Raw genomic sequence first — 72,089 nt, forward strand, 5'->3', positions numbered from 1 at the left:
GAAGGTGCAGAAATTTTCTCTTAACCAGAAGAAACAAATGGTAGCTCACTCTGCTTCCCAGGATGAGTACTCTGCCACACTTGGCAGACTGCTCCCCTGGGGCTAGTTCTTCTTCCAAAGAGAGTTAATATTGCCTTCTGATGGATCTATAGTTCCTGGAATTCTGGCCTTTACTGCACCTAAACCATGTTGGCTTGGGCTCTGTGGCAGTCAGCATTTTCACTGCTGACAAAAATTAGATGACCATAATGTAGAGGAAAGAAGATTTATTTGCTCACAGTTTTTGAGATTTCAGGGGTTTAGTTAATATTAGGTTAGGTGAAGTTGGCAGAACTCATGGTGCAAGAAGGGGGACGGAGGGAGGGGTGAGAGAGAGAAAGAGAGAGAGAGAGAGAGAGAGAGAGAGAGAGAGAGAGAGAGAGAGAGAAGGGAGGGGAGAGGGGAGGGGAGGGGAGGGAAGGGGAGGAGAGGGGAGGGAAGAAAAGAAAAGAAAAAAGAAGGAGAATTAGAGATAAGGAGAGAGAGAGAAAAAAATGAGGAAAGAAGGGACTGTATGTAGTTTCCAGGGCCACAAGGCCACACCCCAGGGACCCTTCCTTAGCAACAAAGCCCTGCTTCAGACAAAACATTTGTGTCTCTGTAAGGTCTGGGGGAGGCTCTATGGCATTTATTAATCTTTCTTTGAGAGCTGTCAGCTCACCACTAATCTGAAGGCAAGGCACCCCTTCCTGCTGAACTCGTCAGGCACAAACATTTTTCTTCAGATGTGCAAGTTGAATGTGTTACACTTGATGGTGGCAGTGGTGAGGAACTGAGGTAAGGCATATGGGATATTCAGCTTTATAATAGCTCGATAGGCTAGCTAAAATAAAATATTATACTTCTTGTGTTGGAGGCTGGTCTTTTTAAATTCATCTTAAACAGTCTTTTGAATTTGTATAATTGGTTTCTAATTAAATAAAAATATGAAAGCAACATCTTTATGTAAGGGTCAAATTGGCAGTAACAACACTTTTCTAAACCTATGTAATAAATCTATAATTATGTGATCATTTCTGATATTCCTAAAGTTCAAAAAGAGATAAAAGAGAAAAATAAGTTCTATTATTTGAGGGGAAATATGGTGTTATATATAATCAAGACTCCTCATGATTCCGTCTCTGAGTCTCTGAATCTTAAGGATTGACATCTAACAGAGAACGGGTCCGTTGAGGGAGAAAATTCTGCCCTGTGATGTCAAGTTCACATTGACTTTTCTGAGTCTCAAGAGAACATTTTTTTTTTTTTTTACTGTCAGAATGTGAGTAACTAATAACCCCAATGATTTTCCTCTGACAGCCCTGAAGCTAAAAAATTTTGTCAGAGTGATGTTCCTAGTACATCAGGAAGTCACTCTTATGATGAGATCCATTCTCAGCGACATGGGCATTTAAAAAAAATTGTTTAGTAAATGTTCTGAATGAATCAGAGGGGTATATATTAGCATTTTAAAATTTCTACATGCATTTAATTGTTTCTAGTCACAAATGTTGGAATAGGACTATGAAATAACTCATTCAATATGTCCTCACAGAATCTGAGTTTCTTAAGGGAATACATTAAAAAGGCAGTGGAGCTAATACACCTTTTCTCAATATGAAATACACTTACAAATATTATTTTTATTCAGGTACGTGGAACATGCACATGGGTTTTTTTTTTTGAAAGATAATTTTATGTATTGTGACTTCCAGAATAGGCATGATATATAACCTTATCCAGTTTTTGAGGGAAGAAATATGCTTCTGTGTCCTATAGAAGTGTTGGAACATTGATGCAAGGAAAAAACCGGAGATAAAGCTGGAAATAAAAAAGGAAGATACACATCACTTTTGGAGGAGTGCTGAAAATAGGTAGAATGTGGATCTTAATAACTGGATGCAGATATAAAAACACAGGATTCTGAGAGATTTGATAACTTCTATGACAGGGGCCATGACCTGGCAGATTTTCCAGAAAAAGAAAAGCTAGAGTGGAGCTGAATAAAGGTTCAAATATGTGACTCAGAACAGAAGAGGTCTATTGAAGAACAGAAAAGTCTATCAAAGAAAAAAAGCAAGACTAATAATCTGATTATAGTCAGCTGTGATTGTCACGAGATTAATTAATTAAAAACACTAGATCTAGGTTGAATCTAATGACCAGTTTATGCTTGGGTATACCATGTTATGCTTGTTTAAAATGAAAAGCAATGCATCATGTTCACGGGTTAGAAGAATCATTGTTGTTAAAATGTCCATTCCATCCAAAGGGACCTACGTATTCAATTTAATTTCTATAAAAATACAAATGCCATTCTTCACAAAATTAGAAACAACAGATATAAACTTGGTATGGAATCACACACATAAACCTTGAACAGCAAAAAAAATCTTGAGCAAAAAAAAAAACAGAACAAGAATAATTACACTAACTGGCTTTAAAATAAACTACAAAGCCATAATAATAAAACCAGCATGATATTGATATACGCATAGACACATAGACCAGTACCATAGTATAGTGAGTTTAGAATTCAACCCACATATCTCTAGCCATCTAATTTTTAACTAAGGTGCAAATAATATTTGTTGGAGAAAGGACAGTCAATTCAATAAATGGTACTGAGGAAATTGAGTATGATTATACAGAAGAAAACAACTAGACCTTTATCTCTCACTAGTTGCAAAAATCAACTCAAAATGGAATGGCTTAAATGTATGTAGGACTTGAGACTATGAGACTATCAGAAGAAAACTTCAGGAAAAGACTTTTGAGATTTCATAATGGAGAGTTTTTATTTTTATTTTTCCTACAAAACTCTCAAAGCACAGGAAACAAAAGCAAAAATAGATATATGAGTTTACAACAATCTTAAAATCTTCTGTACACCAAAGGAAGCAATAATCAGAGTGAAAAACAATCTACATAATTGGGGAAAGTATTTTAAAAATTATACATCTGAAAAGGAGGTAAGATACAGAATAAATCAAATGAAGATGACTTATAAGATAACAGTACACACGCATACACTTATACACACACCTTTGGCCATGTCTCCTTCTATGTGGAGTGGGGAAGGTGAGCAGGTGCACTGTACTTTGCCAATTTGGAGCACTTTCCACAGTACTGTGTCTCAAAGCCGACCCTGGGGAGATGCGCACTCACACATTCGTATGATGCGTCTGGGAACCAAGCGCAGGTGTTTTACCTGATTTTATACAGAAAAAGAATATGACACAATTACCTCACATGTCCAAAGTCACTCAGAGAGGCATTGGCAGAGCTAGAACGGGGGCTGGAACCTCAAAACTGTCAGTCTGTTGATTTCTCCTATTTTGTTCCTTTGATGAGCTAGTCTCTTTTGGTCTGCTTTATTTTTCAGGTTATTTTATGATTTAATTCTAGTTTTTGGTCTGTATTCTGGCAAAAAGCTAGGGACAGATCTTGGGAACAGTACACATAATTTTGAGAGGAGAGCCTTTAGCATCTTCTTTGAGTAATGAGTAGTGCTTGCTGCTTCTTTAAAAGAGAAGACCTTATTGCTGAGTAAAATTCCATTGTACACACATCCCACAGTTTTGTAATCCATTCATCTGTTGATGGACATCTTGGCTGGTCCCATAGTTTGTCAATGGTGAATTGTGCAGCTATGAACATAGATACACGTGCATTTGTTTGGTGGTTTGGTTTCCTTTTTTTTTTTTTTTTTTTTTTTTGGTAGTACTGGGGTTCCTGGAAAGCCTTCTGCCTCCGGGCTACACTCCCAGACACCTATTTTTTATATTTTTATTTGGAAACAGGGTCTCATAGGCAGTAATGCTGGCTTTGAACCTGCGAGATCCTACTGTTTCTGCCTCCTAAGTGTGGGAATTACAAGCGTGCGCCACCATGCTCGGCTTGTTTCTTTTTTTGGGGGGGGTAGATACCCAGAAGTGGTATTGCTGAATCACCTGGTAAGTTCGTTCCCATTCTTCTGGGAATCCTTCTTACTATTTTTCAAAGTGATTGCACTAATTTTCAATCCCACCTACAATGTTTTAGAGTTTCCACTTTTCCAAATCCTTGCCAGCATTTGTTGTTATGTTTTGAATGATTGCCATTCTAGTTGGAATTAGGTGAAATCTCAGCCATAAAGAAAAAAAGAACAATTACATCATTTACAGAGAAATAAATGGAAATTGACGACATTATGTTAAGTGAGATAAGTCATTCACAAAATAATAAGAAATTGGATGCTTTCCCTAATATGTGAAAGCTAGGGAGAAACAGGTAACAAGAGGAATGCTGGATGAAGAAAGAGATTCTATAGAGGACCAAATAAGGTGACCTAACTGAGGGGATGGGAGGGGGAAGAGGGAAACTCTCCAAAGCACATGATATATTTAAACAAACACATCAATCACTAAGCCAAGCATGGGAAGGATGGATGTGGAGGGAATGGGGTGGGAATTTGGTAAGGGCTAATTGAATGATGTGTGCATGTATATCTCCACCATCTTTTATTCTATTAAGATGATGACTATATTGCACCAATAAAAATTAAAATAAAGAGACAAATCTGAGGAGGAGTGGACTGCTTTTTTAGTCCTGAAAATTAGGCCAGCATCTTAAGATTTAATATATATGGTTTATCAACCCTGCTATGCCCATTTCATTTGCTAGAGTCTCATTTTTTCCTAACCAGAGCTCTGAGATCAATCAGTCTCAGACAGAGTTGTTCTCCTCCGCCTCCTCCTCCTCCTCCTCCTCCTCCTCCTCCTCCTCTTCTTCTTTCTTCTTTCTTCTTTTCTTTTTAGTTTAACCATTTTTGGAGCATGGTTACTCTGATAATTAAGCCTTTCACCCTTTCACCTGGTACTCAGCTTTCTTTGTCCATTTGCTGCAGAAGATAAGAGCTCTTTTCTCCTAAGGAAATATTCTGGACTTTACCCTTAGCTTTTCCTTACTGATCAGTATACCCAACTTTGTGGTACTCTTTTCTAAAGCAGTGGTAAGGGCTAATTGAATGCTTAGTAATGACTGCTTAATCCATTGTCTCTAAAGTTACTCTTCACTCCACATTTATCAATTTTTGATATAATATGTATCAGTTAATATATTCCCTTATAATATCATGTCATCCCAGTTCACCTTGGTGGAAGTCTAATAATTACAATGCTATATTGTGCCAGGAGATAGCTGGATGCTAGCTAGCACCAGTGATGTGATCCTTAAAACCATATGGATCCATTTGGAGGTGAGTGTGTGACTCACCTCCAAAACCCCAACTTATTGTCTGCTTTTATGGACCATTCTTGGAAGAAACTATCCAGTGTTGGGTGGACTGGGAATAGAGATTAGTATATAGCTTTCATTAGAGGGTGCTCATGAGAATTATGAGATTTATCCCTGCAGAAGAAAGGGAAAGAAACAAGGATTAAATAGAGGGAGAATGTGAATACTGATATAATCCCAGTGAAGATCTTAGTTGATATCACTAGTATTTAGGAGTTGGGATGACCCTTCGAGGTTATCCACGGTAGGCTTTAGGGAAATAGCCCTTTTAGGAAATCTATACACTTGCACCCTTATCAATGACTGTTTGTGGAGTGTACTCAGAAAGAGATTATGGTCTTGGATTTGACAGTTTTGTTCAGCTGAGGTAGTACATGAATGAACCAGAGGGACAATCTAGCTTCATTATAAGATTTCGCTGAGCAGTTATGAAAATGAGCTCTTCATACCTGAAGGAGGATCTGGATAGCACATTGCAACGGACCAGCCCAGTCAGGCACTGGGACTGCTGGGATTAAGTTCTCAGAAGGTGGGCAAAGCGATTTGGCTGTGTTCTGCAAAAGCTTTTTCTGCAGTAATTCCTTTCCCTTATCAAATAAAACTCCTTCAAGTCCCCATTCACAATGCTAAACGTGGGGATTTCATCCCCGGGGAGTTGGGAGAAAGAAATCTGGAAAAGACTGCCTCTTGTGCAATTGACGAGTTTATTACCAAAAACCAAGAAATTTATATTCTTCCACCAGTGAGGTTAATATTAGAAGAGTGTAAACACCAAAGGACAGTAGTGAAGGACATGCAAACAAGGTAAAAGGGCACTGGTCCAGCATTCAAGATTAGCCCCGGATCCTGCGATCAAGTCTAGTCCCCTGGCTTTGCAGATGGGCGCTTCAGAGGGCAAATTCCACACCCAGAATTGTTCAGGGAATTCAGTTCTTAGAGTCCCCTTTAACCATTTTGGAGCCTCCCATTCCTAGGGCTTAGTCCAATGTCCTCCTCTGTCTGGTAAGCTGGCCGAGGACGAAATCAGGGGCCCTGGCTTTAGGGTACAGGCATGCAGGTGGATGGTGAGGGAGTCAGATGAGCGAGTATGTCTGTATGGCTATCCAAAGGGCAGCAGTAGGTGTCTTTCAGGTCCTGTCTGTAACACCATCTGAAGTCTGAAAGCTTAAACAATGCTCCCAACACAGTTTAGCAGATAAACACCAAAAAGTAACATGAAGTTTTTAGATTTAATTGTCAGATGTACTCCTCTAGCTTCTGAGCACTTTTCCTCAAGTGGTAGGCTTATTAGAAACCTATTCCTTTTTTAATAATCCATTTTCATAACACAACCCTTCTGCAACTTCCTAATCTTTCTGATTATTATCCTGACCTTCTCTTTCCCATTTGGGACAATCTTAGGATAAAACTTTTCTTCACACAAAATGCTTTCTTATTCTCACAAGATTTCCTTTCTTTATAACCACCAAAACTTCATACCTGCACATTTATTATTCTGACATACCCATTTCTTTAGCCAGATGATGCCTCCCTGTCTCGGGCAGGCACGTACTAGGTGCAAAGGTCAAGAATCTTCCTTGCCTTCGGCTCTATTGCATTGGGCAGTGTTAGTTGCTCATCAACTAGGGTGCTTTAAAGCTGCACACAAAGTTTATGTTTCTTATGCCCCAGCTGGATTCCAGAGGAGAGGAGGTAAACAGAGGCACCAGTTGCCTCCCTTGCAGTTTTTAGGGCTAATGGCTTTAGTTGACTCTTAAGGCTTTTACTAAAGGTTAATGATTAGAATGAAGGTCAAAGATAGGGAGGAACTCTGCATTTGTAAATGCTGCAGCTGAAGGCTTTCACAGCAATCAAACTTTAACTAGATTTTATTAGAGCTTGGAGCAAGGCAAAGGCCGTATAAAGGCCCAGACATATTACTAGAAAATTTATCTTCCACAGACTCAGTTTCTCCCATAGTCCTAATCTTGGGACCCCATTTTACATCACAGGAGCCATTAGTATAGAATCATTACCAAAAGAATAATAGCTTATATCTAAGAGCAAGGAGTACCTTGGCCAGAGATAATGCTTCCTCGGGGCTGCTTTCGTTAAGCATTGCCAGTCATGCGTGCAGGCTCACGCACGCAGAAGCCGAGGAAGACTATGCGGTGGCAGCACATGTCAGTTGCACACGCACAATGGTGCATAATTTAATAGAGAAAATTCAGTGGGAAAGCATGAAAAAATATATCCCCCTCAACTACCACTTCTCATGTATCTGTTACCAAGACACCACCATATATTTGAGGCTGATAACCTCTAATTTTGTATTTAGTATTACCCAGAAAATTACCATATTGTATAGTAGTTGTGATTTGTACTTAAATCAATAAAAGAAGGCACAGATGATTACAGGGAGGAAAGACAATCTAGCTAGTTAGAAGCATTTGTTTAGAAATAGTTTCAAAATCATCATGTTTATCCATAGTACCAATAAGACAAAATCAGCTGCTTTTAACAACCACAGATGAAAGAAACGTTTATAAAGGTTAATTGTTAGTCTTTTTCTTTAACTTTTCACAAAACTCCTAAATATATATTTCTCCGTTGATTTCTATGAGTCCTCCCTGAATCTTTCTCGGGGATGTATTTGTTTATTTTAAAACGTGAAATAATTTCAATGCAAGTATACTTAGTTAGCATTACATTTAATATTCTCATCTACTTCTCTTCAAAATCCATCTGAAAGCAAAATAAAATACAGTTAAGTAGTTGAGGAAACTAAGCCTCATGTAGATTCCCATAAGATGACAATGTTATAATGATCTTCTATGCTGTACATTTCTTTTTTTGATTTAGGAGCTTAATTTTATATACTTTTATTGGTTCATTGTAGTCTCACATCATAATGTAGTTCAGAGTGATAGGGACATACATGCACATGGCACTTGTGCCTTTTCTCCAGCTCTCAACCCACTCTTTCCCTTTCCCCTTCACCATGCATAATATTGAACCTGGCATGGGCAATTTCACATATGTTCATTGTTTCAGTGGAAATGTTTTCTTTATTAATTCTACCCCAAACCTCCCTTAGACCCCCTCCATCACTCTACTGAGGTTCTTCTCCATTATATAAAGTCTCCCTTATATCCAATTACTCTCTATCTTTTATATTTGAGAGAAGACATAGGATCCTTCATTTTCTGACTGGTTAATCTCACTTAATGTAATGTTCTCCAAGTTTTTCCATTTTCCTGAAAATGGCATAATTTTGTTCTTCTTTATTTCTGAGTAGAATCCTGTAATTTCGATTCATTCATCTTTTCAAGGATATGTAGATTTGTTGCATAATATGGATATTATAAATTGTGATGCTAAATACATGGATATGTATATATCACTATAATATTCTGATTTTAATCTTCCTTGGGGTTTTAAAATAATCTCTTCTGAATCATACTCACAGCCTGATTCAGTTCTTGTCTGACTCCATAGTTCAGAATAATTTTATTTACATGATTTTAAAAAATACTTTTATTGATCCATTTTAATTCTACATCATAATGATGTTCAAAGTCAGAGCAACAAACATACACATGGGTCTGTGTGTGTTTTCCTTCAGGAATCACACCACTCTCCATACCCCTCTACCTAATTGTAAGATTGGTAGCAATAGCTTCATGCATGGGCATAGCATAATTTGAACTATTTCATCATCAGTTCTTTCTTTTCCTTTCCCCACGGCCCTCCTCAGTCCCCTTCCACTATTCTACTGTTTTCTCTTCTCAATTACCTAAAAGCCTTAGCTTCCACATAGAAGAAAAGAACATTGTGCTGCTGATATTCTGAGACTGGATGATTTTACTTAGTGCAATGTTCTTTAGTTCCATTCATTTTCCTGCAAATGACATAATTTTGTCATTTTGACTGAGTAAAATTTCATTGTGTATATACCACATTTCCACTATCTAGTCATCTGTTGATGGACATCTTGGTTGGTTCCATAATTTGGCTTTTGTGAATTGTGTCACTATAGATTTCTAATTCTACCTGGATCAACTTTCTTATATAGCCACCTTCTGTTGGCTGATTCCAGTAGTTATTGCCAGAAGTCTACTGTCAATTAAACCGAGTTGTATAAAATAAGTTGTTTGACAGCTAATTTATCGTACATCACTGTGGCTACTGATGATGGAAATATGGGAGAATGAATGCTCAAACTTAAAAAAAAATCCAAGAATATTTATTCAGACTGCTCAATTACTTTAATGCACCATGAGTGACATTTGCTTCTCTTTTCTTCCACTGATTAGGACAGTGGGCCTATTTTAACCAGTGCAAACCCATATATTTCCCATTTTTTCTATAGTTTTTGTCAATCAGCAAACTAATGCATTGAAGGGGATGAGATAGGTTGAAGTTGGTGGAGACATGGCGTTTTGGATCTGTGATAGATAACATCACATTTGCATGTAGAACTAGTGTAAAAGGTCACATAGTCATTTCACAGCTTAAGGAAGCACACTACCCTGCACTTAATGTTTTATCACCTTGTTTTTTAGCCAGGTGAATGGTTTCACCAGTTATTGAATGCATGATTAATTAGTAATGAGAATGAGTATGGTGCTCCATCAGGCATTTTTCAAAATCAAAGAGTACTTCTATTTTTTTTCAGATAAGCTTAACTTTTGATTCTTTTAAGTAAGGGACAAAGAATTTATAAAATTAAGATACTTAGTTTATCTCCTATAAAAAACTAATATACAACATTTAGCTACTACTCTGCTATTTCAGCCCTCTCATTTTTCAATAAACTTTTTCATATGTCTGTGAAGAACCAGCTTCTCAGTGTTTTAAAGGCAGAGGATTTTCCCCATGATCAGCCATCATCCTCTAGGAGGAGAGGTTTATGATGTCTTTAATTATAGTAATTATTAGCTAGTCATGGCAATTACTTCATTGGAGGAAGGTTCTAGAGGATCTTTCCTATTCTTTATTAGCAACAGTATGTTGAAACTCCTGCAAGCATCAAATGATATTGCAATAATATAAAGCTTTTAAGGTTAAGTATGCATTTTTGTGGTAAAATATAATAACATGCAATTTAACTTTTGGACAAAGTTGCACACAGATTTTGATGTAACTTACTTGGTAATAATGTTCAAAACCCCAATTGTTCTCTTTATTTTTTCCAGATAAGAACAAAATATTATTGTATTTGTGGTAAATATTAAGGGGACATCAGATCTATGATATGGGAATTAATTATCTTTTTGATACAAAACCTATGAACTTTCAAATGGGAGGTAGAGTGATATATCTGTCAAAAATCAAGCCCAGAATGGGACACTTACTGTATATGTAATACTAAAATCTCAAAGGGACTTTACTCAAACAAAACACACATGTTTTCTATAAGTAATTTGTTTCTACTAATGTACTGATACAGTGAAATGAAGAAAATAATTTCTTTATACTTTTTATGGTGCATTGTAATCATACCTCATAGTAAGGTTCAAAGTGGTATATGCATTCACATAAGAGAAAATGATTTTTAAGAAGAGAGTAACTCAGATTAAATAGTTAAACAAGCATTAATTGAATAGTTTATCTGGCAGTCTTAACTGTGTTACTTAATGCCATAAGGTAGTAAATAAGATCTTTCTCTGTTCCTGAGCTGGGCAGGGAATTATAGCTGTAGCACTTTATAGGAACAAAGCACTAATTTATTAGTAGGAAAATTATTTTAAAAGGCCTCATTTAAAAATTGAGACTTTCTAAAACTTCCAGGAAAAGCTGGGCATGGTGGTGCACGCTTATAATCCCAGCGTTCAGGAGGCTGAGACTGGAGGATCGAGGTTCACGGACAGCCTTAGCTACTTAGTGAGGCCCTCTGCAACTTAGTGAGAGCCTGTTTCAAAAATAAAGAATGAGGGTGTATTCATTTTGAGTCACCCCTCCATGCCAGTCTGGATTTTCTGTATTTCTATCTTTCTAATAAACTTCTTTAAATCTTCAAAAAAATAAAGAATGAAAAATTTGACAGGGGGTGTAGCTCGTAGGTCAAATGCCCCTGGGTTACATCCCCAAACCCACACACATAAAAAAAAGCCTTCCAGGAAGAAAAGAAGATGACTAACGTTCTATAACATTTACCATAGGGAAGGGGAATAAGAGGCAATCTAAGAGGAATCAACTTTTGGGTGATTTCACTATTAAGAATGAAAGACTATCCCAAGGTGAATACTGATGTCTACCAAAAATAACCTAATAGTTGTGAAGATTCAAATATGTCCAGGTTAATTGTGGCATTGAATTGTAGATCTACCACCAAACTTGATTTTATTGTAAGATATACTGGCTGTTGACATGGTAGAGATAGAAGCCTTTACCATCTACCTGCTGCTTCTATGAGCATTATCCTTGTCTGTAGCTAGAAAGTAAATATGGCCCCTGTTATAGTTAGATATAAAATGTACCTTAAAGAGATCACTTATTTTTGTTTGGAGCTAGCCAGGTGTGTAATCCCAGTACTTGGGAGGCTGAGACAGGGAGATCACAGGTTTGTGGCCAGCTTCAGATACATAGTGAGGTCCTCCACAACCTACTGAGACTCTGTTTAAAAATAAAGAATAAAAAATAGGGCTGGGATTATAGTTCAGAGGTAGAATGCCTCTGGGTCCAATCCCCAGTAATACAAAAACAAAAATAAATAAAAATAAAAATAATGTTTGGAGAAGATTTAATGAATTCATGAAGGTTGTATTCCCAGAAGTGGATGAATCCACTTTAATGGATTTGCCTGTGTGGTACACTGTAGGCAAGTAGGTAGGCTGTGGCTGGAGGTGGCTGTCTGGGGGTGTATGTTGGAGATTATATAAAGGGTTCCTCCTCTTCCTGCTCTGTTTTGCTTATGGCCTCCTGGATGTGAAGAGCACAGCCCAAGTGCTCTCCTTCTGCCTCCTGCTACCATGTCCTGAGATTTGCCGTCCCCAGCCTCACATGGACTGAGCCTGAAACTGTAAGAAAATAAATGTTCTTTCTTTTAAGTTATGTGGCCAGATCTTTAGGTTATGGCTACAAGAATGTTGATGGATATAGCCATAGATTTGAGGTATTTTCTGGAAGGGGAGAATGAACTTTGTTTTCAGTGGGTTGGTCCATGAGCCATTGGGCTTAAGGATTTGACACCATGAGAGATGGCTAAGAACAGTAAAGATGAAGAAGAGTCAGCTGAACTTTCAGGTGAATCATGTGACAGAATATACTGACAGATGCTGAAATGGAGCTCTGGGCCAGGAGCACACCCTGACATAAACAGGCTCTGGGATTACCAGACTTCCAGATGCCTTGACATGGTCAGATAGAAGTGCCTATTCATCCTTAGAATCCCATCTGATTTTCTACAACACTAATTTTAAATTCCACCTACAAAACCCACTAGGTATACTTAGATGATGGTTGAAGTTTGTTGAGGTTACCTCTGAAGTGTGAACCCTTGATTAGGCTCCTTTACATAACCAATATACTTCAAATGGTACCTGCCTTAGGATGTAGGCTAGGATTGCTCAACCCTTTGGACTGGATAACTCTTTGTTTTATGTATGTGTGTGTTGACTTGGTGCTGTCCTGTATGCTATAGAATGCTTAGTAATATCTCTAGACTTTACTCACTAGATGCCAGTGGTGATCCCCCATCATGACAACCAACAATGTCTTACAACATTGTCAAACATCCCATGGGAACAAAATCTCCCTGGTGAGAATCAGTGGTGTAAGTCAAAGTTAACATACTCCTACATAGAACATACTGTTAAGTTAAAGCATTTTTTTTTACCATATATTAGTACTAAAACAATACAAATTCTCTCTCAACTGACACCTCTTTACATAACTGTTAATGGATATGTTTAGAGTTTGGGAGAGGGGACTTCTCAATTTGCCACTAGTGAAATTCTTAGTGACTGGACACTGCCCTATGCTGGGAATTGCCTGACTCTGTTTACTTTAGCATCTGGCATCTCCTTATCCCAAACTCCAAAGTATTTTCTCAGATTATTTTTGATATTAACAAGTTAGGTTTTCTGGAAAACATTGTTAAGATCAAATTTGAGATAAAAGGTATTTACCAGGGATTAGCAGGGATGAAGGAAGGGAGAATGAGCCAAATTGACCTGTGAGAAGGTGGTCTGTGATGGGCCCCACCAAGCCTTAGAACATATGAGGGGGCATCATCTGGAGTGAATGCTCTCCTCAGAGTTGTCAGGTCAGACATTCTGGGCCACTTTATGCCCATCTTGCTAAGCTTCCTAATGAGGGTTGCCCCAGGAAGGTATGACTTTAAGTCAGCTGTCTGCACTGTAGGTGGACTTTGAGGATCTGAGCATTTATGATCCTCCTTGATACATTCACCATAGCAATGCAGAAAGGATCGCAATGGTCACACAAGAGGGTCCTATGAAATTCTCTCAACAAGTGCACTCTCTTATGGAAAGTTAATTTCTTCCTTCCTATCCTTTGCGTATCTTTGCCTTTCAATCTTTTATTTTTCTCTGTGGCTTATCAATCATGTCTGGCTTACTCATCTTTATTTTTATAGGTTCCTTCAGGTTTAATTTATGTTACCATATAATCAACTTATGGTCACTGCTTCTCTTAGCCAAACGTGTCCCAGATCAGTTATCCACCCCTAACCACAGCCTCCCTGGTCATGCAGACTTCTTAGGACTCTGGTTCTGCAAATGGCTATTCTGGTCTTCAGACAGGCTGAGCCACACCATATCTCAGTTACTTCTTTATGATGTAAAATTTTCTGACAACCCCCCATCCCATATTACCTATATAAGTTTAAAAAAAGAGTTGATCTTACCTTGCACACATGCTTTTTAATGTACCCTCTCTTTGTTAGTAGTTTTCATTTGGCACTTAGAAATTATATCCTAAGTACTTTATGAGTCTTATTAGCCCACAGGAAATATTCTCCATTTATGGAAATTCAGGCATGCTAGAAGGTGAGTGGGAGTCAGCCTTCCTGGAGTTTCTGTAGTATATTAGTAATAATTTACTACACAGCCTCATAAGATGGGCTCTGATCATATTAACTAAATGAAAAATGGGAATACAAAATCCGATGAGGGACTAGAATTTTGCTAAATTAGGTTAGGCTTCTCTCAGATTATTTTGTACTATCTCTTAAGAGGAGAGCTTCTTTATATCTTCAATTTTAGTTTTTTAAAAAAATAATCCCAGGCTAATAGAAAAGTTGCAAGGATGGTACAAAGAAAGCTTTTTGCTTTTCTGTGTGTGTGTGTGTGTGTGTGTGTGTGTGTGTGTGTGTGTGTGTTTTAAGTCATTTGATCATAAGCTGCTGAAGTGATGACCTGATACTCCTGAAAAGTTGAAGGTATTTTTCCTACAAAGCAGAACACTCTGCACAACCCAACAAGAAACCAGTGTGATGAGGTTAATAAGGGTGTCACTGCTGCCTCCTTCTCTCATTTAACTTTTGCCAGTTCAATACCTGCTATAATGTTTCTTGAATCTCCTTCAATCTGGAAATACTCCTTAGCCTATCCTTGTCTTTTATAGCCTGACACTTTCAAAGATGACAGGAAAATTATAAAATTTACCTCAATTTGGATTTGGGTTTTACTCGTGCTTGATTAAATTTAGCTGATGCATATTTGGCAGGGATATTATAAAAGTAATGCTGTGTTCTTCTGTGTAGCTTACAATTTTTATTTGTCACATTTCTGGTGATATGTTTGATCACTTCATCAGGTTGGTGTCTGTCAAAATGTTCTGTAAAGAAATTATTTCCTTGGTAATGATGAACTATTTTGTAAGAAATTACTTTATAAGAGTAAATGTCCTATTTTCATCACACTTTTAATTTATGCATCATCTTAGACTCACCACTTCCTACTTTACTCACTTTATAATACCTTTTTATTTATTTGGATGCTTCAATTGGTAGTCTCCTCAAGCACTCCTCTTGTCTTTTGTGTTTCTCCCTCTTTCCCTGAGTACTTCCTTACTTAAGGACACAATAAGATGTTCCAAACTCATCCTACACTTTACTTGAAGAAGCTCTGGAATCAGCCATTTATCCAAAAAGACCTGGCTTTCTTTTCTCCAACGATGCCATGATTTTCTTCTCTATTTCTCCAAGGAGACCTAGAAAGAAGTTCAAAGCTCATCTTATACTCTACCTGAAGAATCTGTTGTATCAACCATTTTTCCAGAGACCTCATTTACATTTCTCCAAGGAGACCATGCTTTTTTTCTCCATTTCTCCAAGGGGACCTGGTTTTTATTTCTCCACGGGGATTTGGTCATTATTTTTCCAAGGAGACCACACTCTTCTTTTGTGTATCTCTTTTTTTCTTTCTATTTTTTATTGGTGCATTATATTCATACATCATATTGGGGTAAAGAACTTGTGTGTATATACATGTACACATCACTGATTTAACTCCTATCCAATTCCCACCCCATTCCCTCCCCATCCCTCCTTCCCTTGCTTGGCTTAGTGGTTGACTTCGATATGTTTAAGTACATTGTGTGTTTTAGAGATTTTCCTCTTCCCCCCTCCTTTCTCCTCCTTTAGGTTGTCTTGTTTGCTCCTCTATAGGATTTCCTTTTTCATCTAGAGTTCCTCCTATGACCCATTTCTCCCTAACTCTCACATATTAGGGAAAGCATCTGCTTTCTTATTTTTTTGTGACTGACTAATCTCACTTAGCATAATGTCCTCCAGTTCCATCCATTTCCCTGAAAATGATATAATTGAGTTTTTTTTTAATGGCTGAGTAAAATTCCATTGTGTACATATCCCACAGTTTTGTAATCCATTCATCTGTTGATGGACATCTTGGCTGGTCCATAGTTTGGCTATGGTGAATTGTGCAGCTATGAACATAGATACACATGCATTAGTTTTGTAGTTTGGTTTCCTATCTTTTGGGTAGATACCCAGAAGTGGTATTGCTGGATCAAATGGTAGATTTGTTCCTATTCTTCTGAGGATTCTCCATACTGTTTTCCAAAGTGGTTGCCCTAATTTGCAATCCCACCAGCAATGTCTTAGAGTTCCCACTTCTCCACATCCTCACCAGCATCTGTTGTTGTTTATGTTTTGAATGATTGCCATTCTATTTGGAGTTAGGTGGAATCTCAGGGTAGTTTTGATTTGCATCTCTCTGATTGCCAGTGATGTTGAGCATTTTTTCATGCATTTATTGGCCATTTGAATTTCTTCTTTTGTGAAGTGTCTATTTAGTTCACTTGCCCATTTTGTTACTGCTTTTGTGTATCTCTGAGGAGACCTGGTTCTTTTGAGTGAAGTGTGAGTGAACAGAGTTGGGAATCCAAGGTCTGGGCTTCAGGTGTGCTTCTTGCTGTTGAGGTGTGCTTCTCTTAGACACTTTTTATCAGAGGGCAGAACTAAGCAATATAAGAATAAAATATGTACATCCACATGTCTATACACACTTAACATTTATTCATTTCTATAAGCTTATATATGTCTTCATATATATATGTAATATTTATGAACTGATGCATAAGTTGAAAGTTTGATGAATAATGAATAATGGGATATTTACTATCACAAAATACTTTCTCATTGAACTGCCTTTAATTTCAACTCAATGTCATAGGATATATATATTATATATATAATATGTATAATATATATGTGTGCGTGTACGTATATATATATATATATATATATATATATATATATATTCCATTGTGGCTAATAAACTTACTTATTGAGGTAAAATCTCCCCTCCTCCTGCCTTTTTTAAACTCTCATTGGTGCACTATATTCTCACATCATAATGTAGCTCACAGTGATAGTGAAGTGTATGCACACAGCACTTGATTTGGGCTTGTGTCTAATCATCTGTCACAGTCACTGCCTCTTCCCCATGTGTATTGCCCTAACTGGTCTAATTGGCTCTAATACCTGGTGCTAGACAATACTTCAACCTGCACAGATGCCTGGTCACCCTAATCAGGCCATCCCACAAGTACAGGTACCCTCCTCATCCTGCTTAGTCTCTGGCAGTCCATAGTTGTAGGCTGGCCCCTCTGGGCACTCATTGTTTTTTTTCCCGAGCTCCAAGACACCAGGTTGCCCTCTCTGTGGGCCTTTCCTGGCTCTCTTTGACATTTGATAGTCTCTCTGGTCACCATGACTACCTACCCATCACTTTCTCCACTCTTGTACAAACACGCACCTTGTTTGGTCTGGTTAGATGGATTTTGTATTGGAGAGAGAAGTGGAGTGAAAGAAGAGAAAATGAAAGTAGAAGAAAAAAAGGTAGCTCAGTACTTAATTGTGCTTTTACAGTTTCTGGTAATTGGTATGTAATTTGAGTGCTTAAACTCAATTTGTTTGTTTGTTACTGAGTATTGAAACCAGAGCCAGACTGTCTACTTCCAAGCTATATCCCAACACCCTCTCTCCTTTTTTTTTTTTGTTTTGTTTTGAACCAGGATCTTGCTAAATTGTTAAGGTTGGCCCTGAACCTGAGATTCTCCTGTCTTAGTCTTCCAAGTACTAGGATTTTAAGTATGTGCTACTATGGCTTAATATTTTATATTTTTATCTCTATAATTTAACCTTAAGTAGTGATACATACATTAAGATATAAATAAGATTTATTTTATTCATTGACTTGAATTACTAGAAAACAAGAAAAATGATATGCATCTGATCTTATTAGCAGGTACAGATGAGAACCTATTTGATACAAACATCCTGATTTATTTATTTTATTTATTTTTGGTGGTACTGGGGTTCCTGGAAGCCCTTCTACCTCCGGGCTACACTCCCAGACCTATTTTATATTTTTATTTGGAAACAAGGTCTCCTAAGCCAGCACACGTGGCTGGCTTCGAACCTACGTGATCCTCCTGTCTCAGCCTCCCAAGCGCGGGGATTACAAGCGTGCGCCACCACACCCGGCAACATCCTGATTTTTATATAACTCCTTTTTCAAATCACTTTTTATGTATAAATAAACATACTATATATATGCATATATATTTTTAATGGGAATGAAAAGAAAAACTCTAGAAAATTATATGATTGCTCATTGAAGAATATTGTGAATTTTATTCCCTGTATTAGGGGTGGTGCCTTAAACAGGATCTTACCAATATTTACCAAAACACCTAATATGGGATCAATGAGCCAATTTTTACTCAGAAACTTTGCAACATGTATTTTGCAGTTTTAAGGTCTCTGAACCAAAGAAATCTCTTTAGCTGAATTGTTTTCCAGCTGTTCCAAAATGGCTTTGAAAACGAAATGTCTTTGTAAAATAATGGTTTTGGTATTTGGTTAATTTTTCTTTTTTAAAAGAAAGCTCTTACTTAACAGCAAACTGGCAGTCATTAAATGTCAACTGAACTTTAAATATCATGCATTTCCTCTTCTCTGAGGATGGGGGTGGGGGCTTTCATTTCTGCTCATACCAGAATTGATTCTGAGCAAACCTCACTGAAAGTCTGAAGCCGAGAGGATCTGACATGGTTGTAAAGTAGAGCAACAAAAAAGATTAACTGCGAATTTGCTTTCTGAGAATCCACTTCTTATTCCCCTCAATTTCAAATTAAACACCACGGAGCAGAGCACTGCAGTTGTAAAACTCTGCGCTGCTATCAGGAAGACTCATGCTCAGCAACTCTCTGCCAGGCAGGAGCTATACAAAGTCTCAGGAAAGCACCCTTCTCTGGCTCCCAGGATGGTTTTAAGGCCCCTCATGAAATGCTGTTCTCTCGAAGGTTCGACAATCTACTTGCCACTAAGATCAACCTGTACATAAGGTTCATCTAGGAAACAACTGTTATTCATAATTAATTTTAAAATTCTTTTATTGCATCTCTTTTCTAATCAATTAATAGCGATTTAAGGACTAACAAATCGTTCACAGTAATGATGGGTCTCATGAGACGCAGAAAAGATGTAGAAGGCCTCATCTCTGCCCTGTAAGTCATGGCTTAATGGGAAGACAGAGATGACCTCCACAGCCCACGACCCAGGCAACAATAGTAGAAAAGCTAATTGCTTTAGATCTTAATTTGGATTCACACTTTTGTGGCCAGATTCAATAATTACAAGTTACAAGATAGAAATACAAATGAAAATCAGTCAAAAATATGTTATTTAACAAATAGGTGGTGTGTACATGTATGTCCACACATATGATGTATGAATATAATGCACCAATAAAACATTAAATAATAATAATAATAACAACAATAATAATAATAAATATAGCTGGGATATAGCTCAGAGGTAGAATGACCTTGGGATCAATTCCCAGTACCACAAGAAAAAAATACATATATATAGAAGAAAATAGCAAACTATTAAATGAACTATGTTTTGCCTTCTTCATTGATAAAGAGTATTTTCAAATGCTGAAATAATGACATGCATGCAAAACTTTATTTTTCTTATAACTGAAAGTGTGTTAGTCACAAAAATGGATAGTTTGTAGGCTGTAATCTGACAGTCTTATCCACTGAGTAAGTGATACTTACTCTTGTGCTCTTCAGTGAGTGGTGTGTGTGTGTGTGTGTGTGTGTGTGTGTGTGTGTGTGTGTGTGATGCACAAAGCTCCTCTAAAGCTCAAAGCCCCAAGCAAGGACCTTTCTTGCTTATGTTGAAGTTATTCTAGTAATTTGAGAGTTGGAAATACTCATTCAACTAGGATAAGACTTTGTAGAGAAGATGGTGAGTGAACTTAGCCCTGGATAATATACAGAAAAAGAGCATCCACAGCAGAGGTAAGAGAAATTTCGAGATCAAATATATTGTGACAAATAATAGGGCTGGCTTAGTAGGAGGAATTCTGCTATAGAAATGACAGGAGTGCTTAAAAATAAAAACTATGTGGAAGAAAAAGAAATGTGATTTTATATATTAGCTAATTGGTTCATTGCTGTGACATGCTAATAGTGAAGCATGAGGATAGATAATATTTGAGAATGTAAAAGATATTAAAAATGAAAAGATTTGAGGAGTGAACAGTTTATTATAATAAATCTAAGTAAAATTGATAAAAAAAATCTAGGCTAGGATGCTGCTAGCATGGTGCTGGAGGATTAATTTTAGAAATGCCATGGAAGGAGAATAGGAAGAGCCTGGTCTGTTTTAATTTTCTTCCAAGCTTTAAAATTAAATTCAAAATAGGAAAGTTTCTTTCATTGAGGACTTACTAATTTCCATGTTTAAATTGAGCATTCAGAAGTTATGTTTTGAGGGATGCATCCTTTGTGTCACCAGTGGGTAAAAGAGGGTGAAAAGGGGCTGTTTAAAGCCAAAAACCTTGAGAGAAATTCTTCTCTTCAGACTTCTCAATGGATTCCACATTTTTTTTTGGTGGTACTGGGGATGGAACCCTTGTACCTCTGGGCTACACTTTCAGACCTATTTTTTATATTTTATTTGGAAACAGGATCTCTTAAGCCAGTGAGGTTGGCTTTGAACCTGCGCGATCCTCCTGTCTCTGCCTCCCAAGCAAGGGTATTACAAGTGTGCGCCACCACGTGCGGCGGATCCTCCATTCTAAACGAAGCAAGGTCCTATTCCAATCTTTTTGATCTTTTCTAAATCTTTGTGCCATCAGATCCTTCATGTGTTATTTGGTCTTCAAGATAAAGCTGAAAGTTATAGAGAGTAAATTTGAAGAGGATAATTTAATAAGATTGGGAATCAATAATATTATAAAGCAGCTTTTTGCCTAAGAGGTGGATGCAGAAAATGATTTAATATTAAGTTAAAAGGATTAGACTTAGCTCAGTTTCACTATTTTTCTAATTTACAAGGAACAGGCTAAATTCTCCCCAAAGGCTTAGGTCAGGCCCCATGACATTTCAGACTTTTTGATGGATTAGATAGCAAGGGCACTGTTGTAGGAATAAAATAGTTTATGTCAATGGTATATACATAGTCTCCACCATGTCAGCTAAAGAAGTTTCCTTTGCAAGTGCCTGAGGAAGATTTTGTCTTTTCTGGGCTATGAGTGAATATATGTTTAGGGAGCTGTATTTCAAAGTCAGTGAACAATTTTTTCCTGTATTCTCTTCCTGCACACCACGTTATTTCTTGTCATTTCATAAATTAGCTAAATGAAGTAGAAGATTTATATCAAACTTGAAATTTTCAGGTCTGTATTTTGGCGATTTGAGTTACAAAAGATATACTTTATTATTTTGAAGTAAAGTGTGATTTAGAATTACTCCTTGAAATGACAGAAGACTTCTAGGACATTGAAATAACTGATGTGAACATGAATACATGATGAATTTGTTAAAAGTGAAATGTATGGATTGTTTTTATATAAGGCTAGAAAAGGAATGCTATATATGTGTGTGCATATGCAAAAGAACATAGTTTGTGAATGTGCATATTTCATGTATAGATGCATATGTATGTATATTCTATGCATATTTATGAACTAATATTTTATATGATAGATATATAGAGATATAGGTAGATATAGATAGATAACATAAAATTGGAAAGCATACCTTGGAAAGAAATAGTAATATTCTTAAGCAGTAGTATTTGCATGCTGTGACTTTAGTAATACATTACCTCCTCTAGAGGAGCTCTAATACATTTTACAAATGTTTCTTCAATGTCTTATTCATAGTTGCTGTATGTGAAGCATTAGATTACATAATCTTATATTATCTGGAATTAACTGGACCTACTTACATTATGTTTGAGCTCTGTATATTTGGAGAATACATGGGAAACATGTTGACTTGTAGGGCAAGCTTGTATGGTGGACTCATGCTATAATTGACATTATTGTTAATTAAATTCATACATTTTTGAAGAGGTAGATTTTAATGAGTAGCAAAGTATAATTTTCTGGTTCATAAGAAAGACAAATTGCTATTTGCTTTAGGAGAGCAGGGATAAATACACTGACAGTGTGGTCCAGTGAAAGAGTGCCAATGGTTTGAGAAAGAATAGGGCTTAGAATTTGGGAAAGGCCAAGGCCCCAGGAAATGTCCTTTGTCAGTCCCAAGAATAAAAGTTTATTAGTAAGATCTAGTAACCTAGAGAGTGCTCATTCTGATTGAGGAAGCTAACTGGAATTAGGAAGCAAAAGACAATTTCCTGAGAATTAGCAAAAAAGGAAAATTTGAAACAGTTTGATCAGTAAAGTAGAGTAGTCTTGTAAGATGTGAAGAACCCTCAGGAAGTAGACCATCTCTTCTCTTGGTGTTTGCCTGAATCATGGGTCATCCGTACACTGCCCCTTTGCTGAAATGTCCCTGGCACCTGTGGTTGTCCTATGAATCTTGCTATTTTGACCTTCACACATCATCTTGGTGTGGATTCCTGATCCAGAGTAGGTCAGTCACATTCACTTTCTTAAAGTTTTGAAGATTAGACCTGAGTGTCATAGGCACAGAAGCCATCTCCTTATGGTACCCTTTAGAAAGTCCTGGGCTGAGATAAAAATTCTAGTAAATACTGGGAAATATAATTTCCTTATATGAGTTCCATTTTTTCTATTTGTAATGACAATAGCAATCTCTTCTCTCTAATTTTGTGGCGAGGGAATTAAGTGCAATGTGTATAAGTGCTTAGCTGCATGAATGATAGTAGTAAATGCTCAGTGAGTCTTAGTTTTCACTTTTGATATTCTAATAACAGTGGTTTCTGAAATAATCATGGGCCTTGAGTAGGGTCTCTTAGAGCCAACAAGAAAAAATTTTATAACAAAAGAAAGAAATTGCAAATAGTTCTAGCAGTTGCATTACCTTTATTTTGCAAAAGTAGATGGGACTAGATGAAAGGGAGAAAAGCTATCCTTAAATATAAAAAAGCACAATGGCCTTTGGTAGCATGCTTTAAACTAGTACAGTATATGACATGGTTTGTGTTGGTTTCAGAATTCAGTGGGGAATGGCCATTTCTTTATTTCACTTAGACACAAATATCTGAACACTATGACCTAAGATTTAGGGACCAGGGAACTATACCCAGATCACTAAGCCACTCTTCTATTTCTAGTAATTCTGAAAGTATAGCCAAAGACACCCAAGAAAGAATTTACATAGGCTCAGAGTTATGGCAGACATATTAAAGAGAAAGAAAAACTAGAAACAGTTCTAACCTGGATCTGAAATGAGGGGGAAAGTGATTTCATGTAAAGAAGAGACAAAGCTCAGAGATTTTAGTATAATATGGCTCCTTAATCCTTTCACCCAAATTCTGACCTCAATTTACATGGAATGACTTTAATTTTCATCTTTCTGCATTACTGAAAAGCCAGCTTTTGTTCATACAGACCACAGGGATTCAAATACTGTGGTGATTCACCTGACTTTGTAATGGCAATATTGTGCTCTCTGAAAGTTTTTGGCTACCTGAAAATTAAAAGAGAGAAGCCTTTGGTCTCTGAGATATGAACCTTGGAACTTCTCATTCTCTTTGTGGTCGGACATCAGAGCCTGGCTTGATAGTTTAAAGATAACACTCTTGATAGTTCAATGATTATACTTTTAAGTGGCCAAAGGATACATCCCGGGACCATTTCATGGCCTGAAAAGCTATCATATTGTTTCATAAAAGTCCAGATGACTTTCCTTTTGGGATAGCCTGATAGTATAGGAAGCTTAGTGTAGTCTTGGTATCTAGCTCCTTAAGGGGTCTTTATAGACATTCAGTTCTGTCTGTGCAGGGATGCTTTTATCCCTGAGAGAATGAAAATGGGATCTGGAGGATCCTGTACTCTCTACTGTCCCTTCTCTTGCATGTTGTTGGATAACATCATATGAGACTCTCCTGGCAGTCATGACTTGGGTTGTATAGTCTGAGGTGATTTATTGTTTTCCTCTATATGTCACCTGTCCTTTGGTTCTCACTGTTTTTAAGAGTCTTTCCATGGCCTTTATGTTGGTCATTTTGACTATTATATGTCATAGGGAGATCCTTCTTTGATCTTGTCTTAATGGTATTCTGTATGTCTCCTGAATGTGATGATTCAAGTTACTTTCAGTGTTTGGAAAATTCTCTGAAATTATTTCTCTGAAGAGATTACAAATGCCTTTGGACTGTAGCTCTATCCCTTCTTCAGTGCCTTTTTTCCGTAAGTTAGGACATTTCATATTGTCCCATAGTTGGATATTTAGGTTTTGTTGCTGTACTGACTTCTGTATGCTGTTGACTGTGCTTTCAGTTTTGAATAAACTGTCTTCTAACAGTGATATTATACTTTCCATTTCATCTAATCTTCCAGAATTTCTTTCTATTGCTGTCTTTATTTCATTTATTGACTCTTTTATTTCTTCCCAGACCTCTTTCTGATTCTTTCTTACTGTTTCTATTTCCTCTTTCATTTTCTATAGACTTGTTTTAAAGGATTTCATCATATTGTAAATCAGGATTTGGAACTCCTCTTCTTACATTTCGTATAGGTCAGTTTTCGTGATTTCTGTTGTCTCTTCACTCTTCTTAGTTCTTGTATTTTCATGATTCTCAGGCCTGATTTTTTGATGTCTTCCCATCGTTTGTGGGTATTATGTTTAATCCAATTCTAGTAGTTGGAATTTAGAAGTGTCTGTAGGCAAGCAGTGCTTTTTACAATGGTGAGGGTTGGGTATTGGGAAAGGAGCTGAGGTGATGGGTACAGGATTGGTTAAGGTAGAGGATATGATTAGGTTGAATATGAATTTAAGTATAATAAGGTATTATCTGAAATAGAATGAGAGGAGGTTAGATAGTAGGATTCTTGTAGTTAGTAGTTAAGTATGGAGATATGAAATACCTTGAGTATTGAACATGAAAATACAGTAAGAGAAAATAAAGTTTTAAGAGAAAAGAGTAGATAGGCTAGTGTGAGGAAGTTTGTTAATAGGAATGGGGAGAAGGAGCAAACAAAAATGAATAAAGTAACAAAACAAGAAACAAAAGCTAACAATTATACTTTGTGGACAACAAAAGAAACAAAAGAAAAAAAAGGAATAAGAAAAAAAAAGAAAAAAAGGTAATAAAAAACAAAAATAACCTAAAATAAGAACTGTGTGAGACAACAAAGTAAAACAACCAAACCAGCAAAAAACCCAAATAAAGAAAAGGAAAAAGAAAAAAAAAAACTCAAAACAGAACAAATAAAAAAAAAAAACAAGCAAACAAAATAAAGTCATACTAATTTACAAATATGGGGGTGGACCCATATGATATTTGTATGTTCGATCACTGGTAGATTCTGGAGTATATTCCATCATCTCTGTACCCTATTGTCAGCTTCTGACCCAGTCTCTGCTGTGATCTCTTTTCTCACCTCTGACAGCTTTGTGCAGAGGGTGTCAGATATAGATTTGGCACGCCCTCCTGTGACTTTGTGCGGATACTGCACCTTGAGCACCTTTCCTGTGTCTCCGGAGGTTCAAACTGGACTAGCTCACTGGATCCCTTCTCTGGGTGCACACGATTACCTCGTTACCCTGGTTTGAGTCACTAGAAGGCTCACTGTGCTGCTGGATCCCAAGGTTTTCCTGTGAGTATATGGTTCCTCTGGGTCTTTGCAGGGCTGTGCTGCTGCAGATGCCGCCTTTGGTGAGCACACGGAATTTTGGCTCATGCGCTGTTCGCCACTTAAGATGTTGGAAGTCTGTAGCCACTTTCAAGCTCTTGGATTATTTGTCTGGATTTCTTGAGGCTTCTGTCCCCGGGGCTTGTGGTCTGGGCCTGCAGCCCGAGTCCTGAGATGGCACCAGCGCCTGGTCCATGGCAGGTCAGTCGTGCGTTCAGGCTTTGTGCAGCGGCTCCCGCAGTTCAGAGTTATTGGATTCCTTTTGCCATGGTTCCTGTTTCTGTTTTCGTTAGTGAGCTGTATTTGTTTTGCTTGTCTAGATACTGCCTTCTCAACAGTTGAACTTTATTTGTTTCAGCTACCGAGATATGCTGCATCTCGCAGTCACCATTTTGAATCTCCACTTGAAACATTTAACACAATTTTTATTCCATGACATTTTATTTTGATGTCTAATGTAAGCTCCTACACTGTATATATGTGTGTATGAAGCTCTCATAGAAAATTTTATCTTAAACCCAAGCCTGAGGACATTTGTATTTTTATTCATCCTGAGCATGCATATATGCAATCTCTCTTGCTTTCTCAATAGATTTAATTAAAAGGCTTGTTTAGGATCACAATTGCAAGTGAAAGCCGTTAGTATGCTCCAAAAATGTGTGCTCTGCTCGCCTGTATTCAGAGAAAATCACTAGAAAGTAGCCTCCTGGATCAAATGATATTTTCCAAGCCCTTTCCATTCAGATGGTGGGAATGTGACTACTTCTTGCCAGGACATTACCGGCAGAAGCACAAAGCATCACCTTTCTGGTGGGACTCTAATAAGGGACTGTCTCTACTACACCCTCTTTCCCTACCTGAGGGCTAGTTGGGCCACTTTTTATGTAAAGGGTTATAGAGGAAATACTTTTGAGGTTGGCTGGCTATGCAGTTTCCACTACAATATTCAGATCTGCTATTGTTTTAGGAGAGCAAGCTAACAAACATAAGCAAAGGGCATGGCTGTGTTCTGTGGGCCACACTTTGATGACATTTGCTCTAGAAATTTATGGCCATACCAACTAGAAGGAATCTGGGTACTAGAGCCAACTGCTGGATGAATGTCTCTGGGCTTCTGGGAATAATCTCAGATTGTTATTAATTTGACAAGACACAACTTTTCACTGTGTTTAAAAGTGAACATTCAGCGATTTGTGGTTTTATCTGTGTAGTATTTAGCATTGCCCTTAATCCAAGAATAGGATCCATCTACACAGAAATGATAACTAAATGTAAATCGTATCTTTGTTAGCATTTAAAAAAAACGATATAACTCCAATGGTTTATATATCTGCCTTTAGAATAGTACTACACTGTTTTAATTATTGTAGCTTTATATGGTTTGAAATCAGAAAATATATATCTTCTAGCTTTGTTCTTTTTCAAGAATGTTTTGGGTATCTAGAGTCCATATTCCATATTAGGATAGATTTTTTTTCTGAAAAATAAATATATAAATATATGATAGTTTCACCTAAAAAAATAGAAAAAATATTCTCTGGTAAGAAAGAAAGTAAAAAAGAAATATTAAAATGTTACCTTTAAGTCATCAAAAGCTTGGTATCAGACAAATGAAACTGTTATGTGAGATTATCATTTTTAATTTTGGATAAATTGCTATAATACTAGATGCCAAGCATGGGAGGGAAGGATGGGGAGAGAATGGGGTGGGGATCAGGTGGGGGCTGACTGGGCGATGTGTGCATGTATGTCTACAAAAGTTTGTATCCCACTATGATGTATGAATACAGTGCACCAATAAAAAAAAAGGGGGGGGGAGGAAAAAAAAAACCGATATGCCAGCGGGGCATTATAAGTATTAAAACTAGAAGGTACTTTCAGGCTAATTTATTTGCTCCAAATAGTACATTCACTGTTCAAAAGAAAGTAAATGATAGTGTCCTCTGTAATATAATAGATTTTGTTAAAACTCAGATATGAGATGGCTTCTTTTCTGGGGAATAATTTTAGGGAAAAAAAAACTACTTTGTATTTCAGTAAATGTTGCTGATTACTTTTGTAGTTTTTATGGTACCAGGTGTTGGGAACCAAAAAATACAATGTCAGGGAGAATTGTATCAGAGCCTCTGGGTGAAACAAAATCATTCCTTTTTCTCAATAGAAATCTGTGTATTACAGTGAAAAGAACACAAACTCTGAATTAGGATAGACTTTGATAGAATATGAGGTCTAACTTTAGACAACTTATTTAGCCTCTCCTAGTTCAGTTGTTTACCTAGAAGTGAAAAAAATAACCTCACAGGAGTGTTTGGAATATTAAATGAGGTATGCGCATAGAGCTTAGTCAACCTTTGCTTTCATCTCAGACATGATTCTTATTCTCCATTGGAACTTAGTTGCATACCTTGCATGTGATGTTGTAATAAGCCAGACAGAATTAAAAAAAAACTTAAATATGTTCATCAAAACACAATATTAGTAAAATCATAAGATGAGCTGCAAAGTGGGAGAAAATATTTGAAAATGAATTGGTAATTCACAGACTGAGAAATTTTTCATCCATGCCTTTGACAAGGGCTGATAGCCAGAATATGAAAATAATGTCCAGTGAGTGAATCATCAGAAAACAAACAAAATAATTAAAAGTAAGCTGAGACTTAGAAACCTCACAAAAAAGATATAATGAATAGCTGATGAGCATATAAAAAGTTACTCAGTGGCCTGATATTGCGAACCTGCTAGAACACCTAATATTAAAGAAGCTGAAAATACATTTTTTTGTGAGGTTTCTTTTTAGGTAATGGAATTCCCCCCCCCCCGTGTGTGTGTGTGTGTGTGTGTGTGTGTGTGTGTGTGTGTGTGTTTCTAGGGAGCAAATCCTGGCCCTGCAAATGCTAGGCAAGCCCTCTACCACTGAGATGCATCTCCATCTCTATTCTATTTCTTGATTGTGGTATTGGTTATATGAATATATAAATTCATCAAAATTTGCAAAATTGCACTTTGTAGATCTATGTATTTCCGTGTATATAAATATTTCTCAATAGAAAAAAGACAATAAATGCATTAGATAAGCTCTGACCTCTAGAACCATGAATTTAGCACACTGAAGAGGTGCTAATAATATTGTACAGAATATCACTTTTAAGTCTGATTCACTGAGGGCATTCCTCTCCAAAATGCATTTCATTGCTCATTCTTTGACTATGTTGCTACTTTCATGTATGATTAGGTTGAACTTATTCTCAATAAAATCTAAAAACTGTCTCTTTTTCTTAAACCACATCTGTTTTTGTCATTTGAAGCACCGTTATGTTAAAATACATATTAATTATAATCAATGGATTTTACCATTTTTATAAATATAGTTTCTATTTGTGTAGTAAAGAGTTTCTCAAATTGTATAAAAATACGCAGTCCATTTTACCGTTTTCTCCAAACCATTGACCAATATGCAATCGTATAAAGTTTACAGATCTGATATTAAATGAAGGGAAGTAGCTGAAATGAGTGCATTAGTTAAGGACTATAACCTCCAAATAAAAGTGTCCAGAGAGAATAAAAATGATTATGAAAGATCTCTGCTTTTAATTACTGTGAATACTTTTATATTGTTTATTTCATATTGCCTAACAGAATAACTCATTCATCTTTTACTCAACTTTCTTTTTTGATGATTTTAGCAAACATTACAAATTAGGAACTAGGTATATTTACGTTCAGGATTTTACCTCCTAGACTTGCAAACCATATCTTGGAACCTTATAGTCTTTGTGATGAGTATTTTTTTTTTTTTTGGTGTGGTATTGGAGATGGAACACAAGGGCTTTCTACTTCTGGGCTACACTCCCAGACCTATTTTATGTTTTTTTTTTTTTAATTTGGAAACAGGGTCTCACTAAGTTGCTGAGCCTCACTAAGTAGCTGAGGCTGGATTTGGACCTGTACAATCTTCCTATCACAGCCTTCTAAGTGCTAGGATTATAAGCATGAGCTACTATGCCTGACATGATGAATAATTTTATGTGTCAATTATAATGGAATTAAAGAATGTCCAGAAAGACAGAAAACATTATTTCTAGGTCTCTTTGTCAGTCAACTTCCAGAAATTTACATTTAAGTTATTGACTGAATATAGAAGACCCATCCTTATTAAAGTAGGTGGGCATTATCCAAACTTCAGAAGACACAAATAGAACAAAAGTGAAGAGGAAGGGTAACTTTGCTCTTTGCTTGACCTAGGACATTCCGCTCCTGCCCTTGTGTATCTGAGATCCTGGTTCCCAGGTCTTTGGATTAAGGTAACACTGGTAGTACCCTGCCTCCATCCTTCTTTGACCTTTGGTGGAAAGTTACACTCTCAGGTCTTCTTATTTTCAGATTTTCAGAATTAGACTGAATTAGACCACTGATCATCCTGGCTCTACCTTCAGCTTGGAGATGGACTAGTATGGTAATTCCTGGATTTCATGATAGTGTGAGCATATTTCCATAGTACATCTCCTCTTACCAACCTATGTGTGTATGTTCTATTAGTCTGTTTCTCTAGAGATCACTAATTGACATAATCTTCTTATTCATAAGCCATGGCTCATGCATAGATAGTAGTCACCCAGTAGATATATATCAAATGATGAATGATGTAAATGCTTTTGCATTTCCTTGTAGTACTAAAAATCACAGCATCCTCACATTTCCAAGACTAATATTACTTGCAGTGAGGTTTTAGACTTCTTTAAACCACCATTTAAATTTGACTTAATGTAAAAGAAAGACCTCATTTACTTTGTTTCCAAACTAACCTGAGAATGAGAGGAATCATTTTTAATTTCATTTAGGTTTAAAATTTCTCCAAATACAACAATTTACAAGGTAAAGAGAAAAGAGTTTTGAGAAAACTCTTTTTCTCAAAGAATGGCCCCTTGGAAGCTTCTTGAATAAGCAAAAAGAGTTTTGAAAAAAAAAAAGGTTTTGAGAAAGAGTCAAAATATTTAAGGAAGTATGGATAAGCACCAACTAATCTGAAAATCCCCTTGAACCCACAGAAGGCATACTGCCTCTTTACAGACAGGTTAGTCACAAGAGGGGAGGGGACCAGCTGAGACTGGTAATACCTTGAGGTGGTTTTCACTATCACTTCATAAAACTATTTATTCTTAGATTTCTATCACCATCCTTCTGTTCTGATGATGACATTTTGTATATGGATTTATGGAAAAGGCTAAATCAGAAGCTTATATGACACTGCAATATTGGAATATTTGACATGCTGGTTCTTGAGCATAGAATTTATTCCCTGGAGTTTTTGCTGGAGTCATGAGGTTGGGCTGGTTTTTCTTGAATTTTTCAGAAATTATTGATCTTTTGCTGACTTAGCACTGGCTTGGCTTCCATGGTCCTGGGAACCCTCTCTGAGGTCTGGCTGTGCTTTCTCTCTGGCCTAGGCTTTAGTATCTAGGACAGTCCACCCCAGCATTATTCTCAGTTGTACTTGCACATATTTCTGGTCCTGTCCACATATTATGGTAATAAAAAGGACTGCCTGATTCCCTGTGCATAGACAAAAGTCGCCAGCAGAATCCTCCAGTGTGTGTTAATCCAATAGAGTACCTTGACCTATGTGTGTTAGAAATACCCTAAGTGTATGCAGCAAAATTCCTCTGCCTTGAAGTCCTACTATGTGTCTGAATATTTCTATAGCCATATTTTCCTTTCAAGGCTGGGGCAAAGGGGTGATAAAAGAGAAATGGGACACCCTGTGTCTTCCTCACTCTGACTCCTCCCCTCTGTCTCCTTCCTTTCATTTTCCTAGCACCAGATGTGACTGTTTTATATCATTTGCTTACACTTATTCCTAGCTGCAGCCTCAGGGTTACTCAGTCATGCAAGGAACTCTCCAGATGGTTTCCCCTAGCTTGACCCATATATATATTAAATGGCAGCCCACTGAATTTGTCATTCTTTCTTTAACAAAAAGCCATCCCTAATCCTATTGCCTTATTTACTTTGCCACACTATTACCCTACCACAGCGCTTCTTACATATTCTTTACCATCTTTCCCTAAAGAGAAATTTTAACTTTTCTGCACATTGGTCTGGATTCATTTATAAAGGACAGTTTCTTATCTGGTCCAGATCCTGTCCCTCTTTGTCTACTCATAGGCATGGCACATTCTATTCTCATCCTTCTTTATAAGGAACTACTTTTGTGTGTTACTGAAATATTTAAATCAACACTTAAACATGATGTTTAACTTGCTATTTTTTTAAATCATTCCCTTAATCAAGTTTCCCCTTGCCACTATCCTATTCCCTTATTTTTTACCAATTGCAGTAAAAACTCTCCAAAAGAGTTCTTTATTTTCTGTGTATCCAATTTCTCTCTCTTTCATTTTTTTCTTACTCAAATTAGGTGTTGGCCCCACATCTTCAGTAAACTTTCTTTTTATTTTACCTGGAAAACTTCTTCCTAACATCTCCCATGACATTCTTCTTACTAAAGAATGAATTGTCAATAAGCACTTTTTATTTCACTTGATTTATCAACAGCACGAGGCACATGTAATCATGTGACTCCCTCAAATACTTTTTTATTTTCCTACTCGGTTTCCAGGGGGAAAAAAAATTCTCTTGGCTTTCTGTCTCATCTACCTCATTGGTTTGCCCCTTCTCAGACTTTTGTGTTGTTACTGTACTTCTTTCTCTCTGACCTGCTAATACTGAAATGCCTCTGGGCTCAGTCACTAATCTTCTTCTCCCCCATATTCATTTCTTTAGTGATCTCATTCAATTTCACTGCTTGAATGACATTTATATGACAGCAACTCTCCAAGTAATATTTTAAATGTGAACTTCTGCAATTAACTTGACACTCATACACCCAAACATGAATATCTAAGCTTAATGTCTCCACACATGAAACTCAAACGCTGTTCCATCCACAGCTATTCCCTTTCTCACATGATGGCAACTCTACCCTTCCAGGTGCTAATGGCAAAGCCTTGGCTTTAGCCCACGATTCCTCTTTCTTGTACACAAAATTGCATCTGCTGGCTTCATGCCCAGTGTCAATACAGAGTCAACCACCTCTCAGCATCCCCTTACTCCCACTCTGGTGGGATGGGCCTTCATCACCAGATCTTGGATTTACTATAGGTTTCCCTACTTATGTTTCTGCTTTTTTCCTTTTGTAAATTGCAGCATATTCTTAAAACACCAGCCACAGTGGTTATTTAAAATGGAAACTATGTTACTCTTTTCAATATCCTTTAAAGTCTCCCCATTTCAGAGTGAAAATATGAAATCCCTAGGGTGAACAGTGAGGCCCTTCCTAATCTCATCTCCTGTGCCTCTGACCATGTCTGATACCTTTCTCCACTCAGGTCCCTGAAACAATGGCCCCTTGAAGCTTCTTGAATAAGCAAAACACACTCTTGTCTTTTTACTTTTTGTTTTGACTTTCTTCTGTCTAACGATCTCTACTTCCAAATATCTATCTAGAAAATTCCTTCACTTTCAAATCCTTTATTTCCCTTAATTCTTTTAAGAATCAAAATACACCATACTTTAAATTGCAGCCAGCTTGCCACTCACTGCCCTACCCTCCTAAGATCCTCTTCCACCGTTCTTTATTTTTAATATATTTTACTGGGGACATTGTAATTCAGTGTTCTTTATTTTTTGCCTTGTAATACACTTTGGCAAAGAATATCAAAATCTATGTGTTCCTCTAGATTTCCCAGCCTCCTTTGCAATGAACAGAGGGACACGTGGCCAGTTTGGCCAATCAAATATAAGCAATGGTAACAAGTGTCATTTCTCAGTCTAGGAAGTCTTTGCCTGCTCTATTGTTATCTTCTTTGATTTCTTGGCATGGTAACTTTAGATGTCATTTTCTGGATGAATTAACCATAAGATGAATGAGGGCACACAGTACACGACACACCACAGTATAAGGGAAAACAAAGCTTTATTGGTTAAGTTATTGACATATTAAGGCATTTGCTTTATAACAACTAGCATTACTCATATCAAAACAATTCTATTATAATTTAGTACATTTATTTTAATTGTCCCTTCTCAACTAGAATATAAGTATCATTATGATGAACATTTTTTTGTCTCTTGATTACTGATTTATCCTAAGTGCTGATATCAGTATCTGGCACGTGACAGACAATGAGTATTTACATAATGAGTTGAAAACACATGATTTTTGCATTTCCTTGCTCTGACAAGCTCTCAGAAGTATCTTTTTCATTCATGTGGTTTACGCATGTGGTTTACATTCATACAGTCATTTGATTAACTGTGGTCTTCTGGAGGGGATTCAGATATTCTGACATGGGACAGAGAGGGTGAGGGGATCCCTGTATACATTTCTCTCTCTTCTCTTCAGACAGGGCAAACTCCTTTCTTCAGATTACAGACTGAGTGGTGTAGAATGGGCCATACTTAACTTTGCATGTGTGAATGAACCACAGTAAACATCCAAGAGGATTTCATATTCGAAATAAAATGTGCCCCTTTGCAGCAAACTGCGAGTTTCAGCTTGTAGTCTTGTAAACATTGGTGTAATCTCAACATTTCAATAGCACTGGGTTTTAATGGAAGGTCTCTCCACAGTCACTGGGAACACATTGGCTCACTGTGAGATACTCTACCTGATGCGTTAGCGTCAGTCCCTGCAGAGGTGCAACTTCTATGTTCCTGGGTGTGTCCACACTACACAGCTCTCAGTGGTGGGACGTGGCCTCAGGCTGTTACTGCAAAGTCTCCATTCAGTAAGCTAATTAGGCAGAGATAAAGTGGCTTGTGACATCATGATAAAAACAAATGTCCTCATCTTTCCATATCCTTAATATGGACTTTATAGCAAAAGAACATACATTTGCCTGGTTATTATTAGTAGTAACATCTTTCATATGTGTACAGTATATCACAAAACATATTTACATATATTATCCTTGAACCAAAGCCCAGTGCAATGCCACTCCTAGTACAATGTCAGTAAAATAATAGGCACATGATAGTATTTGTTGAAGTAATGAACCTTGGATCTCTCTATCTATCATCTATCTGTCTGTCATCTACTTATCTAATCCTTAAAAAAGAAAAAATACAACTAAGTCATCTTTAATATTTTTAACACCAAAGATTCCTGAAAATAATCTCTTAGGAGAGGTTATCTGTATGTGCAGTGGGTAATAAATACATGAAAAAAATGTTTGACATCACTAGAAATCAGGGAAATACAAATAAAAACTATACTGAATTCTACCTAACTCCCGTTAGAATGGCAGTCATCAAGAATACAAACAATAATAAATGCTAGTGAGGATATGGGCAAATAGTAACTCTTACACACTGTTGGTGGATTGTAAATTAGAACAGCCACTATGGACATCAGTATGAGGCCCTTTGCAACTCAGTGAGACCTTGTTTCAAAGTAAAGAATAAAAAATAGGGCTGGGATTGTATCTTGGAGGTAGAATGCCCCTGGGTTCCATCCTCAGTAACACACACACACACACACACAAAAAAAAAAAAAAAAAAACCAAACCATGATTGGAACTACCATATAACCACCAAATACATATAACCCAGCTATCCCAGCTATGCTATTCCTGGATATCTTTCCAAAGGAATTGAAGTCAGAATATTATAATGATATATGCACATTCATGCTTATAGCAGCACAGTTCACAATAGCCAAATTCCAAAACCAGACTAGGCATCCATCAACAGATGAGTGGATAACAAAAGCATTGTATATACACACAATTAAATTTTTCTAAGCCATAAATAATAGCAAACTTTTGTCCTTTGCAGGAAAATGAATGGGGACAGAGTGTATTATGCTGAGTGAGATGAGCCAGTCTCAGAAAGTGAAGGGCTGTATGTTTCCTTTCATATGTGGAAGCCAGAGAAAAGCCGAGAAACAAAAGAGACTCGGGATAAAAGAGGAGAGAGACAGTAGAGTAGTGAAAAGGGAATGTGGAGAGGGAGATGAACAGAAAAAAGGGTATTTGTCAAAGGAAGTGGTTGTAATAATGCTTTGTTGATTTACAAAGTTATGAAAACAAATTTCGATAGTATGCTTGAGGAGAGAAGAGGGTGGGACCTGGAGGGGAATGTGCCAAGTGCTGTGTCCATGTATGCTTTTATCGTTCTGAATCTCAGGGTGATGTCTAATTAACTACAGTGCACCAGTTAAAGAATAAAAGATTGATTAGGAGGTGTTATAGGTATCTGTAATGGGTTAGGCAGAATGTATGTATGTATGTATGTATGTATGTATGTATGTATGTATTTATTTATTTTTGCAGTACTGGGGATGGAACTCAGGGGCTTTCTACATCTGAGCTACAACCCCAGCCCTTCTTTTTTATTCTTTATTTTGAAACCGGGTCTCAGGGTCTCACTGAGTTGCAAAGGGTGGCAACTCATTGAATATAAGGTCTGTTAATTAAGGTATGCTTGCCTTTTAAATCCTGGATAAGAGTATGTTTACTATACACATAGAGTTATAGCTGACAACAGTCCTTAGTAGAAAATAAAGAATAAATTTAAACCAATTAAGAGACTGAATGTGTAATTACAAATATTGTAAGTGGAATGAGGTGACTATGGATTCTGTAGTTTAATGTGTGTTAGAATTTATTTCACTAATTCCTGGTGATATTTTGCTGGTCATTCTGCCCCACTGGAAAATGTGCTACTAACTGATCATGTTTTGGACAGGTTAGAAGTATCCCTTTCCATAAAAAGCTAATATATAAAATTACAATAAATCTGGTGCTTGTTTACAATAAAAAATAACAATCTGAGGGAGTATACTGTTCAATGTAGTGTGTAAGAAGAGCTTTAGGGATACTAGAATTCTGAAGATAAAATTTTTGTATCAGAACTCAGAATCATGTGGGGAGAAGAGAGTCACAGAAGTGAGTTATGATAACTGCTATCATAATAAAATTCACAGAGTACACAAAGAGAATAGCAATTAATTCTAGTGTGGGGGTCACTGGGATTCCTGAATGGGGCTTTTGAAGATGAGAGGCATATTTCAGATGGTGAAACACCCTGGAATTATGACAACATTCTTAAATCACATTTTATGGAAAGCATTTCTGGAGAGATAATCCAAGTTATCTAGATAATTTAGATGCTATGTAAATTAGCTATAATTTGAAAATAAGAAAAAAGGATGGCCATTTATTTTCTCATGACTGTAACAGAACATTGTCTTATTTAATTCTTCTAGGGATACATTTTATTTTATTATTTACTATGGATTAGGCTAAAGCAGTGTGAAAATACATGTCCTGAAGATATAGATTTTATTCTGTAGAGATAAAACCCCTTCTGTGCAGTAGAAAGATGTCATAAAGTTGCAGAGTTTTTAGCAGCCGGGAAGTACATGAGACCTAGAGACTTTGTTCTTTCATAGTGTATGTGTGTATATACACTATAGTAAGTACTATAAATTCTGCTTTGAATTAAATTTAAATATATTCTTGCTATGGCTTTATTTTATATTTAAAAACCCATGTTTTTAACTTACTAAAATTATAGTTGGATAAAGATATATTGGAATAAATTTTTGGGAGGCTGTATAGAATTTGGCCTTCATTCCACCAAACAAATGATTATTACCCCCATCTTTACTTAATCTCATTCACTTTACCCCCCTAGATCTTAGAAAAACCTCAGAGAAATAATCATTCCTTCTCCAGACTTTATAGGACCCTTATGTTTATAGAATGTCCTACAAAAGGGCTGGTGCAAGTTTTTGCACTGCAGCAGTCATGAATGAAAGTAGGAGACTGAGCAGGTACGTTTTGAACCTTCCTTCTTTGGTTGGAGTATTTCTGCAATGCATGTCCTATTTGTTGTATCTATCAGAATGGAGAATTATTTAGAAGGCCCATCTTTATTGTTTTAGGCTTTATATTTCCATAAGATATCCATATCTGATCCCAATGTATGGGTTTTCTAGGAAACTAGAACTTTAGGATATCTTTTAAAAAAATTTTTATTGATGCATTATATTCATACATAATATTGGGGTAAAAAACGTGTGTGGACACAGATGTACATATCACCCATTTATCCCCTACCCAGTTCCCACCCCATTCGCTCCCCATCCCTCCTTCCCATGCTTAGCTTAGAGGTTGACTTCGATATGTTTAAGTACATTGTGTGTAGGATATCTTTTTAGATTAAGGTTATAATCCATTTCTTGGAGGAAAATAGTTGGCATTACAAGGCTTCTTATGTACTGATAAGAAACATAACTCTGTTGTTTAAGGACATGGAAACTTTCCAGGAATTGTTTGCTGCTGCTTTTCCTTATGAAATAAACAAAAGATATATTGGTTAAATAAAAAAGATATGTTGACTAAATGTGTGAACCAATTCTGTACCATATTAACCAGTATATTTTAATATGTATATAAATACATAAAATTTGACCATATGTGTTAGTCAGTTTTCTACTACTGTAACAAAATACCTGAGATGATAAAATCAACTTAAAAAGAGAAAATGTTTATCTTGACTCACAGTTTTGGGGCAAGGATCCCAATATACCCTTCCAGGACAACCCCCTAGCGACCTAACTTCCTTCCAGTAAGTCCTACCTCCTAAAGGTTCTCCACCTCCCAATATCACCGCAGACTGGTGCCTAAGCCTTTAACATATAGGCCTTCAGGAGACCTCTATCCAAATCACAGCAACTGCAAACCTAGTTTTTTGAGGTTCAAATCACTTTAAAGAAATGATATACTCCTCATCTTGAAGTTTAGAATGGAGTCTTCCCAATATGTTTTTTTGGTAGACTCATCAGCATTTTCACCCCCACTTTGAGCCTCATTGGAGAGAGATCTTCATAGCAAGAAAACTTTCTATCTTTTGCTGTGTGGCCTCAGAAATGAAATATCCAGTCTGAAAATCAGATTTCTCACTTAAAAACAATCCTGAAAAAAGAAAACCCAATATTTTAATAGGAAAGTATACACAAATACTTATGACAGGAGACACGCACATTTACATTCTCCACTACTACTTTCTCTGTTTTCTCAGACTTCATTTTGCTACTCAAAGCAACAATTTTCTCAGGGCACATTTTATTAGCATTTGGGTTGTAATGTACAGTATGCAAATTGGATATGAGAGCCTCTGTTACAAAAAAAAAAAAGCCAATCTAATTTAGGAATCTGATCTCTATTTGAAGTTACTTACCCATGTCACCGCAGCTCAACATGCATCCTTGGGCCAGATGCATGATGCCCTGCTGAGTATCATAATACTCAGTTGTTAATTTTATAGACCACAGTAGTATCAAAGAATGGCAGAGGCAGCCCACGAGCAGGAGAAGATAGCCTGCTGTGAAGCGGTTAAATGCTTGCCTTCCCTCATGCACGGCACAAGATGACTTTCTGAGGCAACTCTACTAATTTTAGAACTCACATATTTATGCTACAGAGGAAATCAGACATAAATTTACATTTTGAACAGTGAGGCTCTACAAAGGATGGACAGGAAGAATAAAAAGAATTTTTAAAAGAGGCATTGGGAAATAAAATCAATACTTCACAAAATCTGGCCCAACTTGGATAGATAATTATTGACAATAGAAGTCCTTTTGTTCCTACTTAGACCAAAAGATATTCTTAACACAAGATTTTTTTAAATCCATCCTTAATGAAGCGTGTTTAGAGATTATCACCATATTGTAAGAGCAACAACTTATTTATCTGGCTCTGTCAGAGAATGAGCTGTTCCAGGTAAGTGAATTTCACAGGTAACTGAAGCATACAGTCTCAAGTGCAAAAATCTTTAAAAAAACGAACAATTTGGATGAAAACACTCTTCAAAGATATCATGTAACACCTGCTATCTTAAATAGCATATGTCAAATAATTAAAGCTTTTTCTTCATGTAGTCAATATTTTCACAGAATTACCAGATGGGACCAGGTGCAGAGCAGCAAATAAAAACCTCGGCCACTGCTACTGGTCCTGGAATCACAGGTGTTGGTGCCAGTCCTCAGGTACTGTCAAGTGTAAACTCACACTCTCATTGTTAGATGGCCCTAAGATGTCACCACGGTGACTGGAGTCCATTGGGACTTCATGGCTGGCCACCGCCCTGTCACCCACAAAGTGAAAGTGGTTGTACTCGGTGCCCCTGGAGGACTCGTCAACTCTGGTACCACTTCCTGTGGGGTTGACAGGCTCCCGCTCTGGGTCACCTTGATCAAACTGTTATAGATTTGGGTAGAACAATTGTTTTCTCCTTCAAGTTACTGCACGGGTAGGATGTCACAGAGATCTGTGGGCCTTGATTCTTTCTTCTAGACTCATCATTCTGTAGAAACAGACAAGTCCCAGAGATGTGGTTAAAGCAAAGAGTAGATACTATGAGGTGCCCCAGATTGTTTCTTTGTGGTCTTAGAACCCTTTAAACCTATTATCATTGGGTTATATTTTTAGGACCATTCGTTTCTGTTGCCCCTTCTCTTAAACTTTTCTATATTCTGGTGCTATGAGACCTCTCCTTGAAATATATGGTTCTATATAATTCTTATTCATGGGGCAGGACCCTCTCAGCTTAGCTTTCCATGCGAAAGATATCTCTGAAATGGCATGAATATGATCCATCCATATTCCGCAGCCAAAATGCAGTGGCCTGTCTTGCAGGAAACCCCAGTGGTGTGCCACAGCACACGGATTGAGAACTGTGCTGCTGCTTCTCCTGGGCTGACCCTAGATGGTTAGGCAGAGACATCAGAGTTTTGCCTCTGTTCTGGTTTCTTCTCCTAAGAGGCCTGGCATTCATAGGCTGAAATGTTGTCCTACATTATACCTCTGGATAAATACCATGCCTTCAGACAAGATTATATTTAAGATCTTTCTCAACCCAAACAGTTAATGTTATCAAGTCTGAGCAGGAAACTTCCATTAGACGCTGAGTACTTCCTCAGGCTTCCAACACCATTGCAAAGCCATACATTTCTCATGAGCTTGCCCTTTTTCTTTTCACTATAGTCTCTCCTGGACCTTTCTTCCACTTTCGCTGTGTATTCTCTTTGTAATAATTAATAATAGCAATGCTGTCTGGGTCAAGAGAAAGAAAAATCCAATAGCTTTCTTTTCAGATCATTTTTGTATAGATCCACCTTTTGATTCACCAGGGTTCATTATAGATGTGAAAAAACACAAGTTCAAAACTATTTTTAAAAAGCCCTACTTCATGTGCATTCCCAAATATTCCCCAAAGGCAGGGAAGCTGTACAACTTTTAGGTCTTTTCTGTCTTTTCTGTATTTTCACTCACAGTTGGGAGAATTGTATAGATGATCTAACAGTTAGCTGTGGTCACTATTATTAATTTCCTTGAGCTGCTCTAACACATAACTACAACCTGGGCAGATTAAAATAACAGAAATTTGTTCTCTCACACTTCTGAAATCTAGAGATCTGAAGCCAAGGAGTTGATAGGGCCATGGTCCCTCTGAAGGCATTCTGAAGCTGCCACCCAGCATCCTCGATGCCCCTTGGACTGTAGCTACATCACTCCAGTTTCAACTCTGTTGCTATATCGCCTTCTTCTTTATGTGTCGTTACTGTGTTGGTCCCTTTCCATCCAGGCTGAAGTGTTTCAGCTGGTGAAAGGTTCTCAAAACACTTGGCAGTTCTCATACAATTCACAGGGAGTAAGGCCATTCAGCAAGAGGGGAGACTATAAATCTTTTCCAGGTAAGACTATTTAATTCTTAGCTTCTCTTGAGATGGCTGATTGGTTCTATTTTTCATAGAATTTTCTGCCCAATAAAAGTTGCCACTGCAAGGCTGGGATTTCATAACAGACAGCATCATCTGTGGAAGGCAGAAAGCACATGATGGGATAGGAGACTAGCAAGGGGCTCATTTTATCTTTTTAAAGACAATTGTTTGGCAGGAACTAACCAGTGTCTTTTTAGAATGAGGACAATCTGTTCTAAAGGCCTGCCTTCAGTGACCTAACCACACATCACGCCCCACCTCAGAGGTCCTACCAGTTTTTAATGTCACCATGTTTGGAATCAAGTTCTTCTTTTTTGCTTGGTGCATTGTAATCATACATTATGATGACGTTCAGAGTGATAGAAATGTCTACGCACACAGTACTTGGTAAGCCCTCTTCCAAATTCTCATCCAACTTCCTCCTCCTCCCCATGCATAATGTTGAGATTGGCATTGATAAATCTGTGCATGTACATCGTGTCTATTGAAGTATTTCCCTAATTGAGTCTCCCTCCCCACTCCTGCCTCCATTTCACAGGTCTCTCCATCACTGCACTAAGGTTTCTCCTCTGCCTGGCGTCCCTCCTATGTTTCACCCGAGCTTCCCCATATAAGGGAAAACATCTGACCTTTAACTTTTTGTGCCTGACTAAACTACCTTAGCAGTATATTCTCCAGTTCCACTTTCCTGCAAATGACATAATTTTGTTCTTTATGGATGAGTAGAATTCCACTGTATTCAGTGATTTTGTAATCCATTCTTCTTGGTGGACACCTAGGCTGGGGCCATAGTTTGGCAATTATAAATCGTGCTTCCATAAACACAGATATGCATGCATTACTATGGTAATTTGGTTTCCATTCTATTGGGTAGAGACCCAGGAATGGTATAGCTTGGCCTGATGGTGGGTTCATTCTAAGTCTTCTGAGGACCCTGCACACTGATGTCCAAAGTGGTTGCACTAATTTGCAATTCCACCAACAATGTTTTCAACACATAAATCTTTGTTGAACAAACAGCATGCAAATGAGGGCACCTAGGTACTATAGCCTGTGTAGATGCGGATTGGCCCATCTCATTTTGCAGAGCAGAGATGTGGGGATCAGGAGGAAAGAGCCCTCACACCAGCCTCCAGCCAGGCCTCTCCCCACGCTGATTGAGTGCCACTTTCACTCCACCAATGGGAAAGTGGGCGAACCCCTCCGTCAACAGAGCTCAGAGGTGGTCAAACTCTACGGGGAGAAAGAAAGTAGATGCCTGCAAACAAATACTGGTTTCCTTTATAAAAAACATTTTAGAACTTTTTCACTTAAAAACAGTGCTGAGGGAGTTACAAAAAGAACAAGTCAAATAGCAGAAATCCCCATGAGTGGTTTCTCTAGCAAGCATACACATGATTCTAGTTAAAACTGCCTGCCAGCTTTCCACTAACACGTCTCTCTGCAGAAATATTTGGTCTCCCAAGCCCTCCATGTACTCCCTTTTAAAGCCCTGTCCTGCTAGCACAATTGTTTTGATAATGACACATGTTCTACTGATTTCTTTGGAAGGACTATGGGTGATCACTAGAAGATTTTTAATGCACTGGCTTCAAGTGCCCAAGAAAAATTTTCCCTAGGTTCCTGTTCCACTCCTTTCTGTTTCCACAGTACATTTACCTTCAGAGAGCTTTCACCAACCTGCCCCATTTGATTTCCTTCTTCCCAGGACTCGGCTTCTGGGAACTTTTCTCTCCATCCTCCTCCCTCTCTCTTTCTCTGGGTTCCTAGTTCCTTTTAATTCATTTCATTTCCTTATTCTGCCCCCCTCATCTCTCTCCCTTCCCCTTCTGTCACTTTTGAAATTGAACATGGTGAAACAATTCTTTTTCCATTTTAGAAAATTCTGGCTCATATTTTAATATATTTTTTAAAGGGTCCAGGTAGATGGTACATTTGTTTTTAGTTAAAAATTAAAGCCAGGCAGGGTGGAATGTGCTTGTAATCCCAGTGCTTGGGAGGCTGAGACAGGAGGATCACAGGTTTGTAGCCAGCCTCAGCTACTTAGTGAGGCTCTCGGCAACTTGGTGAGAGCCTATTACAATATAAGGAATTAATAACTGGGATACGGATGTACTCAGAAGTAGAATGCTTCTGGGTTCAATTCCCAGTGATGCAAAAAAAAAAAAAGATAAACTACTAAGTTGATAATATTTTTTTTTGCCTATATCTGCCCTTTTCTTGCTAATAGTCACATAATAGTTCTTCACTTTATTTTGACTTAAATATTTTTTTTTTTCTGGTAATACTAGAGTGGGTTATCCATCTGGTACAGTAGGCACAAGACCAAGAGTTGATGAAGATTTTTTAAAAGGAGCCAAAAAATGCTTTAATTTTCAGATGGATGCAATGGTGCATGCCTATAATTCCAGTACATTTGAGGCTGAGAGAGGAGGATTGGGTGCTTTGGGACAGCCTCAGAAATTTCTCAAGACCCTTAGTCACTTAGTGAAACCCTGTTTTAGAATAAGAAATCAGATAGGGCTGGGGGGGTGAAGCTCAGAGGTAGAATTCCATTGGGCTCAATTTCTAGTACCAAAACATAACAAACAAAAAACAGGAAAAGAAAGTTTTAACAGCTTTTCTTTTACTATTTGAAGAAAAACTAGTACAGCCCAGTCTGTAATTATATTCATCTTTGTGCCAATAAAAGGATAAAAAAGGATAAGATAAAACTTTTCTTTTTAGGTATTTATGGAGCAGGGATCCACAAAGGTGCCTGGGGCCATGTATGATATAAAGTAGCCCTGGATGAGACAAAGTGAATTTTACAAACACACAAACAGGACTGAGCCATTCTGCCTTTTAAAACTCTAGTGTGATTCCCCATTCCATTTAAAATAAAGACCTTCCATGGAGTGGAAGCCTTTCTAAATACTCAGCCTTATTTTATATATTTTTATTTCAAACTCACATTTTTAATGAAATCTATACTATTCAGCTTCTGGACAAACCTCAGCTTTCCAACCCCAGGGCCTCCTGTGTCTGAAACATTCTCCCCTTACTCTTCTTGGTCTTCAATTGTCCATTCTCTTTTTTTATGTAGGAAATTGTACTCAGGGACATTCTGCATCTGAGCTATACTCCTATCCCTTTTGAAGTTTTATTTTGCAACAGGGTCTCACTAGCTTGTTGAGGCTGTTCTTGAACCTGTGATCCTCCAGTCTCAGACTCCCAAGTACTGGGATTGCAGTTATGCTCCATCACACCTAGCTCATTGGTCAATTCTTTTGGCCTCACTTTACATGCTTCTCCCCCAGGAGACTTGTCCCTTTAGACAATCTAATTGAGAGCCTCTTTCCATAATCCCTGAACCATAATTTGAATAATGTGGTATTGATCACTCAGTTGGTGGTGACAACTAATTTAATATTCACTTCTCTGTTTCACTGTATGGTCTACAAGGGGAAGGACCCTGCCATTTTTATCTCTACTGTAGACAGAGAGCCAATATCACTGCAGCCTTGAATTGATCAAATACATTAATATATTTTGAGAATTTTTAAAGAAAAAGAGATTAAAATCTTTCATTAAATTTTGATTTATGAATAATAACTTCTGACTTCCTTTTATTTTTACACCCTCTATTATTAGAAAAGAAATTACACTCTGGGAAACTGTGAGCTAAGAGTTCAATAGCAGAACTTGACCAAATTATATTATGTGCATGTAGGACTACATCGCAACAAATCTCACAACTTTGTACAATGATAATACATCAGTAAAAAAATTAAATAAAAATTTAAAACATTCAAAATACATGCAAGTGGGTTTTAAAATCTTATTCATTTTTGTTGAATTTCTAGTGCAATTGAATTATTCTTTTTCTTTCAGGGAAAAAAAAAAAAACAAATTCAGGGAGCCAGGAGGGCCTGGAACATCATTTTCTACAATGGCGTTATCAACTCAATCACATATTTGTCTAATAATGTCTCTTACATAAGAGCTTTTTAAAAATTTACCTTTTTCTGAAGGAGACCATAAGTTTAAATAGAGGCTGATTTGACCAACTAAAGCTGTGGGGGTCAGTCTCTACTGACCTGGGTCAGGTAGGAAACTGAGGTGATTCTGAATAAGTCCATGTGTTTTATCTTTATTGTTTCTTTCTTATGGATTCCTGATGGTGACCATGTAATCAGATTAGTACACTGGCCTGTCTAAAGCACACCTGAAGGAACTTGACTTTAAACAATGTCAATTGTTTAAAGGGAGGTTCCAATGTTCCAGGAGAAACACGTCTCATCTGGTTAAAGGCATCTTGGACCTTGATTCCCACAGTTGAGACAAATATTATCTGGCCCTGGCAGCTGGAGGGAGAGCTAGGAAGCCACTCAATGAAACGTAGCAGAGACAACTCCAGGAAGAGCAAAGAAGAAAACACATAGGGATTTCTTTTTTTTTTTTATAACATTTTTTTAATTGAACATAAATAGTATACATTTACACTATATTTGGTGCCATCTCCCCCCCGCCCCCATCTTCCCTTCCCCCCTCCCACCAATGGTTGTCCAGGTTAACCATGTCTTATTCATAATTTTACACATGTTCAGGTGTAGACCCTCATTAATCAAGACCGGCCTTCCTCCTCTCCTATCTTACCATCCAAACTTAGCTAATATTTCACCTTCAATATCTGGAGTCCCACTATTCAGCCATAAAGAAGAACAAAATTATATCATTTGCAAGAAGATGGAAAGCCCTGGAGAACATTATGTTAAGTGAGATCAGCCAAGCACAGAAGGAGAAGATACATATGTTTCCTCTAATATGCCCAAACTAGGAAACACAAAGAATACCATAGGGATTTCTTCAGCGTAAGCTATTAAGTTGTTGGAGAGACTTCAAAGAATGTCTTTGAACATTACTAGGACTTTTAATTTATTTCTCTCTTTTATTTTTTTATTTTTTAATTAATTAATTTTTTTTTTTTGGTGGTACTGGGGTTCCTGGAAGCCCTTCTACCTCCGGGCTCCACTCCCAGACCTATTTTATATTTTTGAAACAGGGTCTCTTACGCCAGCGCGGCAGGCTTCGAACCTGCGCGATCCTCCTGTCTCCACCTCCCAAGCGCGGGGATGACAAGCGTGCGCCACCACGCCCGGCTTTATTTCTCTGTCTTTTAAAAGGAAGTTTTGTTTCTAAAACAGAAGGCCAGGATTAATCTCAACCTTCCAATAATCATAAATGTTGGGCAAGCCTGCTTTATCCACAAGAAAACACACACCATGTCATATTAAATCATGAAGTTAAGTGTTGGGAATCTGAAACATTGAGGGAATAGGCCAAATAATAAATGTTGTGACAGTTTTCAGGGGCCATTCTCAGGGACAACAAAGCCTGAAGCTACAGGGAGAGGCCATTTGTTCAAGACAGACACAGATCTAACATTTCTTTTGCAAGGAGAAGGCCATAATTTAGAATAATTCTCTTCTCCAAACAAGGTAGGTCACCTTAAGCACTGTGATGTCACTCAAGGAGTCGAGATTGAAAAGTTGTTCTCTTGATCATTTAGATCCCTGTGTATTTCTGTCTCTGTTAAGTTTAGATTAGAATATGATTCCTTGTCAAAAATCAATTGCTTATTAAAAATCTATCCAGCAACAAAAACCCAACCAAGTCAATGAATAAAAATGTTGAAAATATTGACCTCATTTCCTCTATGAAAATTTTTGAAAAATCAATAGTGTAAATGGCATAATTCATTGTTTATTTAGCCTACAAGGAAGAATATAATCATAGGACCATAGTGAATAATATTTGTTAAACACTAGAAGCTCGTGCATGCCTGTAATCTGAGTACTTGGAAGGCTGAGACAAGAGAATCACAAGTTTGAGGCCAGCCTTAGCAACTTTGCAAGATACTCAGCAACCTAAATAGATCCTGTTTCAAAAACAACAAAAAAAAATTAAAAAGAGATCCTAGGGGTTTAGTTCTGATGTAGAATGTCCCTGAGTTCAGTCCTCAGTACCACAAAACAAACAAACACATGAAACCCACTAGACATATGCTAAGTATTCCCATTATTGGCATATTTTGAAGATAAGCTCTGCATATGAATGAGGCATGCAATCTAAAGCAATACACATTACTAGCTTCTTTCAAAAATGAAGGAAATTCTTCCCCAGACTAATTAGATTTGTGGAAATAAGCAATTCGTGGGGACTCAGTTTCCTCATCTGTGAAATAATAAAATGAAAATTCAGAGGGAGGGTTGGAGTATATTATCCCTAAATTGCCTTCTAGCTCCATCATTTTATAATTCTAAGTAATATATCTTTATTTCAAACTAAATTTCCTCATCAATACAATACTTAACCGCTCATTTTACAAATATAAGTTTAGAATTGTATGCCGGGGCTGCTAAAAAGAAATAAAAAAACACGGTGAACCTAATTTGATAAAAATGAACAGAAGTATTCCAGTTTGACAAGTTGCTTTTCCCAGTATCAATAAAAAAAATCAAATAAAATCCAATTCCTCACTTTTCAGTGGTTACCGAATCAGAATGTACTATTCCTGCTTTTCACCCATCCTACTTTTCTCTTTCCAATTATTTCTTAAATCAGTGGCAAGAAAATAATTCCATTGAAAGGTTGTTAGCAACTTCCCTCTGTGTTTTATTCAAATAGTAGTAGCTATTTATTTTAAAGAAAAGGCGGAGGTAAAGATCACTGTTAGCACTTTTGCACTAGTGCTAAAAGGGGATTTTAAGAAATAGATCATTGCTACAGCTCTATTAGAGTGAAATCTATGTTTAGAACAACATAGAGTCTTTCAGAAAATAAGCACATGGCCCTTTAAATGACCTTATCGTGTAAAATGGCAGCTCTTCCTATGTACTGTAGGAAATCTCAGTCTTTGTGAGTGCGGAAAAAAGACAGTGACAGTCTGCCTGCAGTGACCCAGAGAAATGGCAATTACTGGCAAAGAGGGACTCTTCCTTTGCTAAATAGGTTAATTTTTGGCAGAGAGACTTTCTCGGATCTAGTTAAATTAATGAAGCTTCCACTGAATTCAACCTACTTGGTGAGTTTTGCTAGAGTTTCCAAGGCTGTCAGAGTTCTGCCAACAGTGGACACTTGAAGCATTTGAAAGAGATTAAGCATCTCTTGAATAATCAGGGACTGCTTCAAGAAATAATCCAACTTATAAATGAGCAGAATTAAGCAAATGAATATGTATTTCAATAGCTGGGCAAATTTTAAGAGAGTTCAATACAAATTCTTTTCTTATCTTTTTTCCTTCAGTCTTTACTATGATATTGATTAAAGAAAAAAGTGAGGTGGGGGTAGTAGTAATATCTGCAATCATATAAAACCTGAAAGCTAAGAATTGCCACAATTATATAAAACCTAAACAGTTTCTGCCATGTTGAGTGACCTCTGTCTTAGATATCTAATATTTCTTTCTCTAGAATGTGTCCCTTTCTGAGGAAATGTCTGAGCTTATAAACCCAGGCACAGAGATCATAGTACAATAAAAGGCCAGGCACTGGTTTGATACTAAGCAAAATTGTGACATCAGTGCTAGCCTTGGGCTCCCATTTCAGCTTCTCCTCCCAAATTCAAGTCATGTATAGCCTCTACCTCTCGTGAACCCCTCTTTCCCACTAGTCCCCCCTGGGTTCCAAAAAGGGCATCTCACTAGAATCTGCTTGCCTATCACTTGTGTTTCATAAATAACAGATTACTCTGCTATTTTCAAGAGACCTAGGAAATTAAGGCTCCAAAGTAGCTCATTCCTTTATATTCTATGATTTTCATCAACCATCAATGGCTCCTAGATTTGTAGATTTTATAGTCCAGTAAAATTTCAACAACAGCAAAAAAGAGAGAGAATGTGAAGGGAGAAAGAGAAGCACTAAAATAGTTATTAGGTCACTGCTGTATTGATAGGAAGAGGACACACACACACACACACACACACACACACACACACACAGCTATGGTCTTTATATATTTAGCCACTGGTATAGGAATCAATGGACATGAGACAGCTCTGCGGAGCAGAAGCAGACATAGCTTGTCCCAAGGCTTCTGCCTTGCCCTTTGCTTCTCTGTGGGGCACACAGCTGTTGGAGATCCGTTCCAAGCTGGTGGCCATCTCTAGGAACCAAGAAAGGGGCCCAATTCTTGCTTTAGTTGTGAGGGTTTGTGTTATTTCTATCACCATTCGAGAAGCATTTACCTTGGTCACCTAAGCTCTTCCATTAGGAAGATGTCTACATCAGGTGTAGCCTTGTCCAGCTTTTGAGCCATCTCAGCCACACCACAACATCTCCTTTATAATGGAGTGAGAGAAAAATAGCTGGGATTTCTCTAAAGATTTCTCTTAGCCTTTTCCACTGAGGCTCCCCTTATCTATTACAATTTTCTTTATCAAAATAAGGAAATAGAAACATAATAGTTAGAAATAGAAATAAAAATAAAAATAGAAATAAAACATGACCCTCATTTTGTCTCAATATTTTATTCAAATCAAATGATAACTTTATGTTATTATGACTATAATTTCTTGTTTATAATTTCACATACCACGATATGTATTTTAACAGTATCCTAACATGCCATCTCAAGAGAAGTTTCTTTGCTAGTCTTTGCAAGCCAGAGAGAGCCACCTTGCTGACTTAATATGCCTCCATATTATATCAGAGTCTCATTGAGTTGGATTTAGGCTATTTGTTAATAAACTGCTCAGCCACCAGCTTTGATTTCCCTTTGATCATTCAGTTGCACGGTGCTCTCTTTGCCTTGCATTATTTTAACATGCACCAGGTGGCGATAAGGAAGCACAGGAAAGCTAGTGGCTTTCATCTGCGCTGAGAATATGTGTATATGTTTTTGGAATCTCTGGTATCTCAAAATTCAATTAATTTGATTATTAAGAAAAACAGACTAGTAGATAACAAAATCAAGTCTACAGAGCAAAGACCCAAAGCATCATAACACCTCCAAATAAACATTCGTTACACTTTTTAATTTAAAATTTTTGTTATATTTCCCTTGATCTCTGTATTTTTTCTTCAGTGGAAAATAAAGCTTTGCTATGGTAAAGCTTCCTTGCAACTTCTAATTCCCCTTAGTCCCTTGTGTCTCTGTCTCTCTGTTGGTTGCTATTCATATCCCAAAGTTCCTGGCATTTTTAGCCCACCATTCACATTGTTTCCCCCCTACCCCTCCCCCCTCTCAGCCATCGAGTCTTCAGAATGACATATGCACAAGATGCTTACAACTCTGCCCCACAAAGTGTGCCAGGGAACTCACAGAAAGGGATCAGTTATTTACCTAACATTACCCTTTTCAAATGGCATTTGCCCTCAGGACCAAAAGGCGCATTGGCACAATTTGGAATTAAGTGTGTTCTTGCTTAAGTTTTGGCAGGTAGAGTTATGGACTCTGAGGATGATGGAAGAGAAGATTCATATGATTAAGGAGATAATATAAAGACAAGAGCTTAAAGGGTGATGTTTTGTCAGAGGTGGCTCCCTTTGACTTTGCTTTCTGTCATTGTACTAAACCGATGCTCACAGCCCTGGGACTTTTGTGGTACATCAAGTAGTCTAGTTCTCAGCTACTTGAAATTTAAAAATATTGATGATTCAGTTCTGTCTCCTTATATTCTGAATTATTAGTTTTAGAATGGGGTCAGAGAGCTGTTCATTTGTTTTAGTTTCCTGTGTGTGTGTGTTTTTAAAGTAAAGTCAAAGTTGAGAACCAAGAGATTTAAATGGCAAATGGAATCGTGTGGTGGTGCACACCTGCAATCCCAGTATTTGAGAGGCTGAGACAGGAGACCACAGATTGGAGGGCAACCTCAGCAACTTAGGGAAACTCTCAGCAACCTAGTAAAACCCTGTTTCAAGACAAAAATTAATAATAAAAACAAGGTGTACAGGTATAGCTCAGAAGTAGAATGCCTGTGGGTTCAACCCCCAGTACCACAAACAAAATAAGGAAAAATATGAAAGGACATCAGCTCAACTCTGGTGCCTCTTCTTCAGTGATGGTAAGAATACCTGGGATTCAGTCTGCACTTTTTTTAGTAAAAAAAAATGAGAAAAGGAACCCAATTTCTTTTCTCCTTGGCTTATATTATTATTAAATATACTTTTTATATTATAAATTATAAGTTCATAAATTTATAATGTGAATATATAACATTTTATCAGAGATGTCAGGAAAGTTTAGGAAACTACTTCTTTCCCCAGGAATTTATGTATAAAGGATGACAATATATAAATAGGGGAAAACATACACATATGCAAAAGAACCTCCATGTTTATTCATTATCATAGAACATTAGAATGGGAATAGACCATAAAGATTACTCACATCAGTATTTTTCAAACTGCGGCTTTGATTTAGGAGAGTGTTGTAAAATCAATTTAGAGAGTTGCAGCTAGCATTCTTATAAATGCAAGAAATAATATAGAATGAAATATAATATATGGAAAGACAAAATATCAGAATCCATCACATGCAGTAAGGGTGTTTCATGGACTTTTCATGGAACTTTATTATCATGAATTGCCATGTAAGATCTTTTTCTTAAAATGGGCATCATCAAAATGTGTTAAAAAATATCAGTATAAAATTCTTCTCCATTTACATGTGGAAAAATGGATCCCAGAGAAGCTAATAGATCACATGCACAAAGCTGGCACATAGAAAAGACTGAATTAAAACCAGAGATAACATTGATTATTCTCAATGTTGGATTTCTTTTTTTTTTTTTTTAAATAAATGAAGCATTTATTAAGAGTCTTAAGTTGACACACCAGCTGGGTCAAAAGCTTTCTACACATAATACTCTTTGCAAGACAAGATTTCCAGTGGCCAACTGTAGGCAATTAAACTTGGAATCTTCTTTGGAATGATTAATAGAGTTGGGAGAATACTTTCAGTTTAATCATAAAATGTGTGTTTGGACAATAGCAAATCGAAAGACGTAAGTTAAACTTGAAAAACAACATTTTTTTTTTTTGACTCTTATACAACTTTATTTATTTTTTTATTTTTTTTTTAAATTAATTTATTTTTTAAATTGGTGCATTGTAGTCATATATCAATCACATTGGAGTACAAGACTTGAGAGGATATACAAGCACACATCATCCAATTAGCCCTCCTCCAGCCCCCGTCCCATTCCCTCCCCCTCCCTCCATCCCACACTTCTTTGGTGATTTACTTTGATACATTTGTTTATGTACCTCCTGCATTTTAAAGAGGCTCCGTCCTCCAGTATTACATACCCTCTGATTGGTCACATTAGTTGCTTCACTATAGGGCCCTTTCTATAGCTCAACCTCTTCCTGTTGCCCTTTTCCTCCTAGTTATTGCTGATTAAGAGAAGCGTCTGATTTATATTTTCTGCGATATTTCTCTGTGCATGCTGCGTTGCAAGTACCAATCCCACTCTTGATGGTCCCAGTAGTGGCCTGGCTACTCAGTGGACTGATCCAGATCTCGCTGGCTCACGCAGCGGCCTTGCCTCATGGGAGGACCCAGTTCTGGTCTCGCTGGCCCCTGAACCGGTCAAACCCCTAAGCTGGCTTTGGTCCCGACCTTGGAGGCCGCAGGAGTGAACTTGCCTCACGCCAGGCTCCGATGCTGGCCATTGGCCCCTGCACCGGTCTAACCCCTTGGCAGGATTCCAATCCTGGCCTCGGAGGCCCCAACACTGGTAATGCCTCACGGCAGGCTCCGATGCCGGCCTCACTGGCCCCAGCACCGGCCTAACCCCTTGACAGGCTCTTATCCTGACCTCAGAGGCCCCAGTACCGGCCTTGCCTCAAGGCAGGCTCCGATGCCGGCCTCGCTGGCCCCAGCAGCGGCCTAACCCCTCGGCAGGCTCCAATTCCGGCCTCGGAGGCCCCAGCACTGGTCATGCCTCAAGGCAGGCTCCGATGCCGGCCTCGCTGGCCCCAGCACCGGCCTAACCCCTCGGCAGGCTCTTATCCTGGCCTCGGAGGCCCCAGTACCGGCCTTGCCTCATGGCAGGCTCCGATGCCGGCCTCGCTGTCCCCAGCACCGGCCTAACCCCTCGGCATGCTCCGATCCAGGCCTCGGAGGCCCCAGCACTGGTCATGCCTCACGGCAGGCTCCGCTGCCGGCCTCGTTGGCCCCAGCTCCGGCCTAACCCCTCGGCAAGCTCTTATCCTGGCCTCGGAGGCCCCAGTACCGGCCTTGCCTCACGGCAGGCTCCGATGCCGGCCTCGCTGGCCCCAGCACCGGCCTAACCCCTCGGCAGGCTCTTATCCTGGCCTCGAGGCCCCAGTACCGGCCTTGCCTCAAGGCAGGCTCCGATGCCGGCCTCGCTGGCCCCAGCACCGGCCTAACCCCTCAGCAGGCTCTTATCCTGGCCTCGGAGGCCCCAGTACCGGACTTGCCTCACGGCAGGCTCCGATGCCGGCCTCACTGGCCCCAGCACCGGCCTAACCCCTCGGCAGGCTCCGATCCCGGCCTCAGAGGCCCCAGTACCGGCCTTGCCTCAATGCAGGCTCCGATGCCGGCCTCGCTGGCCCCAGCACCGGCCTAACCCCTCGGCAGGCTCTTGTCCTGGCCTCGGAGGCCCCAGTACCGGCCTTGCCTCACGGCAGGCTCCGATGCCGGCCTCGCTGGCCCCAGCAGCGGCCTAACCCCTCGGCAGTCTCCGATCCCGGCCTCGGAGGCCCCAGCACTGGTCATGCCTCAAGGCAGGCTCCGATGCCGGCCTAGCTGGCCCCAGCACCGGCCTAACCCCTCGGCAGGCTCTTATCCTGGCCTCGGAGGCCCCAGTACTGGCCTTGCCTCACGGCAGGCTCCGATGCCGGCCTCGCTGGCCCCAGCACCGGCCTAACCCCTCGGCAAGCTCTTATCCTGGCCTCGGAGGCCCCAGTACCGGCCTTGCCTCACGGCAGGCTCCGATGCCGGCCTCACTGGCCCCAGCACTGGCCTAACCCCTCGGCAGGCTCTTATCCTGGCCTCGAGGCCCCAGTACCGGCCTTGCCTCAAGGCAGGCTCCGATGCCGGCCTCGCTGGCCCCAGCACCGGCCTAACCCCTCGGCAGGCTCTGATCCTGGCCTCGAGGCCCCAGTACCGGCCTTGCCTCAAGGCAGGCTCCGATGCTGGCCTCACTGGCCCCAGCAGCGGCCTAACCCCTCGGCAGGCTCCGATCCCGGCCTCAGAGGCCCCAGTACCGGCCTTGCCTCAAGGCAGGCTCCGATGCCGGCCTCGCTGGCCCCAGGACCGGCCTAACCCCTCGGCAGGCTCTTGTCCTGGCCTCGGAGGCCCCAGTACCGGCCTTGCCTCACGGCAGGCTCCGATGCCGGCCTTGCTGGCCCCAGCAGCGGCCTAACCCCTCGGCATGCTCCGATCCCGGCCTCGGAGGCCCCAGCACTGGTCATGCCTCACGGCAGGCTCCGCTGCCGGCCTCGTTGGCCCCAGCACCGGCCTAACCCCTCGGCAAGCTCTTATCCTGGCCTCGGAGGCCCCAGTACCGGCCTTGCCTCACGGCAGGCTTCGATGCCGGCCTCGCTGGCCCCAGCACCAGCCTAACCCCTCGGCAGGCTCTTATCCTGGCCTCGAGACCCCAGTACCGGCCTTGCCTCAATGCAGGCTCCGATGCCGGCCTCGCTGGCCCCAGCACCGGCCTAACCCCTCAGCAGGCTCTTGTCCTGGCCTCGGAGGCCCCAGTACCGGCCTTGCCTCAAGGCAGGCTCCGATGCTGGCCTCGCTGGCCCCAGCAGCGGCCTAACCCCTCGGCAGGCTCCGATCCCGGCCTCGGAGGCCCCAGCACTGGTCATGCCTCAAGGCAGGCTCCGATGCCGGCCTCGCTGGCCCCAGCACCGGCCTAACCCCTCGGCAGGCTCTTATCCTGGCCTCAGAGGCCCCAGCACCGGCCTAACCCCTCGGCAGGCTCTTATCCTGGCCTCGGAGGCCCAAGTACCGGCCTTGCCTCATGGCAGGCTCTGATGCCAGCCTCGCTGGCCCCAGCACCGGCCTAACCCCTCAGCAGGCTCCGGTCCCATCCTCGGGGGCCCCAACACTGGCCTTGCCTCACGGCAGGCTCTGATGCTGGCCTCGCTGACCCCAGCACCAGCCTAACCCCTCAGCAAGTTCCGGACCCGACCTCGGAGGCCCTAGCACAAGCCTTGCATCATGGCAGGCTCCAATGCCGGCCTCGCTGGCCCCAGCATCGGTCTAACCCCTCTGCAGGTTCCAATCCCGGCCACGGAGGCCTCAGTAGTGGCCTTGCCTCACAGCAAGCTCCGATGTCGGCCACTGGCTCAGGCGCCCGCCTAACCCCTCAGCAGGTTCCGATCACTGTCTCTGTGGTTAGTATTTCAAAGGTTCCAGTTGTAATGTATCAGATCTCTGCCTCCCCCGAATATTGGCCACTGGCATTGCCACTGCCTCCACCGTTTCAAATCCTTCCCAGGCTCTTTTTCCACTCTGAATGTTGTCCAGTGTTCCTAAGCATGCGTGATGGTAGCATTCGACATTTGGTGTAATTTCTCCAAAAAAATAAAGTTGGTAAGATCCGGTTTCTGCTTCTCCTGAATACAAGTCTCCACCACCATCGCGAAGAACTCTTTCAACACCGCATTTCTCCTTGGTCTCCGCTAAACTCTCTCCTTATATGTGATGTCTGAGATTCTTAACAATATAGAGAAATAGCAGTCCTCTTTCACGGCGAATTTTTCTATAAGTTCCAGTGCATTTAGATAAGTTTTGTCTGCATCTCCAGTGTCCTGGCATCCATAACGGCTTTCTTACCACCTCTCCGATATTTTTCTTTATCTTTTTCTGTTCTGGGCCCGGTTTCTCCAGGGGTCTGGCGTGCTACGCGCAGTTCGGCGGGGCCCAGAGTCCCGCGACCCGGGCCCCATTAGGCGTGCCCCGCCCGCGACCCCCGCCCAGAACCCAGCGTCTTACTGGGCCTGGTTTCTCCAGGGGTCTGGCGTGCTACGCGCAGTTCGGCAGGGGCCCAGAGTCCCGCGACCCGGGCCCCATCTGGCGTGCCCAGCCCGCGACCCCCGCCCAGAACCCAGCGTCTTACTGGGTCGGGTTTCTCCAGGGGTCTGGCGTGCTACTCGCAGTTCTGCCTGGGGCCCAGAGTCCCGCGACCCGGGCCCCATCTGGCGTGCCCAGCCCGCGACCCCCGCCCAGAACCCAGCGTCTTACTGGGTCTGGTTTCTCCAGGGGTCTGGCATGCTACGCGCAGTTCGGCTGGGGCCCAGAGTCCCGCGACCCGGGCCCCATCTGGCGTGCCCAGCCCGCAACCCCCGCGCCCTCAGTGTTGGATTTCTTTTAGGGTACTATCAGGTCATGTGAAACAGAGATCTCTTTGGAGAAGCAAATGAGTACACTGATGGTCTTGTAGTCACATCAAGTGAAACACTTCAAGCCTTAGGAAGTTAAAACATGGATGAAATAGAATTCAACTCTAGTTCTAGTAGAAGCATACCAGATTCTGCTACTTTTAAGAACATTTGACTATTTTCTACCCAAAAGTCATTATTTTAGAAAGGTAATCTTGGATTAAAGCACAAGATGGGTTGATATAGACACTCAGGTAAGAAGGACTGGTAACTGGTATGTCTGTTGGAATCTAACTGAGAGTGATGAAGTCTAAATTGTCAGTGATGATATTAATGTGGATGGCGAGAGAATTCATGAGACTGTGGGTATCCAATATACTGGACTTGCTAAGAGACAGACTATAGAGCAGTGCTTTTCAAAGTAAATTTAGTCATTTACATGTTAATCATCTGTGGTTTTTGTTAAAGAAAACCTGAAAACCCTTCTACCTCCAGGCTACACTCCCAGACCTATTTTATGTATATATATTTGGAAACAGGGTCTCTTAAGCCAGCAAGGCTGGCTTCGAACCTGCACAATCCTCCTGTCTCTGCCTCCCAAGCACAGCGATTACAAGTGTGCGCCACCACACCTGGCCTAAAGTTCATATTCTTAGGTCCTCCTCTGACTGTATTGAATTAGGTATGGCTCAGAAATTTGCATATTAACATCTGCTGCTGAGCAATTCACCTGCTCTGTAGCCTGAGAAACACTAAAATCAAATGTGAAAAAGATCAGATGTCAATAATAACCAAATATTTTCAACCTACATTTTTTTAAATTTTAATTTTAATTTTTTATAAGTGGAACATATTGAGAGTGGTGTACATTTACACTGTGCTTCATGACCTCCCCCGTCCCATTCCCTTCTCCCTCAATAGAGAGTATCCAGGTCAATCATGTTGTATTTATGCTATTACGCATACTCGTATGTAGCTCCTCCATTGAACAATCTCAGCTTTCTTCCTCTCCTCTCCTTCTGTTCAAGCTTTGCTGAGATTTCCCCTCCATCCTCTGGAGTCCCTCTGGTATTACCACTACTCCCAGATTGAACATATTAGAGAAAACATATGTCCCTTCTCTTTCTGTGCTTGACTAATCTCACTTAACATAATGTTCTCTAGTTCCATCCATCTTCTTGCAAATGCTATTATTTTTCTTTATAGATGAATAGAATTCCATTGTGTGTATTTCCCATAATTTTGCAATCCACTCATCTGTTGATGGAGATCTAGGTTGGCTCCATATTTTGGCTATTACAAACTGTGCTGCTATGAACATGGGTATACATATGTTAACATAGTTCTATGATTTCAACCCCTTTGGAAAGATACCCAGGAGTGGTGTAGCCGGATCAAATGGTAGATCTATTCCCAGTTTTCTAAGGAATCTCCATACTGATTTCCATAGTGGCTGAACTACTTTGCACTCCCACCAACAGTGTAAAAGAGTTCCTCTTTCCCCACATCCTTGCCAGCAAATGTTGTTCTTTGATTTCTTTATGTTTGCCACTCTGATTGGGGTTAGATGGAATCTCAGCGTAGTTTTGATTTGCATCTCCCTGATGGCTAGTGATGTTGAACATCTTTTCATGTATCTATTGGCAATTAGTATCTCTTCTTTTGTGAAATGTCTATTCATTTCAGTTGCTCATCAACCTAAATTTTTAAATTATACTTATTGGTGCTCAATGAGGTTCAGGGTGAAAGAAACATACATGTATACAGCACTTGGTGTATTTTCCTCAGAATCACAACCTTCTCCCTCCTCTTCTCCATATCATTGAGATTGGTATTGACAACTCCATACATAAACATGGCATCATTTGAACTGTTACATTTATTAAATCTCCTTTTTAACTTTCCACTGCCTTTCCCAAATCCCCTTCCACTATTCTACCGATATTTCTCTTCCTTTATCTGAAGTTTCTTTTGTTATTTTGTTAGCATGTCTGTTGGCAATGCATAGCTCTAAAGATGGCAGTAGGAGAGATAGTAGTATACTGGGAGAGAGCCATGATTGATCTGATATATTGACTGACTTACTGCTTAACAGGAGCTAAAAATCGCCTTCCACTGTGTGTTTAATTGCCTTTATTCATTTATTCACTCAACCCATCACTCAACATGAATGATTCCTATGTGCTTGGTACTCTCTTGAGCTCTGGGAATGCAGAGGTGAGCAGAGGACTATATTAGAATCATAAGTCAGTTAGTCATCATACCCAACTTCTCTTAACAGTGTCTCCTTAGTCCTTGGAAACTACAGACCCTTGTTTCCTATGACACACTCTCATCCTCACACTACAGATGAATGGATCAACCCAGGACACCTGCCCTATGGTCAGGCACTCAATTAGCTTGATGCTCTCCTTCAGAATTTGAAGAGGTGACCTAAGGACAGGAGCCAATAAATTGTTGACTGTGATTTTCAATTCCAGTGATGATCACAGTGTTTCCCTAAAAGAGTCCTTTGGATTTTAGTATCTTGTTTTGTTTTGTTTTGTTTTGTTTTGTAGTACTGAGGATTGAATCCAGGGTATTTGACCTCTGAGGTACTCTCAACCTTATTTCATTTTTAGTTTGAAACTGAGTCTTGCTAGGTTGATGATTGTCTCACTACTTGCTGAGGGTGTCCTTGAGCCTGTGATCCTCTTGTCAGGCATCCCAAATACTAGGATTATAGGCATGCACCACTGGGCCCAGCTAGATCTTAGTTTACATTTACTTCCTAAAAAAGTCCTTGAATCCTCCTGGTATTTTCTTTTTTTCTTTGGTCTGATGTGTTTCCCATTCATTTTCTTTATAACGATTATAATTAACTAATTGTGATAATTGCTCATTGTCAGTTTATCCAAAATGAAATATAAATTTCATGATGAATGGAGTTTTTTATTCTATTATAATATTGCTGTCTTGCAATGTAAATACATGTTTAATATACCTGATTATAAAATTTACTTTAATTCATTGAATATTTTACTGATTCTAAATGGGTCCAAGTCAGTTTTAGTTTTCAGGTTTCCTCAAATAATAGTGGACTTGATATGATCTTATTATTGTTTTCTATTCTAGCACATGCTATTGTGATTGCCATTGTCATTATATTTGAATTTTTATCTTCCGCTTTATTTGATCAGAAAAATTAAACAAGGATCCTTGAGCCTCAAGTTACAATGCATTATGAAAAACCTTTGATTTTAATCATTGACTAACAGTTCTTTCATCTGGAGAAACAGTTGTTGTCTTTGATTCTTTGTTGCCAATTTTCCCCACAGTCTATTAGTAAGTCCTATCAGCTACTCTCTCAAGATCTGTCTTAATTTCAGTTATCTTCATCTCTGTCTCCCCTACTACCAACTCCATTCAGGTCTTCGTTGTCTGTGTTCTGATCCACAGCCATAGCCTATTAACTGACTTACTTTCTTCTGTTCATGCCCTACCTTCCAGTAACACAATACTGTTTAGGGAATAGGACCAAGATTTTTACCACATTACCGCTTAAAAGTTTCCATTCGTTTCTGAAGGCACTCAGTACTCAGGAAAAAAACAAAAAACAAAAACTCCCAATTTCCCATTATGCTTTGGCTTTCCAGTGATACAGTCTTGTAGTTTTTGTGGTGGCCAAGGCAGCCATGTTGGAGCAGGACCTGGTTTCTGGGTAAGGGTCCCCGGGAACATGGCCAGTGACTATATTCTGGACAGATTGCTGCAGTTTCCTCTTCATCTCTTGCCCCAGCTTTGTGAGTTGACCCAAGCTCTCCCTCTCTTCTTTTCTCTCTGCTCCCCAAAACGATGCCCCAAGGATGCACAGCCTCAACTCCTGCTTAGAAATTGGTGTACTATAGACTAACATCTCCAGAATCATGAGAAAATAAACTTCTTCTTCTAAGTTTATGTCAGGTTTTTGGTTCACCGTGGTGAGAATGCTGGCTGAAATACTCCCTTCTCTGATTTACACTTTCTGATCCTCTTTTTCTGATCTGAATCTATTCCATTCTCCCAATTATTCACAGTCTTCTGGCCACACAGTTGCTCTCCAGCCCCTGGCCATGCTGAGCTCACTTCTTTACATTTTCAATTAGTTTATTATTAGGTTTTATTTATTTCCTCCAGGAATATTCTTTGCCTTCCTTGGCCTGGAATAGTTGTATTTCTGTTCACATGGCTGGGTCCTTCTTATCATTTGCCTTGAATGCTACCTTCTCAGAGTGACTTTTCCTAAGTATTCAATCTAAAGAATTACCAGTCACCAACTGCCACTTTATTTTGTCTTAATTATTTTCTTATCCTTATCTGTATTTGTTATCATTCTTGTTTCTCTAGTATTTTTATTGTTGGTTTCATCTCACTAGAAAGTAAATCTCATAAAAGCAGAGCACTGGCCTCAAATTCATTTCAGTATCCTTGCAGCTAGAACCTGCCTCCAGGGGCATCATAGAAATATATTTGATGGGAAGAATATTTATAGAAAGAACAAGCTCTGTGTGAAGATGCAAAAGCTTTAACCTAAAATGCCTCTGCTAACCACAGATTGAAAAGTTTACCCAAGTGTATTTGTTTTTAATTGAATTAAAAGAATTTCACCAGGGATGACATTTTATTCTTCACCAATAAGTGTGTGTAATCTTGAGCCTTTTCTGCACCCTCAGTTTTAGGGAGAAAAAAAGCATTTTCATTGTTATATGTGTCAGCAAGTTATAGGAACAGCTTCCGATAGAATTCTAGAGATTAGATCTTGTCCTCCACTGGTCCCTTTGGAGGAAAGGATGAATTCACGTAACCTCAGGGCTCTCTGGCTCTGCCTTTAGGTTAATCATACTGAGCTTGCTGGCAGGGATCATAGAAGAGTTAACTAATCAATGTCTATAAAGCATTTGGATAATGAAGAAGCCTCTGGAAATAATGATGATTATACTCTGTCTTGTGCTAACACATGGTGTGAGCAAGGAAGAAACAAGGGCCACATTTTTTTGGTTTTTAATGTTATGGATACTTTTATGGTCATATGCAATCATCTTATAACCTCTACATTGAACAACCTATCTCTTTTGGAACTCAGGACCTCAAATTGTTGCTTCTTTAAAGGAAGCCATCCTAATATTATTTTCAAAACAGCTATTTTGCCAGGTTGGAGTAATTTTCTACTTTCCACTTGGCTGTAAGTAGCAACTTGTCACCCTTTTATTACACTGCTCTTTTGTGTCAGGGCAGACATAAAACATGCACTTAAATTACTGTGGACTGAAACTATCCAGGTGGGCGTTTTGCTCAGATTTAATTTGATGAAAATGGCTGAGTGAATACTCTAGTTTTATTTCTAAAGGAGGAAAGCTCACTGACAAGGGGTCCAGATCATCCTCCTTCAGCCTTTTTGGTTACAAAGAGGCTGTTGAATGGCTAAGAACCATACTACTCATAAGCTCCCTCAGGTAGGGCTGCCTCTAGGATAATCCTTAAAGGAATAGAGGTACTGTCATTTCATTTTAAAATTCCTGCACTTTAAAAAATATCCTTTTCTAGCTGGGTGTGGTAGTGCACACTTGTAGTAAATATCAACACTTGAGATTACAGGAGGATCATAGGTTCGTGGCCAGCCTCAGCAACTTAGCAAGGCCCTCCACAACGTGGTGAAACCCTGTTTCAAAATAAAAATAATAATAATAAAATAGGGCGGGGTTGTTGCTTAGAATTAGAATACCCCAAGATTCCATCATGAGTACCACAATATATTAAGTAATTAATAAATGAATAAATACATATTCATTTATACAATTATCTTTATATTCTCAATGTCCTGATTAGTATAAAAGTGGCAAATAAGCTCAACTGAAAAGAAGCCATTATACTTCACATTTGTTCCCTTTCAAAAATGGTTCTTAAAGAAAATTGTGGGGACAAAGAAACATTGAGTCCAAAGGGATGGATCGGTAATGGGGCTTATGTCAAAAGGTTTCTATTCTAGGTGGGGAGCATCTGGTATCTTGTAGATTGTGTTCTATCATAATTCCTTATCCTACCAATGTTATCCTGGCTCAAAGCCAGCTCTGTTGCAACTTCAATAATTGGGTCAAAGCTGAATTCAAGACCCTATTTTTCCTTTTGGTTAATACCATTTTTATACCACTTCGAAGCTTAGTTCATCAGAAGCAAGAAGGGATGCTCCCTCCTGATGGCACTGGAAGGTTGGATTGCCCTTGCCCTTTGTTTTTAAGAGTATTATAAATTATGAAGTGTTACTGTTCAACAGAAGTTAGAGTGAAGACAGAAAATAACTAGTGAGTAAAGAGAATAAGACCCACGGTGACAGGAGGAGCAAAATAAAGTCAAATTTCTAATATTCCCAATTTGAAAAGACATTTGTAAACTCGAAACTCTTGCCAGGTTCACAGAAGACCCAACTAAGGAGCAATTTTCTCCGAGGTGTTTTGTGTCCTCTAAACAATTCAGAAAGTCATGTAACTTTAGGCTTCTACTTAAAACACTGAGAAAATAAAGTTTCACATGTGTGATACTACCAAACTGACCAGAAAATCCTGTGCCTCAGAAATTTTAAGGAGCTATTATTACTCAGGCTGGAACAAAGCATGCTTTTTTAATGAATCGAAAGGATCAGAGAAGTGTTGGTTCACAGCTGTTTGATATCCTCTTGCTCATGCTGTGACCAGGTTCCTTTTCATAATTAGAGGAGCAGAAAGAAAACCCAAGCTTCCCAAATTGCATGGAACATTTCATATAGCAGTAAAGGGCTACTCTCATATATCCTCAGTCGACAGACAGTAAAAGAGAAAATTGGTGTGCTAAAAAATGATAGTAGGGCTTTGGAGACAGGGATGGTGGTGGTAGATTTGTTAAATAGTTATTTTGGCTCTAATCTTTCTGGAGGACAAAGAGGATAGAGATGATTTTTTTCTTTCTTTTTCTTCTTCTTTCCAGTGACGTTGTGCTATGAAAAATGGTATCTATCAAGAGAAAAACGAAAAACCGAAACACACTCTATATTAGTTAATGTTAACAGTCATATAAGAGGAATATGAAGGTGGTGGTCTCACAAAGTTGGGGAAATAGTAGCCCTAGGCCTCTGCCTGCTCCCCACCACACATCCGCTGGGTGGCTCGTTTTCTTCCCATCTCCAGCTCTTGTTCAAATGTCTCTTTCCAGATAAGTCACCTGTATAAAATAGTATCATCCCTCTTTACCATCATCTTCTTTTTCTCCTCTTTATTCTACTTTGTGGGTTTTTTTTTTTTTTTTTGGTGGTACTGGGGTTCCTGGAAGCCCTTCTCCCTCCGGGCTACACTCCCAGACCTATTTTATATTTTTGAAACAGGGTCTCTTACGCCAGCGCGGCTGGCTTCGAACCTGCGCGATCCTCCTGTCTCCGCCTCCCAAGCGCGGGGATTACAAGCGTGCGCCACCACGCCCGGCCTACTTTGTGTTTCTTGATAGCATTTTTCACCTCCATACATATTAAGAATTTAACTTGTTTTATCTCCTACCCCCTCCTAGAATTTAAGCTTCATAATGGCAAATACTTTATCATTCTTTTGACTGTTACATCCTTAGAGACTGTAACAGTATAAGACAGATCATAGGGAATTATGAAATATTTATGGAATGGAATGGATCAATTGTTCAAAAATCACTGATGATATTTAATGCCAATCTCTCCGTTTACTGTAGTTTCTACTCTATGACTTGATGCTTAGGGGCATAATGTCTTGCAAATATTTTCCTAGAATTTTTATATAATTTATTTCATATATATGTATATATATTGGTGGTACTGGAGTTCCTGGAAGCCCTTCTACCTCCTGCCTACACTCCCAGACCTATTTTATACTTTTTATTTGGAAACAGGGTCTCTTAAGCCAGCACAGCTGGCTTCAAACCTGTGCAATCCTCCTGTCTCCACCTCCCAAGCGCGGGGATTACAAGCGTGCACCACCATCCCCAGCAGTTCTCTTTTTATTCTAATTAGACAAACTGTACCACTACACTTATTGTCTCTAAACATATTTAATAACATAGTGAGAAAAATAATGGTTTTTGGTTAGGCAAATTTTTAGTCTAATTTTGACTATTTGAGTCCTCCTCCTCCTCCTCCTCCTCCTCCTTCTCCCTCCTCCTTCTTTTCCCTCTTCCTCCTTTTTGCAGTACTGGGGAAGGGACCCAGGGGTACTCTACCTCAGAGCTACATCCCTAGCCCAATTTTTTATTCTTTGCTTTGAAACAGAGTCTCATTGAGTTGCAAAGGGTTTCATTAAGTAACTGAAGCCGTCTGCCTCCTGTCTCTGTCTCCCAAATGCTGGGATTACAAGAATGCACCACCATGCCTGGCTGGTCTGTTTTTTTTTTTTTTTTTTTTTTTTTCTACAAAAAGAGGCAGGATTAAGTAAAGCAACATTAAGGGAGTAGCGTCTTTGTGAGATGATTGACCAGTAGGTGTTTCTGTTGAAGAAGTACAGTCTAGGATTATGGTAAAGTTCCTGAGACACAGCAAGATCTTCCCCAGCTTCAAGAGAGAGTGCTACCCAGATAGCCCATGACTTCATCTATCTAAGGGGATAGAAGTAGAGAAGTCTTTATTTTCTGGTATGCAGATCAACTCTGGTGGCACCATGTGGTTACTTGGAGAGCAAGGTCCAAAGAAGGTGGTAAGATTACTCACCTGGAGCCAACAGTACCTTTCAAATGAGAGAAGGGAGCCCTGCTACTCTCTTAGTCTAAGTGCTGCTCATCTTCCAGGGCCCTTTTCTGAGACTGAATGCTCCACCCCCACCATGGCCACCAGCCATGCTGTAGGGTTCTCAGCTTGCTTCTTCATGTCCAGGAAAATCTTCCCCCTCCCAAGATGGCCACTCTGAGTCTTACCCTGGCCCAGCATTCTCAGGGCCTGCTAAAATTCTGCCTTAGCACGATCAACATAGGGGATTGTCACTGGCTTTCTACAATATCTGCCCGCCTCTTATGACTTATTAGAGATAGAAAAACATGGTAGATTCCATGATATTGTGGTTCATGTGGGCCCATGGGCCCATTATGATAAGTAAAACTACATAATCTGGGAAAGAGCTGACCTTGTTGAAAATGAAACAGTGTGAGTCTGGAAACATTGGATGGTAAGACCTCTCTTCATTCTAGGTACCCTTCCTGTGTGTCCGGCTCTCATCATCCATCTGAACTTTGCTCTTGTCTCTGCTTGTCACTGCAGTTGACAGGGAAAGGACCTAGGCAAGGACATTTTCTCCTGCTCCTGAATGATTCTGATGCCAAAGTTTCTTTCTCTGGTGCATATATCTCTACTAAATTTCAGTATGTATCTTAAATTGCTGAAGTACCTCTATTTGGATAAAAATAAGAATGATGAATACTATTGTTAGATAAAAATTTACTTATAAGACCCTGTTTTATGAGCTTTTCTTGTATTTTATCATTTGTATTTACTCATTTACCACATTCAGTATTCTAAATACGTAATCATTTCTTGCACAGAAAGTCAGCTCTCTTGTATTCTATGCTGTTCCTTCTCAAAAATAACAATGGTGAAACTGAGTTCAGCACATTTAGATATTGATTCTCTTCTTTTTAATCCTTTATAGAATTTAGAATTTGCTTATCTTTCTCTCTCTATAATCTATCTATCTGTCTGTCTCTCTCTCTCCCTATATATATGTATATATATATATATATATATATATATATATATATTTATTTATTTATTTTGTACATCTCTAGTCTGGGTGTGGCAGGTTTTCATGTACATGTATGAGAGAGAGAAAAAGAGAGAAAGTGTGTGTGTGTGTGTGTGTGTGTGTGTGTGTATTTGGTACTGGGGATTTAACATGGAAGTGTTCCACTTCTGAGCTATACCACCTGCCCCTTTTATTTTTTATTTCAAAACAGGATCTCGCTAAATTGCTGAGGGTCTTGCTAAATTGCTGAGGCTGTCTTCAAATCTGTGAATCTCCTGTCTTAGCCTCCCAAGTTCTGGCTACCTTCTTTAAACTTGCATATTATTTATACTGCTGAATACCTCTAGGAGCCACATATTTGACCACACCAGAATCCTGAGAGACATAATTAGTTTTTCATTTTCTCTTAGTTTTATAACTAGTGCTTCTTAGAATGTTTTTTCTTTGGCTGCAATTTAGGTCATGATTGCTTTTTATTTTCCCAAGTCACTGGAACATCCTCCAACCTCTCTCAATTAGTCCCTCCTTGTTGAAGAGTCTTTCTCCAAATCACAATCAATCCTGCTACTTAACTATCAATGGCCTTCAGCTAGTTCTCTTACCATTTTTTATGAAATCCAAACTCTTCAATGTTGCTCAACGTAATTTTCTGGATCTGCTACTCCAGACTTTTACCATTCCTCTTCTCCAACCTTGTTCCCAACTCCTACCATCCTCATACTTTCCATCTTCCAGGTATTTAATAACCTGAAACTTAGAGCATTATTCTCCTGCATGCTTCAGTACCTGCTCAGGATGCTCCCTTTTTCATCCTACTGCTACTTAACCTAAGTACTCTGGGGTACAGCCTAATCTTCCATCCTAACTATCTCCCAGTATTCGGTGCATACTCCTGCAGAAAATCTATCACACTATATGAAATGGTTTAACAGTGTTTTGAAAAAAGAGCCACTTCAGTGGTTTCATACCTAGAAAGTGGGTCAGGACCATATCACTCATGAAATGCTTGGATGCTTGGGTTGAACAAATATATCCATTAGAAGTCTATTAATCCTAAGTATTCTCAGTGGAACAGCTAAGGGAATGTAAGATAAGATGATCTAAGAGCTTGCTTTTACAGTATCACAGACTAAGTGATTGGTTCTTTAAAAGAAGTATGAATAAATAACTGGCAAAGTTACTGGACATCCGTTTGTTTAATGATAATCTAAATAATTCTTGATGGTGAAGAATGTTGGGTTAAAATTAAGTGCACATTTTAAGATTCTCTATGGAGATATATAGAGTCAAATTTGCCCCTAAGTTTTGTCAAATCTTACAAAGTCAATTGACTTGGCATTATCATCTTTTATAAGACAGGGAGTGCTGACTCAATTGTGAGCTCATCACACTCTTCTGAATCTCTCATACAAATAAATTTTCCAGCCTTCTCTGTAAAGCAAGGAGCCACCAACCAGGTGGTGGCAGTGACAGGAATAATGATACTGAGATGTAAGAGGAGGCAATAGAGCTCTGGGTAGGTGCAGGGTGCTAGAGTTCAAACTTATCTATCAGTCCTGGGGTGATTTTACACAATATCTTCAATAAGGAAATAAAGAGCCTAATTTGGCTCTTTAAAATATATTTAATAGAATTGGTACAGTACATCTGAAATTTATACAACTGTTAATTTGGCAAAAATATTGGCTACAGATATGCAGAGTAAATAAAACTATACAATTCTATCTTTACAGTTTGTACACACCTTAGAGGCTTAACAGTAGTTATATAAGAGTAACATTTTATTTGTTTTGTAAATAGTTTTGTCTATCATAAGTATTCATATATAATTATATTCCACCAATGTGCTTTCCTCAGCATGTTACTAACCAAATTACTTAAATGGTGGTATTGTCTAAATTTAATAAAATGATTTAAACTCTGGAAAAGTGGCATTGAGAAAACTAAAAGAGCTTATGAATGAGAAATCATGTCTAGAATTGGAACACTGTTTCTAAAATTCATTTAATTTGGGACATATGTCAACATTAAAAACATATGTTAAAATAATTGCCTTCATGTGAATTCTCTGGTTGGATATCTTTCACAGAAATCCAAACACACCTGATGTTTATAAAAATATTCCCCCAATTCATTTAAAGCCACCTGGACAGGTTCTGCCTAGGAACATTTTATATAGTGCCATAGAACTCTTTATGAATTGCTAATACATGTGTTTTGCATTTGCAAACATTTCTGCTTTTCAGGACAGAATTCCTCTTCTTTGTGAGTCTTTTCAGAAACCTCAACTACATTTCATGTCTAGTGCTGTTATGTCCAGAGCCACTTCTAAATAGTCTCTTCTCTGAATATCACCTTGATTTTGTTGAAGTTAAACTGAAGACAAAAGTATATCTTCTAGGAACTAATTTCTGACAGATAGTTGGAGAGCTGGAAAGCCATTTCTCCTGTGCCTAATAGAAAGGAGATTTGCATGCAGGTTGGGAAGGCTTTTATAGTGCTGCACTCTGCATCCAAAAATTTATATAAAAATTTTGAGTATCCTAAAATTTTTTCAAGAAATATAGCATGTGCTGTTCACACTTGAAATCTGATTGAAGGCCCATTAAGCAATGCTGTGATTCTGGCATTGTGATGGGCACATGTACATGGTAACAAATAGCCAGCTATAAGTCCCAAGATGGACTAGTTACTAGTCATGTGACGTAGGTAATTTCCCCCTCTGATAATTGATTTCTTTATTTGTAAAAGGATCACTGTTCTTTTATTTTTATGTTTTTGTACTGGGAAACCAGGGGTATTCTACCTCTGAGATACATCTCTGGCACTTTTAATGATTTAAATTTGAAACAAGGTCTTACTAAATTGCTGAGGCTGGTCTCAAGCCTGAGACCCTCCTGTCTTAGCCTCCTAAATACTAGGATTATAGATGTGTATTACCATGATCAACTAAAAGGATTAGTAGTACTCTATTTTTTCTCAGATTTTATAAGCATCTATTTTATGTTAATTTTAAGAGTCAGGTGTGGTGGCACATGCTTATAATCCCCGTGCTTGGGAGTCAGAGAGGAGGATCGCGCAGGTTCGAAGCCAGCCACGCGCACTGGCTTAGGAGACCCTGTTTCCAAATTTAAACAAAAAAATGTAAAAATAGGTCTGGGAGTGGATCCCGGAGGTAGAAGGGCTTCCAGGAACCCCAGTACCACCAAAAAAATTATTAAGAGTTAAATAAATTATAATCATTTATAAATACCCAGAGTACTAGTTAAACGCTTGGTAAAAGTAAAAATGAATTTAAGATCCATAATAAACACTTTGTAAAAATTTAAGAGACATTATAGAATTTAAGATCCATAATAAACACTTTGTAAAAATTTAAGAGACATTATAGATTTTAATTGTTCATTGTGGCTACAAAATTTGTAGATTTAAAGTACTTTCATAGTTGGGCATGGTGGTGCCTGTCTGTAATCTTAGTACTTGGGAGGCTGAGGCAGGAGGCTTATAGATCCAAGGCGAGCGTCAGAAACTTAGGTCATCAGCAACTTGGCAAGATTATTTCAAGATATAAAAAAAATAAAATGGGGCTGTGGTTGTGGCTCCGAGGTAGAATGCCCCTGGATTCAGTCCTCAGTTCTACATCCACGCACTATATAAATGAAAGTACTTTGGTGCATGTTTCTGTGTAATGCTTTTCTAATGAAGTTCTTTTATTACACTAGAGAAAAAAGTCTCAAATAAGACAGTGGAAGATTGTGCCCTTGTCCAAAGCTTGGTGTATATTTGTTTTGTTGAAATTTTTGCAGTCACTTCGCATGTAGGAAATCAGTGTGAACACCAAGTTATTAGCTTTATACAAATAAAAGAAGTTCAATGTTATACAATAACAGGAAGTAGAATTTTCCCGTCATCCACTTATTTAGCACAAATATTACTCTCATAGGACCTCTTTGTAGATGGTTCTTTTCAAACAACCAGAGTTACCCCAAAGTATGTGTTCTTCTAATTTGAATAAAAGTAAGCACTGTTTTTTTTGTGTGTGTGTGACTTGGATTGAAATACTTCCGCATGAAACTATCCTGAGGAAATATAACCAACTGGCAGGATGGGCATTTACTTAGATCATCTTACTCATTTTGGCCTGGAAGTAAATTTGAAATCCAGAGAAGAATACCTGTTTAAATATTAATTTTACCTTTATAAAATGAATTCCTAAACTTGTTTTCAGTTGGAATAAACTTTGTTCTCTATTAGGAGTGGGGTCTTCCCACAGGGCCTATTATATCATAAAGTTCTTTGTCTTTTCACATTGATCAGATTCTTCAAGGATATTCACTGAATCTTGAAATTTGGAAGGGGAAGATTTAAAAATGACTTCCAGGCATTTGGCTGAAGTGACTAGATGAGTCATTGTGACATTTAATTATAGGCAAAATAGCAGAATATTGAAACTGGGCATGGTGGCACACGCTTATAATCCCTGCCCTTGATAGGCTGAGACAGGAGGATCGCACAGGTTCAAAATCAGCCTCAGCTACTTAGTGAGGCTCTCAGCAACTTAGTGAGATCCTGTTTCCAAATAAAGTATAACATAGGTCTGGTAGTATAGCCCGGAGGTAGGAAAGCCCTGGGTTCCGCCCCCAGTACCACGAAAATAATAAATAAATAAATAAATAATATCAGAATATTTGAAAAAAAAGCAATGAGTGTGGCATAGGATATGCAGCACCCAAGTACTTGTCATATATCTGGCTGGAGATATCAAATTACGTAGGTATCTCAGCAAGGGGGTTCAGATTTGGAGAGACATGGGACACTGGATCAAAAGGATTCTCCCAATAATATGTGCCATATGTCATGTTATGGCTTGTGTTTCCAGTGTAGCAGTGTTCAGAGGTGGGGCCTCTGGGAAGTGACTGGACCAAGAGGACTCTGACATCATCAATGGATTCACCCATTGAAAAATTCATAGCTTAATGGGCTACTGGGAGGTGTTGAGAACTTGAGGAGGTGGGGCTCAGCTAGAGGAAGCAGGTCATTGGGGGCAAGTCCTTGGAAAGTATATTTTTTCATTGGCTATTTTTCTTTTCTCTCTCACCACTTCCTGGCCACCAGGAGGTGAGCATCTTGTCTCCATTTGCCCCTCTGCCGCAGGCTTGAAAGCAACTGGGCCAAGCAATCAATGGACTAAAATCCTGATACTGTGAACCAAATCGAATCTTTCATATTTTAAGTTGATTTCCTTTCGGTATTATGTGATAGCGACAGAAAACTGACTCATACAGTCAGAGGGTTAGCTATCAGCAGTATGCAGTTGGCATTCTAAACTATGTGAGTAGTTAATCCGGTCTAAGAAGGCTATACAGAAAGA

Source organism: Muscardinus avellanarius (genome assembly GCF_963383645.1).
Source record: "Muscardinus avellanarius genome assembly, chromosome: 9".
Lineage (NCBI taxonomy): Eukaryota > Metazoa > Chordata > Mammalia > Rodentia > Gliridae > Muscardinus > Muscardinus avellanarius.